At 39.5% G+C, this 72,089-nt stretch overlaps 4 protein-coding genes across 4 annotated transcripts in view; 2 read left to right on the top strand and 2 right to left on the bottom strand.

Moving 5' to 3' along the window:
* The first annotated feature begins 4,387 nt into the window (after window positions 1–4,387).
* Window positions 4,388–6,838, top strand: LOC117471644 (putative trypsin-6). Its single transcript, XM_034116786.1, has 3 exons — window positions 4,388–4,435; window positions 6,255–6,441; window positions 6,609–6,838. Exons 1-3 carry the CDS (start codon window positions 4,393–4,395, stop codon window positions 6,793–6,795), a joined length of 417 nt encoding a protein of 138 aa, XP_033972677.1. The 5' UTR covers window positions 4,388–4,392; the 3' UTR covers window positions 6,796–6,838.
* An 18,647-nt stretch (window positions 6,839–25,485) lies between these two features.
* Window positions 25,486–42,118, bottom strand: rac2 (Rac family small GTPase 2). Its single transcript, XM_034116735.1, has 7 exons — window positions 41,834–42,118; window positions 35,150–35,221; window positions 33,989–34,106; window positions 32,909–32,971; window positions 30,139–30,298; window positions 27,587–27,720; window positions 25,486–25,905 (listed from the first exon to the last, which is right to left on the bottom strand). The coding sequence occupies exons 1-6, from the start codon at window positions 41,866–41,868 to the stop codon at window positions 27,590–27,592; spliced, it is 579 nt and encodes a 192-aa protein (XP_033972626.1). The 5' UTR covers window positions 41,869–42,118; the 3' UTR covers window positions 25,486–25,905; window positions 27,587–27,589.
* Window positions 42,119–44,113: 1,995 nt separating this feature from the next.
* On the top strand, window positions 44,114–61,380 carry LOC117471580 (cytohesin-4-like). Its single transcript, XM_034116692.1, has 13 exons — window positions 44,114–44,132; window positions 47,740–47,822; window positions 47,950–48,014; window positions 49,149–49,215; window positions 50,821–50,939; window positions 52,747–52,827; window positions 54,723–54,835; window positions 56,999–57,147; window positions 59,200–59,311; window positions 59,671–59,747; window positions 60,657–60,728; window positions 60,855–61,009; window positions 61,239–61,380. The coding sequence occupies exons 1-13, from the start codon at window positions 44,114–44,116 to the stop codon at window positions 61,318–61,320; spliced, it is 1,194 nt and encodes a 397-aa protein (XP_033972583.1). The 3' UTR covers window positions 61,321–61,380.
* Window positions 61,381–65,700: 4,320 nt separating this feature from the next.
* The window catches only part of LOC117471620 (protein FAM83F-like), a 16,757-nt gene continuing 10,368 nt past the window's right edge, over window positions 65,701–72,089 (bottom strand). The window contains exons 2-5 of the mRNA XM_034116749.1: window positions 71,570–71,737; window positions 69,575–69,696; window positions 67,564–68,288; window positions 65,701–66,458 (exon numbers count right to left, since the gene is read on the bottom strand). Coding sequence (XP_033972640.1) covers window positions 66,421–66,458; window positions 67,564–68,288; window positions 69,575–69,696; window positions 71,570–71,737 — 1,053 coding nt within the window. The 3' untranslated portion in view covers window positions 65,701–66,420. The remainder of the gene's footprint in view (window positions 66,459–67,563; window positions 68,289–69,574; window positions 69,697–71,569; window positions 71,738–72,089) is intronic.

Raw genomic sequence — 72,089 nt, 5'->3', positions numbered from 1 at the left:
AGTATCACTGGTTTATTGTGTTTTTTTTAAACCCACTATTTCTGCAATTTCTTTATTTTAAGCAGAGACGACAATTTATCCGATATGTGATAAGACATTAAAAAAAAAATGTTTGGGCATTTGAATGTAAATGATTCACCGACTTTCAGAGTTTTATTATAAGAAACTGGACATAACTGGATTTAAATCAGAAATTGTTAAATAGCACTGCAGGAAGAAGGTCATCTTAAAAGTGATAGCTTGGTGTAGGGCTTAGTTACTATGAGGGTGTTTTGTGTGTGTGTGTGTGTGTGTGTGTGTGTGTGTGTGTGTGTGTGTGTGTGTGTGTGTGTGTGTGTGTGTATGTGTGTGTGTGTGTGTGTGTGTGTGTGTGTGTGTTTGTGTGCTGAAATGTTGTATTTGTTCTCTTTAAGTTTAGCAGCAGAAAGGGTGGTCCTCACTCTCACAAGACTGGATTTTTTTGGGTCAGTAATTGTATTTTTATTTCTAATTAAAATGTCAAATGTGTGATCTTGGCTCTGCTGGGTTTCCTCTCTTCAGTCGTTAAAGAATTTCCATGTTTTACTGTCCATTGAAATGAACCACAAGGTTTTGATCAGATTATGCCCGTTTGCATACTCAGTAAAATATTTCTTTGGTGTTGAAACAGAGGACTCCACACATCGCTGAATTTGCCTACTGGTGTGGGGGTGTTATCGTATGGTGTGAACATCATAAATTGATAAACCAAACGTGAGCACACTACGGCTGCTATTGTCACATATCCAAATGTCTATTTAAATATCAAAATGTCAATCTATCACTAAAACCTCGTGGTTCATTTCAATGGACAATTCAGACATTTCATTTTACGTTTATATCTCCTCAATTTGACTTAAGCTGCACTGACGTGTTACAGAGCTGAGAGCAGCCACACACACACACACACACACACACACACACACACACACACACACACACACACACACACACACACACACACACACACACACACACACACACACACACACACACACACACACACACACACACACACACACACACACACACACACACACACCTTGTAAATTCACAGAGCTGAGGTCCAGACACATTCACAGGGGGATTGAGGACCACCCTTTCTGAGCTTGCTGAACCCTCTCCTACACACACTATACACACACAACTGCTCTCCCATCCACCACTCTAACTCCATTATTACATTTGCCGACGACAACACTGTGGTCGGTCTCATCCATGATGAAGTCGAGTCGGCGTTCAGAGACGTGTTCCTGAAGTGTTCTGCCTTGTGTACTGACAACAACCTGTTCCTCAACTAAAGAACCCATCATTGACTACAAGAAACAGAGCAGAACCCCCCCCCCTCATGTTTAAATGCATTTACTTATTTAAAGCAGTATTTTGTACCTTACTCGTCAAACTATCAAGTTAGACACTGTCCATATACATTTCTCCGTCCCCTCTGTGAAAACATGTATTGTCAGCAGAGCGTTGATGTTCAAAGCCCCAACAGACTGGAATAGTTGAGCTGCTGCTGTCAGATCCCTGTCATCATTGGGTATGTTGAAGCATCATCATCTCACTTTCAGCTGCTCTGCTCTTGTTATTGATGAAACTGATCCATTAGACACTACAGTCTATCACATTGTAATGATTGTATGTATTACATGAATGTTACTTAACAGACTGTACGTGGTTTGTCATGCTTTGCTTTCTGTTATTTTGTTCATGTATGTCTGTAAGACGCTGCTGCCTTGAAAACGAGATCTGTTCTCTGTTCTTGTCTTTTTTATTACTGCCGATTTCTATTCATATTTTATTCCTTTTTTCATTCCATTCCATTGCAATGTAAATACTGTTATATTTTACTATATTTGTATTATATTTTGTATTATTTTTAATAATATTTCTAGTTCCCTACCTGTGTTTTAATTCATATTTTATTTGTATGTACGCACCATGACGTCAAGTCAAATTCCTCGTATGTGTAAACCTACCTGGTAATAAACCTGTTTCTGATTCTCAAGGGGTTTATCCTAATAAATACATTTCTATATATAGACAGAGTGGAGAGGGTCTCCATCTTCATGTTCTTGGGGGTCCATATCTCCGAGAGCCTCAGCTGGACAGCACACAGCACTGCAGCAGTGAAGAAGGCCCAGCAGCGACTTCTCTTCCTGAGGGTGCTTCGGAAGAACAGACTGAAGGAAGAGCTGCTGGTGTCCTTCTACCGGACCACCACCGAGAGCGTGCCCACATGCTGCATCTCGGTGTGGTATGCTGGCTGTTTGGGTTATACAAATGGTGGAGAGAACCATCGGCTGCCCTCTCTGGAAGCCCTCTCCAGCTCCCGATGCCTCTCTCCTGCCTCCTGGTAGGAGATACAGGAGTTTTAAAACACGGACAAACAGACTGAACAACTGTTTTTACCCCTGAGCCCCCAGGCTGTTCAACCTGCAGTCCTAAGGGCAACATCATTATAATTAACCAATTCATTTGCAATTTAATCCCTTCTTTAATGCACTTTATAGCTTTTTATAGCTTCTTGCTTTTAACTATTTATTACCCCCTTGTATGATTGACTTTGTGTTTTTTATTGTTGTCTGTTTTCCTATGTGACAGGGTTTCAAAACAAAATCTCATTGTTTATTTTTGTATAATCATAATAAAGGCTTTCTATTCTATTCTACCAATCGAATACATAGTCTTCTCTACTTAAAATAAAGCAATTGCAGAAATAGCGCTTTGGTTTTAAAAAACACAATAAACCAGTGATACTCAGCCTTCACTTTACTTCACTTTACATGTACCTTTGCAACCCAAAAGCCCACAGTAAATGGTTATTATTCCCTTTGTTTGAAGGAGGGAACTAATCTCTAATGGCGCATTTCCACCATGGCGCGGAGCACGGTATAAGGGTGCCGTGTCGTGCCGGGCCCGTTTTTGGTTGCGTTTCCACTATGCCTAGTTCCGGCCCGGGGCTACTTTTTCACCTCTTTTCTGGCCCGACAAAATCGTGGTTCTATCGGGGCCAACACACAGGGCTGAGTCGGGCTGAGTTTGCTAAGCTAGAGAGAGAATCGCTGGCAAGGGGGCTACAACTACAACAAGATGAACATATTTGACATATTTGTAATACACGTTTCAAAATGATGCCGAAGTAACAACATACTGATACCGGTTAGTAAAAACCATGAATTAATGCTTTGTCAAGTCTGCAGACAAACGGCAGGCGAAAAACCTTTTAAAATGCGTGTTTTCTGAATGGAGATTGGCTAAGCTAACGCAGTATATGCTCCGACCGTCCACACTCACAACAGCGGCCTATACAGACATAAATAAAGCAGCGACTGTATTCACCATGACACAGACAGTCTGTGGTTTGTACTTGTTTAACTTTTGTCTAGTTTCTGAACAGATATGAGGAGCTGTGAGCTCTGAGTGCTAACAGCTAACGGCTGATGTTGTTTTTCTGGGGTGCTCATTGAAGATGACGTCACAGCTCCGCCTACACTGCGTTACTATAGATACTACCCCAGTTCCTAAACTGTAATGGAAGCGCAGCATTAAAGTGAGCCGGGCCTAACAAGGCCTAACAAAACCGTACTAAGCCGAGCGAGGCCTGCGGTGGAAATGTGCCATAAGAGGTTTAAAAGGGGCCAAATGCAGAGTGAATGCAGACACCTACTGTACAGATATACAGTAACATGTTCACTTTATTGCTTCAAATGGAGTTATTTCCAGTCAAAACGTCAATTTAAGGCCAACTCTTACTAATACAAGTATGTATTACGGTGAAATCAAAGTCAAAGTCAACCATATTGTCAATCTTTCAGTTTGTGTGTACAGACAGAGAGATCGAAATACCGTTTCCCACAATCCCGAAAATACGAATGATGTGCAATATATATGCCGGTAATAACTGTGCAATATATACCTGGCTGCTATATCTTCAAAACGATTACAGGATGTGTATTTTGTATTTTGGAAATTGTGTTTTTTGTATTTTCTATCTTGAATTTTTTTGTATGCATGCTTCTTAGTGAACATTAAGCGTTCTTTGGCTCTTGTCTGCTGTAACACATGGAAATGTACCCTCTGTGGGACTAATAAAGGTATTCTGATTCTGAGTATTTTCATCATATACTTAAATAATACTATCTACTTGAAGACACAATGAAGTCAGTTCTTTTATTTTTGATCCATTTTCCACCCATAGGGCAGGAACACCTGATAAGGGATCAGAAATGTGCAAATGGGCCCATCTGTGCAGCCAATGGGGTTGTGTGGATAAACCTTCCTGAGGTGATTGGTGGCTGGAAGGCCAACAGGACAGTGTGAAGAGGTTTAAAAAGCTCCACTGTGGCACCAGGAGGGCAGACTCTGGCAGAGATGGCGGGCATGATGACAAGTCTTCTCCTTTTGCTGTTGGCCGGTGAGTATCAGCTCCTACTCAGACTTCTGCTGCCTACTTTCACCTTTCTTATGCTCTGAGATAGCACTTAGGTGAGTTAAGTATTGAGTTGAGTAAATCCACCCAACAAGAGATATGTTATCCTGGGGCCAGAGTTTCAGAAGGAAGCTGTCGGTCAATGACATAATGGATGTTTTTACGTTTTCCTAATGGCTTCTTTAAAGGGAAGCCAGTTAAAGTATAAGTATAAGTATAAGTATAGTATATTATAGTATAGTATATTATAGTATATCCAGGTGCTTAGAAGCAGATCAAGAGGTTGAGACAGCAAACGTTGGAAGGCAATAGAGAGGCGAAGTCCCTCCCTTTCCGGTGGACCTCCATGGGATCTTATTTCGGAAAAATTATGTATTGAAGTCAATGGCGAGAGAAAAGTTATCTTTCGATCCCCTTTGAATTGTGCCACGAATTACACATATGATGTTTGTCAATTTAAAAGATAATTTTGCAAGTTAAAAAAACAAATGTTTTGCTGTAAAACTGTGAAGTAAGACCTTTTTTGTGTGAAACCGCTCAATGAACTACATCTCTGGTCTCGCACAACAACACACGTCACCAAGATGGCCGTCACTAATGTCTTGCCAGAAAAGGGAATTCACCCTCACTATCACCACAATGAAACACATCCAGAAGAATGTCATGCAAAGCTGCCTGATTGCCTTCCTTCGATACTCTCTGAACTGCCTGATCTTTTTAATGTTCAATGTCAACCATTTGTGCAGATAGCATGAAGTAGAAAAGATTGCAGATGCTAATGTAGCATTAGCATGTGTCCCCCGGGGGCATCCGGGCTTAAATTGTGTATTATAGAATGATCACACCGGTGACAGTACTCTTCAAAGGGTTCACGAAATATGACTACTACTCTTACTGTTTAACATTTTGGGTTACTTAATGTTACTTCATGTTAAGGCTAATAAAAATGACAAGGCTAAGGCTGTAATGCTAACTAACGTGCTTGCTACTAGCTAGGTAGCTAACTTGATCCAGTCACTCCTGGTCCTTTCATCAGACGGGAAGCGAAAGAACGAGCCAGACCCATTGCTGGTATGATTACAACCTGCTACAAAGCACACAGGCATCTTGTTAAAGTTATCTTATCTTAGATATCTCTTATATTTAGTGGAGGAAAACAATTATGACATCAATTGTGACATCACTTACGCGACTCTGGGATTTATAATCTTTCTAGTTGCGTATTTTTCATAGTCTTATGTTTTTACGACAAACTGTGACTTTTTTGACATGGAAATTATTTTTTAAGATTGACAAACATCATATGTGTAATTCATGGCACAATTCAAACAGGATCGAAAGATACGTTTTCTCTTGCTATTGACTTCAATACATAATTCTTCAGAAATAAGGTCCCATGAGGTCCACCGGAAAGGGAGGGACTTCGCCTCTCTAGCAGAGCAGAGAGACGTCAGACATGCAATCTCAAACTGGGATTCTTTAAAGCTCTTGATATTTACAGTGCAATGAGAACCTTACTCTCATTATATTAATTTGAATTACATATAATTTAGATAATTTAAGTGCAATCGACCATAATCCTGCAGATATTTTAGCTTCCAATATGCCAAAAAGTGCTACAGTACTCACTTCAAATAAGCTAAACCTTTCTAAGTGCTACTTACAGAAGACTGAGTAGAACACTCAAAACATTTTTGCCACATTTCACCATGTATATTAATAACTTGGGGGGAATGGGAATGAATTATCTACAACAACCACTGTTCTTACTTTAAGTCTCATAGGGGGTTATTTTCTCTTTCAGGTGTGGCAGTGGGCAGAGTGGTAGATCTGCAGAAGAGAATCATCGGAGGTAAAAAATGTAAGGATAATGACCGCCGTTACCATGTGAGGCTGACAGCAAATAATGGGAGTCATGTGGCTACTTGTGGTGGATCTCTGATCAGTCAGAATTGGATTCTGACTGCAGCTCACTGTGTGGAGCCGGGTTGGTGAGAAAGTTTTAATTAAAATAAATAATAACAGAACAATATATGTCATACTCATAAATCCAATCTAAAAAAAAATCAATAAGTGGCAAAAATTACCAATATGAATAAATCATGCTGCATGTGCACTAATTCTGTGATGTTGCTCTTTAACCTTTACATGTTTGTAGGACTGTGACAGCAGTTTTAAATGAGCACCCAGATCCATCAAAAGCAGTGTCAGTCAATGCAAGACCTTTTCGACTGGTAGACGAACAACACCTGACCCATGACATCATGCTGCTGAAGCTAGATACACCTGCAATAAACTTTCCAACTGTAGATCTTCCTGACTGTGGCAAACGTCCCAAACCGTGAGTTGTGATCTTTAATAAATCTGAACTTCAACTTTTGAAAAACTCAAACTGAGAAATCCCCCTGTCTTTTTTTTTCTTAATGTTAATTACGTTTTTCAGACGTAAACAGTTCAGATTGCAGGTAGAGGAGCCACACAGAAGAATGCTGATGGTTCAAGGGGTGAGAGGAATCTTGTTTATTTTGTAATTACAATTGACTCATATTTACATATATGCAAATTAACAGCAGTAGTGGAAAGTAACTATATGCATTTACTCAAGTACTGTAATGTATTTTGAATGTATAATGTGTACTATATTTTGGAGGGAATATTGTACTTTTTACTTGACTACATTTATTTTACAGATTAATTTACTAGATACTTTATAGATTCAGATGTTGACATACAAATATTTAAAATACAATTTGTATAAACCAACATTATATTTAAGGAACTAAAACTGAAAAAAAAGTGGCCTCGCAAGTTTTTTGTTCAATTATATTTCACAGTTCCAGCTTTTGCTTTAAAATATTTAAAATATTTTTGGAGTACATTTTCCTAATCATACTTAAATAATGTTCCTACCATACTCTATGTAGTACTTTACTTGAAGTTGTGTATTTTTTTTAATGAGGTATTAATACTCAAGTAAATATTCTGAATAGGCTGTGACTCAGTGCGCTGATCTTTGGTATCGCTGAACAAGTGACATGTAATGTAATGAATACTTTGTCCACCACTGATTTACAGTATGTAGGTCTACACATACACAGACATAGATTATACTTTTCTGTGTGCATGTTCATTTGATCAAGTTGTATTAAAACCCCATATTTGTATGTTGTCATCTAGGAAACTTCAATCCGTCAGACACTCTCCAATGTGCAGACACAGTGGTTGTTGACTGTGTGAGGAGCAGAACCTGTCTGCCTCGAAAACCAGACTATTACTATGCACTTGACAACTTGATCTGTTTCCAAAAGACTAATGTGGATATAAGTAGAGTGAGTGGGCTTGGCTCTTTATGTTTAACCAGAATATTAAAATAAGTCTTCCAGTAAATGATTCAAGATCAGTGGTAAACAATTTGTACATCTCTCTCTCTCTCTCTCTCAGGGGGACTCTGGTGGAGGCTTGGTGTTCGACAAGAAGATTTACGGTGTCATTTCTTTCGGTAATAAATATTATGCCTGTGTTACAGCAAGTGCAGCTACCGACGTCTGTGAATACATAGATGTGATCACTCGCGTTACCGGTATTGCCATACCATCAAAATGTCCAACCTGTAAATTGAAGTGTCCTTCTTGTTTTAAAGGGTGAGAGGTCGTGTCCTTTAACAGACCTTCAGATGTATTAAAACATTCTGATTGACTCTAAATTGGCTGATGATACATTTACAATTGGTTGGTTTACATTAAATATTCAACTCTTATTAGAAAAGCTCTTTAAGATCATTTTAGAAGGTAGCGTCTGAGTTATAAATGTTAGTTTAAACATTCTTGTCTGCAAACCTTTGTTACGATACACAATAAAAATGTATCTTTTTCCTCTTTCCAAATTTAAATTTGGAACCCATCTGCTAAATGATAACCTTTTCTCAATACAACAGAAATTGCACAATATTATACAGTGTTTGTATTTTTAAAACAACAACTGGTCAAATATATAATATGATAATATAGTCTGTTATTCTTGTGAGCATGCTGATCTCATTCTCTGTTAGCTCAATCTGAAGTAATGCATGTCATTCTTGTTTCCCACAAAATCAACTTCTTGTTTAATGTTGTCATTTAAAATAAAAGAAAGAGTCAAAATCAATATTTCACTGATTGTTTGTTTGTTTATGAATACAGCGTCACATGAACACATTTCTGCTCAATTCAACTAATCAATATCTTTGAACCTGCAGTAACAGTTTGTGTCCATGTGGGGGCAGCTCGATTTTAATATTGATCATAGTTGATATATGTTACTAATGAATGAGATGACTATCTTACAGCAGTCTGCTTCTCTGGTCATGATGTATTCAGGGTGCCCTAGTTCTTTACAGTTCTGTCAACACAACCCCATTGGCTACACAGATGATCACTTGGCTGAAAAATGTATCAAAAAACTGACATCATCATGTCTTCAAGTATATAAGAATTAATTTATTATAAGAAAATATCAGTGAGATTATATTTTTCTTATCGGGTGGGGGCGTCTTCTATTACTCATTATCTAACACCAACTGTAGGCTTTAGGAATACACTCTACAGTGTTTTGCAAAAGTATTCACCCCCCTTGCAATGTTCCCTATTTTCTTGCAAACAAAAATAATATAATATTTTTGGGGGGATTTTATGGCAAGGCCCCAAACAAAGTCAGTCAAAATTAGTGAAGTTTAAAAAAAGAGCATGTTTTAAAACATAAAAAATAATAAAAAAAAACAAAAGTGGTGTGTGCATATGTATTCACCCCCTTTGCTATTTAGCCCAAACAAAGACCTTCAGAGTCACACAATTATTTAAATAAAGTCCACCTGTGTTAAATCAAGTGCCTCATTGTCTCTGTATATATACACCTGCTGGAGAAGGCCTCAGTCCTCCATACCACAGCAAGTGGCCTTTCTAAGTGAGAAAACGACACCATGAAGACTAAAGAGCTCTCCAAACAGGTCAGGGACAAAGTTGTGGGAAAGTATGAGACAGGGTTGGGTTATAAAAAAATCTCACAAACGTTGAACATCACGACGCACCATTAAATCCATTATTTTAAAATGGAAAAAATATGCCACGACAACAAACCTGCCAAGAGAGGGCCGCCCACCAAAACTCTCACACCGTGCAAGGAGAGCATTGATCAGAGAGGCAACAAAGAGGCCGAGGATAACCCTGGAGGAGCTGGTAAGCTCCACAGCAGAGAGAGGAGAATCTGTACATAGGACCACAGTAAGCCGTACACTCCACAGAGCTGGGCTTTATGGAAGAGTCGCAAAACAAAATAAGAAAACATGTTTGGAGTTCTCCAAAAGGCATGTGGAAGATTCCCCAAACATGTGGAAGAAGGTCCTGTGGTCGGATGAGACTGAAATTGAACTTTTTGGCCATCAAGGTAAACGTTATGTCTGGCGCAAACCCAACACCTCTGATCACCCTCAGAACACCATCCCCACAGTGAAGCAAGGTGGTGGCAGCATCATGTTGTGGAGATGCTTTTCATCGGCAGGGACTGGGAAGCTGGTAAAAATAGAAGGAGTGATGAATGGAGCTAAATACAGGGAAATACTTGAGGTTCACCTTCCAGCAGGACAATGACCCAAAGCATACTGCTAAAGCAACGCTAGAGTGGTTTAAGGGGACACATTTAAACGTTTTGGAGTGGCCTAGTCAGAGCCCTTAATCCAATCGAAAATCTGTGGTATGACCTAAAGGAGGCTGTACATTAGGGCTGCACGATTTGGGGAAAATTGTGATTTTTCTGACAGATATTGCGTTTCGATTTGCGATATTTGTTTTTAAGCGACCCAACGGAAGTTTATTGTAAAATGCGGCCATATCTCCAGCTAGGAAGGTCGTATCAACGTGCTCCCGTCTCTAGCACCCCCGCAGCCCGAGCTACGAGTGAAAGAACTAAACTTACATGAAACTTCCGTTGGGTTGCTTTAAAGTCAAGCTTCAGTTTAAGAGTCACCCTGTAATAGAACATGTGATGGAGCATTACTAACCTGACTCAGATGGTTTGTTTCACCAAACCATCTATGAAAGCTCCATTGGAAGCCATTTGGAAAAGGGCAGGCACTTTCAAAAATACTTGGCAGGTGATTGGATCAATCTGTCTATCACCTTCGATCATGGGCCACTTCTGATTGGTTAACAATGACTGGTACATGTGGAGCAAAGCACTTCTGATTGGTGTGGATGACTGACACACAAGAAAAAAATCGCAGGCTTTGCGATTTGATAATCGCATCATTTCAAATCGCATTTTCGATTCATCGTTCAGCCCTACCCATCTAACCTAAAGGAGCTGGAGCAGTTTTGCCAAGAAGAATGGAAACAAATCCCAGTGGAAAGATGTGCCTTATAGACACATATCCCAAGAGACCTGCAGCTGTTATTGCTGCAAAAGGTGGCTCTACAAAGTATTGACTTTGGGGGGGTGAATAGTTATGCACGCTCATGTTTTCTCTTTTTCATTATTATTTCTTGTTTGTTTCACAATAAAAATATGTTTTGCATCTTCAAAGTTGTAGGCATGTTGTGTACATCAAATAATACAAATTCTCCAAAAAAAACAAGAAAAATGCCAAGGGGGGTGAATACTTTTGCAAGGCATAGAGTGGCGAAGTCCCTCCCACTTACTTCCGGGGTATGGGACCTTATTTCGGAAAAATTATGCATTGAAGTCAATGGGGAGAGAAAACGTATCTTTCGATCCCGTTTGAATTGTGCCATGAATTACACATATGATGTTTGTCAATCTTAAAAAATCATTTCCATGTCAAAAAGTCACAGTTTGTCTTAAAACTGTTGAAATATAAGACTTTGAAAAATACGAAACTAGAAAGACTACAAATCCCAGAGTCGCGTAAGTGATGTCACAATTGAGACACTACGATACACGTATAATACCGTATATATACGATCAGCTAAGATAAGATAACTTTGTGCCTGTGTGCTTAGTACCAGGTTGTTATTATACCAGCAATGGGTCTTGCTCGTTCTTTCGCTTCCCGTCTGATGAAAGAGGAGTGTGTGGATCAAGTTAGCTACCTAGCTAGTAGCTAGCACGTTAGTTAGCATTACAGCCTTGTCATTTTTATTAGCCTTAACATGAAGTAACATTAAGTAACCCAAAATGTTAAACAGTAAGAGTAGTAGTCATATTTCGTGAACCCTTTGAATAGTACTGTCACCGGTGTGATCATTCTATAATACACAATTTAAGCCCGGGGGAGAAATGCTAACGCTAACGCTAGCGATCTTCTCTACTTCATGCTATCTGCACAAATGGTTGACATTAAACATTAAAAACGACCAGGCAGTTCAGAGAGAATCAAAGGAAGGCAGGCAGGCAGCTTTGCATGACATTCTTCAGGACGTGTTTCATTGTGGTGATAGTGAGGGTAGTCAATCGTTTTGTTGACAAGACAGTAGTGACGGCCATCTTGGTGATGTGTGTTGTTGACCAGAGATGTAGTTCATTGAGCGTTTCACACAAACAAATGTGTTACTTCACAGTTTTACGACACTTTTTTTTTTTTTTGACTTGCAAAATTATCTTTTAAATTGACAAACAACATATGTGTAATTCGTGGCACAATTCAAACGGGATCGAAAGATAATCTTTCTCTCTCCATTGACTTCAATACATAATTTTTCCGAAATAAGGTCCCATGGAGGTCCACCGGAAGGGGAGGGACTTCGCCTCTCTATTGTATGCTCTATAATATCAACAGCCATTGAACATTAACCAGAGGTACTCAGATCTTGTACTTGAGTAAAAGTAGAAGTACTCAGATCTTGTACTTGTAGTAAAAGTAGAAGTACTCAGATCTTGTACTTGAGTAAAAGTAGAAGTATTTAGATCTTGTATTTGAGTAAAAGTAGAAGTACCAGAGTGTAGGAATACTCTGTTACAGTAAAAGTCCTGCATTCAAAATGTTCCTCAAGTAAAAGTAGAAAAGTATTATCATCAAAATATAGTTAAAGTACACATCTTGGTTTATCCGACCTTCACAAATGAAGCCTACTTCAAAGACAGAGGAGTTACGTATTGCAAAGCCACCAGTTGTGATCGTGTTGTCCGTAGTCTGAGTTGATCCTGAGATGATTAACTGTTTGAACTGTTTGAATACTGACCACTTGTGTTGCCACATGTTCACCGTGTATGTAAACGTTCTGAAGAGGGAGAAGGTCGTCCTCTCCGATCAAGCTTAGGGAGTGATGGATTACATTGAACAGGATTATGGAAACAGTGAACAAAGAAAGGGGTGACTCTATTCCCCTACTGGAACATGAACACAACAGGTTTATAATGTTACAATACATTTACAATAAAGAACACAAGTTACTAAACTCATACTCACACATTGCTTCACTCACTCTCACATCACCTCGAAACGAGTGCTTTTTGGTTTTAGTTTAGAAAACGTTCATTCTTCTGTTTTACAATATATTTCTTTAAACGCTGTGAACACCTGATTAAACACAAATACTGTGTACTGTGTTTGCTTTGAAGTCATGTACTCACTAAATCAGCATTAGTAAACTACTCTCTATCCTGTAGGCTTAGCCTTTAATGTAAACTGAAGTTCTGTATATCTGCTGCATGTCAGTAGGAGGACACCTGATGTGTTTACAATACTGAAGATGCTCTTAATCCATTAACTGTAGTTAGAGCATTTAGTGTTTGTTGTGAAAGATCAGCTGTTCTCTGTTCTCTGTAAACTGTTCTGTTCTCTAATACTTTAAGTGTGAATCTATATATATATATACATGCCTGAATCTGCTTCATGGTTTTCTTTGCTTCATTTTCAGCAGGTGAACCTATATGTTCATAAAATAGTGTGTGTGAGCTTAACTGTGTGTTTCATTGTTGGTGTATAGGCTACTGAGTATGCTGAATGAATCTCATTGATATTTATTTTCTCTTGTATTCATTTGCACTGCATTTGATATTGAGGTTATCCAAAAGTAACAGAATGTAATCAGGTTACATTACTTGTATTACATTACATTTCATTTAGCTGACGCTTTTATCCAAAGCGACTTACAATTAGCAATTACAGGTAACAATTTTATATTTTGATACTCAGATCAAGTTACTCATATGTATTTGTCACGTAACTGACCCTCCCAACCCTCTCTACAACAACCACTGTGTTTAACTGTCAGTCTCCTGGTGGGTTTTCTCTTTCAGGTGTGACAGTGGGCAGAGTGGTGGATCTGCAGAAGAGAATCACCGGAGGTCAAACATGTGCTGCTACTGAACGTCTGTACCATGTGGAGCTGATATCAAGTAGGACTCATAACTGTGGTGGATCTCTGATCAGTAAGACATGGATTCTGACTGCAGCTCACTGTGTGATCGAAGGGTGGTGAGAACGTTTTACTTAAAATATAGATACATTCAATCTTAAAAAAAAATAATGATTTGAAACAAATATGTCTAAAACATAAATAACATGTCTTCAACCTATATAATTACAATCTGATGCATTTGCAGTCATTTATTGATGTCACTCTTTATTAATTTGCATCACGTTGAAAGCACATTTACGTGTGCATCCAGGGGCCAACGCAGAAACTGTTGTTATGAAAACAGTAGACAAAGAAAGGGGTGACTATTCCCTTACTGTAACATGAACACAACAAATAGTGATATTAATGATATTAAGCAACCGTTTTTTTCAATTTGAATTGTATTGTAATGTTATATTTTAACTGTTTTATTTTATTGACCTGTACTTTAATCCTTTTTTTATAATTGTTTGTTTGATAGACATTATGCAATGTTTTGAGTGTTTGTTGATTGTTATACCTGCCTCAGGACTTCAGATGAAAATGAGCTATGAGCTCAAATCTGGCATAAATCATCTTGTCTCTTTTCTGAGATTAATATATGTGTATGCATGATCCTTGTTCAAATAAATACAATTCATTTTTTCATAGGATTTGAGTAGGTTTTGTTGGGTTTCTTTTGTTGTTGTTTTTCGATAAATGTATTTTCTCATTTTATTGTAAGGGGTTTATAAGGAGGACTTTAAGTATTATCTGATCCACACTCCAGAACAGAAAGGTGGCGGAAAGGCACCATTAAACTGGATGTCAACAACTTTAAAACCTGAAGAAGAAGAAGAAGAAGAAGAAGAAGAAGAAGAAGAAGAAGAAGAAGAAGAAGAAGAAGAAGAAGAAGAAGAAGAAGAAGAAGCAGAAGAAGAAGAAGAAGAAGAAGTAAAGAAGAAGAATAAAAGAATAATAAGACACAGAATCATATACCGCAACTAATGAATCCTCCAGCTCCGAATACATCAGAGCGCCATAAGGAGCACCGAAGCAGCCTAACGCATAACGCAAATCAAATCAATACTACTTCCAGAAGAAGAAGATAGGAGACGAAGAAGAAGAATAATTTTAAACAAATTTATTTACATTTTGTTTTAAACATACACCAGGACAAACCTAATACATTACACAATCACAATAAATTAAATAACCGGATTTTCATGACTACCAAACAAACATCATCTGAAAGCGTTTTACCCATTTAAAAAAACATCCTCTTTACCCTCTTTAAAAACACAAAGACTACACCTATCCTTCAAAACTTCAATATTAGAGAGTCATTCTCCCCCAGTGAGCACAGAACCTGCCCAACAGCCCACACATCCAGAAACCCCTGCAGATGATTGATCAGCGTATAGTACGCATGCTCCACCTTTAGACGCGCTGCCACCAGCCCCCTCAGACAGAGCACTGCATCCGTCCATCCCACTCCAGCAAGTTGGTTCTTCCTACTTTTCCAGATTGCTAATTTTGCATTAGCAAACAAGACATTTATCAGTAGTAGGGTTTTCTTCTTCTTCAGGATGTATTTGGGGCCATAGACAAAAAGTGGTATGGAGAAAACCTCCCCGAACCCTTCCACCCACTCCTGTAACATTTTTTTAAGACCAGCTAATCGGGGACAGGACACCACTAAATGCTCCAGTGTTTCTGCCATAAAACAGAACGGACAGCCCCCCCTTGTGCCCGGGTCAAAATGAGCTCTGTATTTATTTGTGGCTATTGCACCATGTATAATTCTCCATTGGATGTCTGCCATCCGTTTCTCAACTGGAGCTTTATACAGGATCCGCCAGCTGCCCTGAGGGGAAGAGCCCAAGCCAAACACATCCGTCCACTTCGACTCTCTGACGCCTGCGAGCGAACTGAGGCTAAGCACCTTTACGCAGCTAAGGTATAGCTTCTTCCCACTGCAGGAGCTGAACTTTCCAGGTGTTAGAGTCCCCAGTGATAGCAGGAGACCATCCTCCTCTCTCCATTCCCCCACCGCAGGACCCACACTCAGGGCAGGAAAGGCATACTCATGTCCCTTTCTCCACTGGTCAGCCAGATCTGCATCCAGAGCAAACGTCCGGTGGGATGGCGACAGCGACTGCCACACCTCATCTACCAAAGTCTCCAGAACTCGGGTTGATCGAATGCCCGTCACCTCAGCCAGTTTTTCTGTGGAGACCCCTGTCAAATGGCCAAGTTTTACCACTCCCGCTTCAATGAACGCGTTCTTTAGGGTGGCTGAAGAGAAAAAAGTTCCTGAAAGAAAACCAGTGTCAAACAGTGGCTCCTCAAACAGCCACATCCCAGGCTGGGGGTCAGGTGGTCTGGTAAAACTCAGAATCTTCCAGGCATTGATGACTGAGCAGTAAAAAGGTGTAAGTCCAGTTATCTTGTACGCAGGGGCCTTCAGCAGAAACAAGTGTTTATCAAAACCAAAGCCCCCTGCCCTCCAGAGCAACAGCCGGGCCATAGCCAACCAGCAGGGAGAGGCACCATACAGCAGCCGCTGAGCTGCCTGCAGTCTAAAAGCAGCAGTCCTTGCAGTAATGTCCACGAGGCCCTGCCCCCCCTCCACCACAGGCAGGTACAGGACCGATGCTGGCACCCAGTGATGACCCGACCAGAAGAAATCCACGAGGAGCCGCTGCAGTTGTTTCATGAGGCCCGGCGGTGGGGTCAACACCTGGAGTCGGTGCCACAGAGACGAGGCAACCAGATTGTTGGCGACAAGAACTCTTCCCCTGTAGGACAGCTGGGGTAACAGCCATCTCCATTTGGCTAATTTTGCTTGCACCTTTCCCAGCAATCCCTCCCAGTTCTGTGCCACCATGTCCTCAGACCCCAACCAAACTCCCAGGACCTTTAAACCCTTGTTTCCCCAGCTGAGGTTACCAGGAAGGCTGGGCCTATTTTCTACACTCCACTGACCTACCAAGACTGCCTCACTCTTCTCCCAATTAACTTTGGCTGAAGCAGCCTTCCTATACAAAGCTAAACTGTCCTGTAGCTCCTGGATATCTCGCTGACCCTGGACAAAAACACTGACATCATCAGCATAAGCTGATACAACCACCGGGGGGGCCTGAGCTGACTCTGGCAGACACAGGCCCGTCAACCTGTTTCTAAGTCTGCACAAAAGGGGCTCGATGGCAATACTGTATAATAGGCCTGAGATAGGACAGCCCTGCCTGATCCCCCTTTTAACTGGTACAGGTCTGCTCAGCCCTCCCCCCACCTTCACAACACAACATGCATCACTGTACAAACACTTCACCCAGGACAAAAAATGCTCCCCAACACCAAAAGCCTGCAATGTGGCAGCCAGAAAAGTGTGATCCACACGATCAAACGCCTTCTCCTGGTCAATAGAAATAATACCAACATTTATATTATACAGTTTGCAAACATCAAAAGTGTCTCTCATCAAAAACAAATTGTCCACGATTGATCTGCCAGGGATGCAATATGTCTGATCACTACCAATAAGAAGTTCGATAAAACACTTCAGTCTGTTAGCTAAAACCTTTGACAGTATCTTATAGTCCGTACATAAGAGAGCCACAGGTCTCCAATTCTTCAGCAGGGTTAAATCTCCTTTCTTAGGCAACAGTGAAATCACTGCACGCCTACAGGAAGCTGGAAGAGTCCCTTTCCCAAAGGACTCCATCAATACGTCCAACAAGTCCTGTCCTAAAATACTCCAAAAATGTTTAAAAAAGTCTGCAGGTAAACCGTCTATGCCCGGAGCCTTGCCGGAGGCCATCTGTGTCACTGCAGAGGTCAGTTCCTCCAGCGTAATGTCAGAGCCCAGGGTGTCACTTTCGGCTGGACCCAGCTGTGGAAGACCCTGAAGAAGTTCATCAGCAGCTTCTACGTCACAACCTTCAGCTTTGAACAGGTCCGTGTAGAAGGACACTGCATGCCTCCTCATCTCAGCAGGTTCAGAGGTTACCTGTCCATCGGGGAGACGCAGACATACCATCTGCTTCCTTTGGCCCACAGACCTCTCCAGGTTGAAAAAAAAGGTGGTTGGTGCATCAATGTCTCTCATGGAAGTAAAACGGGCCCTGATCAGAGCTCCCTTGGCTTTCTCCTGAAGAAAACAGTTAAGCTGTTGTTGTTTTAAGAGGGACTGTTCTATATTTCGAGCAGACACACTCTCTAACTCTCTGATCTCCCTCTCTAACTGCTCTATAGCTCTCCTAATGTTGGCAGTGGTGTAGGCTGTATACTGTTGGCAGAACACTCTAATCTGAGCCTTTCCTACGTCCCACCACTGACTCAGGAAGGGAAAAGACTCTTTCTTTGATTTCCAGTTGATCCAAAAAAAATTAAAATTCTCACAGAAAATCAAATCTTGTAAAATGTTTACATTAAACTGCCAGAACGATCTAGGTTTCTCTGTGTTGGATAAAACCAAATCTAAAGAAACTAGCTGATGATCTGTAAAACCAACAGGTTGGATGTGACAGTTCACTGCACCAGTAATAAAAGAAGCAGACATGTACAATCTGTCTAGCCTGGCTGCACTGACGCCCCCATCTAGCATTCTCATCCAGGTGTATTGTTTAACAGAGGGGTGTTTCATCCTCCACACATCCACTAAGTCAGCCTCTCTTATCACCTGTGACAGTAAAAGGGACGACTGAGGATGCGGCTCCCGTCCTATTCTGTCTAAAGTGACATTAGTGCAAACATTCCAGTCCCCCCCCAGTATAACACACTCCCCCTGTACACTAGTGTCTAGCTTGTCTTTTAGTAACTGAAACACAGATACACGTGCAGGGCCCTGATTGGGTGCATACACATTAATAAAAGTGAAAATGAACTCTAACAGTTCCACTTTCACCATCAAGGCTCTACCTGCCACTATCTCTGTGCTGGATAGAATCTTAACATTTAAAGAGGGGGAGAAAAAAACAGCTACTCCAGCACTAAGGTTTGAGCCATGACTGAGTACATACTGACCCCCCCACCACATCCCCCAGTCCGTCTCATTCAGGCTATCACTGTGCGTTTCCTGCAGAAATATCACATCTAATTTTTTCTGATTAAAGACCTCTAACACTAAAGCTCTTTTCTGTGCACTTCTACCCCCGTTCATGTTTAAAGAAGCAACCCTTAAAGCCTGCATTAGAGGAAGGAGACAGAGAGAAAGAACAGACAGGTACACACAGCAGAGAGGAGACACCCAGTGTTGCATGATCATGTTGACATTTTATTTAGACCTTTTCAGTTTCCTCCCTCTTTTGCTTTCTTTCGTACCTTTTTTCATAGCAGTTACATGCTTCCTGAGACGATAGCGTTTCTTTTCATCCAGCAGGTCTAACCCTACAACTTTCTGAAGGGTGCTCACTGTATGAAGAAACTTGTTAGTGTCAGGGAAAAAGTCTCTCACTTCCACTGCCTTGCCAAAAGACTCCTCTAAAAAGACATTAATCTCTTCCAAAGAATATATTTCTGCGTTCTGAGAGAGACTATCTGCAACTGAAACACAGTCAGAATCCCCCTCACCGTCTGTGTCCATCTCTGTCACCTCATTACTGTCTGCAGCCTGAGCCTGTTGAAGCTCTTTTTGCCGCCCAGAGCCAGACGGCAGCTCCTGCTGTGTGCCAACAGCCTCCACCTGCCCCACAGCCCCGGTCTTCACCTGTCCTGCTACATCATCTCCCACCAGTTTACCTGTTTCCACCTGTTTTCCTCTCACACTCACCATTTCCTCTCTCACGATATTCATCCCTACTTCATCCGCAGCCCCCGGGGCCACGGCGGGCGCAGCAGCAGCCCCCGCGACACCGGGTTCCGCGGCCGCGGACCCAGCTGCCCCAGGCTCGGCTGCTCCAGCGACCCCGGGCTCGGCGGCCCTAGCGGCCCCGGGCTCGGCGGCCCCGGGCTCGGCGGCCCCGGGCTCGGCGGCCCCAGCGGCCCCGGGCTCGGCCTCCCCAGCGGCCCCGGGCCCGGCTGTCCCGGGCCCAGCCGCCCCGGGCTCAGCCGCACCCGGCGGAGCGGCGTGCCGTCTCTGTGGACATGCAACACGTTTATGACCCGACTCCCCGCACTCAAAACACTTTACGTTCCCTGAGCTCGCATAAACCATATAAAAACCCTCTTCATGCCTCACCCGGAAGGACACATCTAGTGTCTGAGTGGGACAATTCAGAAACATGAAAACCTGTCTCCGCAGAGATTGGACATGTTTTAACTTTTCATCCTTACACCCCAGAGCAACACTGCGGAAATTACTGGCAAACTTACCGAAACGCTTCAGCTCCCGTTCCAGCGCCTCATTCGGGATGAACGGAGGAACGCCAGACACAGTGATCCGCGTGGACGGTGTCGCCAGCGGTGAAACTTGAATAAATTCCTCGTTTAACATTAATCCGCTCTCGATAAGTTCCGTCACATATTTCTGGTCTTTCAAAAAGACCACGACCGCTTTGTTCATGCGGGAAGCATAGGAGATGTTTACATGACCCACCTGATCCCCCACAGCCAGCAACACCTGCTCCACTGTGCTTGCGGCCTGAGCCACCAACCGCACTCCGTGTCTCAGAGACACCGGCGGCGCCCCGAAGGACGCCATCCCCGCCTCGAGGCACGGAAAAACACTAACGAAAAAGTATTAACCGTACTCGCAAAGAGTACAAATATCCCAACGAAAGATCATACAGTTAAAGAAACGATAGAAACAAACGAAACAAAAGTGAAAATCCCTCTTCCCTCTTCAAACACACCTCCACCACAGAAGAAGAAAGAAGAAGAAGAAGAAGAAGAAGATGAAAGGGTTGTGTGTTTCTGGGAAACACTGCGCTAGTGGATTATCAACGGGGGGAGCCTCGCTGCAGGGAAATTATACAGATGGCCAGTCCGTCCCTGAAAAATGTCTATGCACACGTTATTATTCATAATAATAAAATAAAAAATGAAATTTAAAAAAAAAAAAAAATTATTTGGAATTTTTATTTTGTAATCATCTCGCGACCCCCACTTTGGGAACCCCTGCTCTAGAGGAGATTCAGGTGATAAGGTGGACTGCAAATAAGTCAATAAAGGAGCATGGCTGCTCATTCCCTGGCTCTCAAAAGAGTTTGGCTGGCTGTTGAGTCTATGTTCACACTGAGACAGTACAACACATAGAGAGAACAGTACACCTATTGTGTAAATACATACAAGCAGGTCACACAGTATGATCACAAATACATACAATCTGTTAAAAATCTGTTTTTATTCAAAAGTACAGGCTGCATTATGTGTTCTCAGCCTTGGAGAAACTTGACATATTTTGGTATGTGTCTGAACCTCTCTTTAGTGGTTCATTAATAAAACAGATATTTCAACGTGTGCCTACTTTGTTCATGTACTGTTGAGGTTAATTTCAGTAGTTGTGTGCTATAATGTATTTACAGTGTGAAGAGGAGGCAACTTTAGAATAGGGAACCTGTTCAGGTCAATTAGAGTCAAACTACTAGCTTATTGGTTATGAACAAGACTTCCCTTTAAAATAGGGAACATGTTCTTAGATATAAATACCTAATTTTGAGTTATTTAGACTTAATTAACACTTATAGTTTCATGTCTTGTTACATAAGGATAGATCATATTCTTGTGGTACTACTGCCTTATTAGGCCCATATTGAGCATATTAAGACCAAACAACTTCCTTACTTGCAATCAATAAGCACCAATTAGAGGGTTATTGAGGAAAACCTCTCAACTAATGGCCTATTACTTGTAGAATATGGTCATGTAGAATAAGGCATTAATAAGTGTTTTATAATGACTAATAATGAGCCAATATACTGCTAACATGCATGTTAATTAACAACTAGTTGACGGTGATTTTGTGTACCTTAAAGGGGACCTATCATGCAAAATGCACTTTTGTACGTCTTTTCTACATGAATATGTGTCCCCGGTGTTCCAGGGAACTCACCAAGTGTCAGAAAACACAACCCTCTCTATTTTCCTCCATACCCAAATCTCTAAAAAAGGGGCTGCAACGGATCTGATAAAAACTGATCCAGATTTGAACACTGTCCTGACGTCAGGACGGTGGCGCTACGGCTATTGGGCCAACTCCACCAATCAGGAGGAGACAGCCACGGCCATTGCCGTTCGAAAGCGCTGGAGACGCTGTAGTACATATGCCAGGCCTGTAGATGGTGCTGTTCTCACTGAATCAGCCCTTGCAAAAACAGAGCTAAAACATTTCAAATTGAGCGAAATGAGGCATGGCTAAAATGCATGATCTGTTTGGTATTTTGAAAAACAAAAAGTATAACTATGCCTTATATAGGTATGGTCCTACACTATATTATTCAAATATAGCATGATAGGTCCACTTTAATATAAAGTGTTAACAAAAGTTCTTATTGCAGCTTAAATTTAGCTAGCAGTGCTCTGAGCAGCTTCAGGCTTTGTTTTCGAGGCTGTAAACCAGTCAAGGAATGCATATTTAAACTGGCCTCCTGTTGGATCAACCTGACTTCCTTTTAAAGTATACTCTCTCACAACCAGTACAATGTCCTCTCACATAAACTGTCATAAGCTCTCAAAAACACAAGCATTGTCTTTCACATACACTATCATTCTCTCTCACACACACACTACTATACCCTCATACATACTACAATCCCTCTCTCACCAGTGGCGAGCCGTGAGCTTTATACCTAGGCCCTCTGACCCCCACAAATTCCCTCGAAAAAAAAAAAAAAAAGAGTTATTACGTCACAGCGTATACTTCAGCGGAATATCAAAACAACGGCCCAGGGTGCAAAACGCATCAATGACAGCGACCCTCTACCACACAAAACAACACCTGTGAACCCAATTTGTGTTCTTTGACATTGAAAATGATATTGCATTGTGTTTGTTACTTTCGTTGCAGTTGTATGTCTTAAGTGTAATTTGGCATGCGTTTATTTTGAAGGCGAGTTCACGCTGTTGACAGGAAGTTGTTGTTGCTATGGAAACAAGAAAAGTTTCACAGCGGGCGGAACTTGTCATAAAGTCTGCGATAATAAAACCCACCAATTTAGAGGGAAGATATGATTGGTCAATTGTACTGTCATTTGACATTACTCTCTCGTTCAGTTACTATAGCGGGCCCTCTGTGAATCGCAGAGAGGGCCAGACGAGCTTCTCACATTCAACAGAGACTGAACAGGCAGATTCGAAGGATTTATTTATTTGGAAATGTTATTTTAAATACAATTAAATCAAGTTTTTTTTCGGTAAAACGAATGAAAAATATAACAAAAATAATATTAAAAAAATATATATTTAAAAAAAATATATATTTTTTAAATGTTTTTAAATATTATTTTTTAGAATATCTTAGGCCCTCACAGAGGGCCTAGAGCAGTGGTTCTCAACTGGTGGGTCGCGACCCAAAAGTGGGTCGCGGACCCGTTTCGAGTGGGTCGCGGATGTGTGAGTGAAGAAAAAAAAGTTGGAAAAAAAAAATTGGATTTTTTTTTTTTTTTTTTTTGGGGGGGAAAAGTCAAACTTTTATTTTGAAGGCCCGATTTTCTTCTCAGAGTGTACCAGAATGCGTAGTTTATGTTAGTATTTCTAAAAATCTTCTGGGGGAGAATCCCCCCAGACCCCCCTGCTGGGGTTGGGTTTCAGCATGTGTGCCTTTTTATATAGTTCAGCTTTGATTCCATCATCTCATTAAACCTTTTTTAAAAGCATACTTTAGTTCTGTGAAGGGATATAAGGGATATATGCACTGTACTTCAATTTATTTTATTAATATTGTATGCTCAAAAGCGTATATATATATTACAGCACGATTTTTTGTTGAATAGATTTGAGTGCTTCAAAATGTTGGGTCGCGATGTATTGACCAAGTAAAAAGTGGGTCCCGAGGCCTGACCAGTTGAGAACCACTGGCCTAGAGGGCCCTGACGGCTCGCCACTGTCTCTCACATACACTATAATTCTCTCTCACACACTACTATACCCTCATACATACTACAATCCCTCTCTCACATACACTATCATTCTCTCTCACACACACTACTATACCCTCATACATACTACAATTCCTCTCTCACATACACTATCATTCTTTCTCACACACAAAGTTTTCTATCTTGCATACACTACTAGAGTATTATATTATAGTATGATGTATAAAATAGTTTATTGGTGTATGTGTGAGATTCTGATATTGTTTGTAAGACCAAGTATGAGTTGTGAGCTAGACGGCCTCTCATGGACTCCAAATACTGATATTCACCTGGAAATTGTGCACGATAGGGCCTGTTTAAATGAAAGCATGCTATAGTAAAACACACCTATGCTTTGTCAAGTGAAGTCTGCCTCATTTATACTATTTTAAAGGAGAGGTGTCATGCTTTTCCGGTTATTACCCGTCCCCTTGTGTGTTATGAAGGTTTTTATGCATGTAAACGGTGTGCAGAGTCAAAACCCTCAAAGTACACCCTGTAGCGAGTAAAACTCTAACACAGAAAAGACCTCCCCAAAACGCCTCGTTGGAGATACGTCATTGTCCATTTGATTCTTCCGGGAACGAAATGGACCAATCCGCGGAGCCGTTACGTTAAGCCCCCGCTGATTGGTCCAAATTGACCAATCCACGGACTTCCTCACACACAGGCAGCTCTGCTGATTTCTCCTCCCTGGCTGCAGGCTGATAACAGACAGTTGGGATCGCAGACCCATTCTCACAGCGTTTATCAACCTTTTTCTTACTCAATATCAAGCCACACTTATTGTTTTTACTTCGGATGTGAGTTTGTGTGTGCTCAGGATGAGTTTGGCTGTGTTTCGCTATGTATCCTAAACAAGGAAACCACACCTCCACGGAGCTCAGCGCGATTCACAACGTCCCGACCAATCAGAGCACACTCTGTGCTCACAGGGAGGGTGGGGGCTGGAGCTATTGGAGCTACAACGAGCCGTTAAAGGCAGAGAGTGAAATTCATTGAATACACGTAGTTTACAGAGATGCTGTATGAGAAACCAATGTGAGTTTACAGAGATGCTGTATGAGAAACCAATGTGAGTTTACAGAGATGCTGTATGAGAAACCAATGTGAGTTTACAGAGATGCTGTATGAGAAACCAATGTGAGTTTGGAAAAATGCACAGTATATATCTATTTTAGTAGACCTCAACAATGGAATTATGATCAGTGGAAATGGCCATGACACCTCTCCTTTAAGCTTAAATAAATAGCAGAATGACATAATGTTGCATTAAGTTGTGGCTTTAAGCTCTGGTAGTCGTGGTACAATGTGATTTGAGCCTTACAGGATTATTGACACACACACCTAAACTAATAAAAGAGCAATGTTTCTCATCTGGAGAAAAGATTAGTAGAACCTCTCCTCCATTAATCTGATAGCCGTACAAACAAATAAATCAGATTGATATCACTGTCTCGTCCTGTAGGAAAGCAAAGTGAGACGGATGATACTTGAAGCAGATGGCAGAAATGAATACAGATGTATCAGCGTTACCTCCACTCTGAGCTGTTTCATCCATCAGGAGAAAGAAACTGTGCAGTAACCGTGAAATCTGTGGTTTACCGACATTGGAAATAACGCTTTCTCTGCAGACGTTTTACTTGATAAAATGTATTTTTATTTTAACATCACAACAAATAATATGTTTGTTATAGTTTTAATCAAATACAATATTGTTCTGCTCTCTGCTCATACAAAAACTACTTTCCTTATTGATCTTTTTTTACATTGTTCGTCACTTTCGTAGAACAAATCTTATCACAACACTATCTTTGCATTAATACATATTAGTATGTGGGATCAGTCTGGTGTGCAGGAGTTTTGGATACATCTTCATGTTTCTAGTTTTACTTTGGGCAGTCTGTTGCTAAAATGCTAAACTTTACTGATGGATTCTACCTTGTCTCTCCCATGACTTTGAAAATCTTGCTGAAGAGAAAGGGTTTTTACTTATTTATCAATTTCTTTATTTTTTTACTCCTGGAAATCTAGTTGAAGTTTTCTAGACACATAACATAACAGAACAGTTTAATCTTCTTCTTTAACGTCGGGTCATCAGTCTCAATCTCTCCCTCTCTTGTTTCTGGTCCTGCAAGAATATAAAAGAAACATTGAAGACCACATGCATCCGTCACAGCTTCATTAACACAGGTTGAAATAGCACTGTTAGGAAAATGTACTCCTGCTTCAATGCTATCAGCAAACACGTATTACTCCACATGCAAGGATGTACAAATAATTTCTCTGTCACGTCTTCAATCGCTCTCTGTCACTTGGCATATTGACATGCCAGCGGGAAGCCATCGGTCCTACAATGATAATGCTAATTAAAAAAAGGATGAAGCTTAAATTAGCAATTTTTTCCTTTGTGTTTTTCATTTGTTAATGTTTCTCCTGTGGAGAAAAGAGAAATGATTGCTGTATTTTCTAAATTGTTGCTTTTGTGTCTGTCTTTCTCCGGCAAATTAGAAATCTGCCCTGAAGGCTTAGAAATAATTACCCAAGTGCTGCAAAAGGATATTTAATTGTATGTCAAAGCTGATATTGCATAAATCAATTCAGAACAATTGGCCTTTATTCTCTGTGTATTTTCATCTGTCTCGAGCTTTTTACGTATCTCTTTGCAAAATTTGGCATATTTTCACCCATCCTGATTCTCTTGGTTGAGTTTGAGGAACGATATGTTTGATGAAGTATACGCCTTTAAATCATCTTTTAGTGATCAGCACGGTCACATGACTTCACGTCACCACCGCTAAGCTAAAGGCGGCTAATGTTGGGCTATAAAAGAACTACAGCACGGTCACATGACTTCACGTCACCACCGCTAAGCTAAAGGTGGCTAATGTTGGGCTATAAAGGAACTACAGCACGGTCACATGACTTCACGTCCCCACCGCTAAGCTAAAGGTGGCTAATGTTGGGCTATAAAGGAACTACAGCACGGTCACATGACTTCACGTCACCACCGCTAAGCTAAAGGCGGCTAATGTTGGGCTATAAAAGAACTACAGCATGGTCACATGACTTCACGTCACCACCGCTAAGCTTAAGGTGGCTAATGTTGGGCTATAAAGGAACTACAGCATGGTCACATGACTTCACGTCACCACCGCTAAGCTAAAGGCGGCTAATGTTGGGCTATAAAAGAACTACAGCATGGTCACATGACTTCACGTCACCACCGCTAAGCTTAAGGTGGCTAATGTTGGGCTATAAAGGAACTACAGCACGGTCACATGACTTCACGTCACCACCGCTAAGCTAAAGGCGGCTAATGTTGGGCTATAAAAGAACTACAGCATGGTCACATGACTTCACGTCACCACCGCTAAGCTTAAGGTGGCTAATGTTGGGCTATAAAGGAACTACAGCATGGTCACATGACTTCACGTCACCACCGCTAAGCTTAAGGTGGCTAATGTTGGGCGTAATGACGTGTAGTCGTCTCTTTTAGACACTTTTAAATTCACCAGTGGGGTATTTACTGACGTATTTTATGTCGTAAAACAAAATGCTAAAATCTCTTCAGCTTGTGTTCATCCCAGACCTTATTTCAGACTATCTACCAAAAACACATATAGAAAACCATTGGCTTCCAGACCAGGGGACAGGAAGTGCTAAAATGCTGACTCTCAGGGTGTTGGATTCATTCCTGCGTTCTTGCTGTCTCTCTCTTACAATTGATAGTTATATGTAAAACCTGTGCTTTTTCACTCGAAATGTCTGCTGTTGTTCTCTTCTCTCGTCTGTCTTTGCTTCAGACTCACCGTTTACAGCAGTGAGCAGGGCTTCTTCTTGACCTTGGTGGGCTGGGGGCAGAGCACGGCCCGGATGGCCTCGTCAAACACTGTCTTCAGACCGCGCTGGGTCAGAGCCGAACACTCCAGGTACTTCACCGAATCTACACCAACACAACAGGACAATCCATTGTATGCAAACAGCACTTTCTATTCACATTAGACAAGAAATACAGATGCAGGGTATTTGAAAGAACCTGCATGTTGAATCACAAGGAAAAGCCACTGGAACAGCAACATGTCAAAGGCGACTGTAATGGGCTTTGACCCATTTTTTATACTACGAGACATTCCCTACTTACAAATACTGCTATTTCAGGGAAACAAGTTTAGGAATTAGTGTCAGTCAAACGAATCCTAACTAACAAATAGGAACGTGCGGGAAAATGCCAAAATGGTACGATTTTTCAAATTCAGAATGGTGACATTTCGATATTCGATATTAGGGATATTTAAAGGTCTCCTATTGTACTGTTTTTCATCAATATATCACAGGTCTCAGATATATACAGAACCTGTCTCTGATTGGCAGATGAACAGATCATTGCAGCATTACCCATAATCCCCTCTGTTTCAGCCCTGTTTCCAAAGTGCTGATTCTCTATCTGTTACTTTAGATGAAAATAAGGAGCCCCTCCCCACGCCCCTCTGAGAGAGATTTGGTTACAAAGAACTCAATGGTGCTCTAGGAGGAGATTCAGGTGATAAGGTGGGGGGGGGGGGTTACCTTGGTTGGTGATTGGCTAATGGTTACACAAGCCAAAACATCCTTATGACATCATAAAGTGTCCAAAATCTGATCAGCTCATTTTCAGACAGGTTTTTATATAAATGGATCAGGACAAAAAGAGAGAGAATCTTTGTTCCTGAAACTTTCTGAGTCTCTTTCCACAGAGGGGACACATGTTGATGAAGAAGAGACATGAAGAAGAGGGGACACATGTTGATGAAGAAGAGACATGAAGAAGAGGGGACACATGTTGATGTAGAAGAGACATGAAGAAGAGGGGACACATGTTGATGTAGAAGAGACATGAAGAAGAGGGGACACATGTTGATGTAGAAGAGACATGAGGAAGAGGGGACACATGTTGATGTAGAAGAGACATGAAGAAGAGGGGACACATGTTGATGTAGAAGAGACATGAAGAAGAGGGGACACATGTTGATGTAGAAGAGACATGAAGAAGAGGGGACACGTGTTGATGTAGAAGAGACATGAAGAAGAGGGGACACATGTTGATGAAGAAGAGACATGAAGAAGAGGGGACACATGTTGATGTAGAAGAGACATGAAGAAGAGGGGACACATGTTGATGTAGAAGAGACATGAAGAAGAGGGGACACATGTTGATGTAGAAGAGACATGAAGAAGAGGGGACACATGTTGATGTAGAAGAGACATGAAGAAGAGGGGACACGTGTTGATGTAGAAGAGACATGAAGAAGAGGGGACACATGTTGATGAAGAAGAGACATGAAGAAGAGGGGACACATGTTGATGTAGAAGAGACATGAAGAAGAGGGGACACATGTTGATGTAGAAGAGACATGAAGAAGAGGGGACACATGTTGATGTAGAAGAGACATGAAGAAGAGGGGACACATGTTGATGAAGAAGAGACATGAAGAAGAGGGGACACATGTTGATGTAGAAGAGACATGAAGAAGAGGGGACACATGTTGATGTAGAAGAGACATGGAGAAGAGGGGACACATGTTGATGTAGAAGAGACATGGAGAAGAGGGGACACATGTTGATGTAGAAGAGACATGAAGAAGAGGGGACACATGCTGATGTAGAAGAGACATGAAGAAGAGGGGACACATGTTGATGTAGAAGAGACATGAAGAAGAGGGGACACATGTTGATGTAGAAGAGACATGGAGAAGAGGGGACACATGTTGATGTAGAAGAGACATGGAGAAGAGGGGACACATGTTGATGTAGAAGAGACATGGAGAAGAGGGGACACATGTTGATGAAGAAGAGACATGAAGAAGAGGGGACACATGTTGATGTAGAAGAGACATGAAGAAGAGGGGACACATGTTGATGTAGAAGAGACATGGAGAAGAGGGGACACATGTTGATGTAGAAGAGACATGAAGAAGAGGGGACACATGATGATGTAGAAGAGACATGTGTCCCCTCTGTGTAAAGAGACATGTTGATGTATAAAAGATATGAGAAAGTGGATTTTGCATAATAGGTGACCTTTAAAAAATATGGGTGATGGCGCCACCTGGTGGACCTTTCAAATATGGCAGTATGTCCCATGCTTATCTACCGCCAGATTGACTGCCCTTACAAATTGGGATCCCTTTGAAAATGAATGGGGCGAGTGACTCCGCAGGCTCCCGAAGAATTTCCCACTCACAAATTGTATTGGCATCTCCCAAATACTTGGTGGATTTATAACCTTGCAATTCCATCTTTTTCACCCCCAAACCCTAAACACTACCATAACCTCTAACCCTTATGCTGTCCTGAAGTCCTGGGACCAATAATTGTTCCTCACCTATCTCCTTGGCCAGAGCCAGGCCCTGTGGGTAGGTGATTGGCGCCAGCTTCTTCTCCTTCAGCTTCTCAATGGTGTCCTTCTCGTCCCTCAGATCCAGCTTGGTGCCCACCAGGATGATGGGTGTGGAGGGGCAGTGGTGACGGACCTCTGGGTACCACTGGACAGAATTAAAGGCAAAAACCAAATGAGAAGAGAGACATTGGAAAACCCAAAGTGAAGGTATGTGTCTAAGAAAAAGAAAACGACAAGGAGACGAGTGGGGAGAAGCCAGGAGGAATAAAAAAGGTGGATGGAGTCAGCCTGGTCTCCGAAATTAGAATGAGATAAGTCATAAAATGCAAAGGTCATGCTTTAGGTATGTATAAGCCCCATGTTTTGTATTATATTGTCCTCCACTATCATTTCCTACTTTACGATTTCTTTCAAAATCCTTACATTTCGTCTATTCTCACCAGGACACACACTGAAGCCTTTCCTTCTGATCTCTCAATCGCTTCCTCCTTCCTACCTCATATCATCGTTCCCTATTTTAATTCTTCCTTTTCTTCTCTCACACTACTCTTTACTTTTTTGATTCTCTCTCCATCAATTTTCCTCAGTTAGGAAACCACACATGCTCAAAGAAGTAAGTCAGAAGTGAGATATGTTAGCGCCCACACAGATAGTTAGGGATTCAATTATTTAAAATGATAACATATTAAACTACAGAGACTTTACTTTGTATAATACTGAATCCTTAAAGCTAGGGCTACTTGACTTAAGATTTGAAAGTAAAACAATTCAAGTTTCCTGTTTTTAAAATCCCACAATCATAAATCTGCAACAATTTGTAGTGAATTGTGTCTTCAAAGTCATCATTGTTGTTTTGATTGACTTGAAACGTAACTTGGTAAAAAAGCCGTTGAACTCGAGACTTGCTCCGAATTACCTTGGACTTGAGTTGTCTAAAATGATTTGTGTATTTTAAATCTAAAAGGTAGGACTTATTTTCTGCAAAGCATTACACATTTAACTTAACTATTGGCTCAAATATATCAGTAAATATTCCAACACTGTCTTCAGTGCCCGTCAATTTATTTTACAGGCTACCTTTTATGCTTATTTTGTGTCAGAGGAAGTGATGATCTAATGCCAAATAATTGATAGGTCTATACGTTCCTCACAAGCAAATGAATGATCACATTTGTGGGGGAAACTTCTGAAGCAATTGGAAACAGGACTCAGAGAGACACGAGGAGAGCTGGAGCTTTGATGGCAAACACTGGTGGTTTATTTGGAGTTACGGCCGGAGAATTCACACGACAGGTGGTGTGTCACGTGTTGACACAGCGGTAGCCAAACCAATTCTGAAGAACTCTTTCTGCAGCTCGAGGTTTTAACTAGTTCAGAGTGTAATAATCAACTTTCTTCATCAGCGAGACTAAAGCAATATGGACCCTGAATCTCTCGTCCATAGGAAATAATGTGCGCCAGGGAACCTTCATCCCTGAACAGTAAACTATCTCATGTCAGCTTGTGCTCTGTCATAGACTGGCAACAGCAATGCGCCCAAGCTGCCCCTCCTTAAGAGAGATAGCAGCAATACTGTAGAACTATGCCGTGGGAAAAGAGGTTGAACAACTAAGCAAATTATTCCATAACAACATTTATAGCATCTGTGTATCCATTCTGGGTCAAATTGTATTGAATGTCTGACAAAAACGTAACTTTTAAAAATATATCAACATCTTTGCACCTCAAAATTAGAAGATTTGTGTAAATGTAATCTATTGACCATGAATTCCCCAAAAAGTGTAAAACTTGGAATGAAGTTGGATAAAAACCTAAACAACTGAATTTGGTGATTATTATTTATATGCTTTAGAAAGAGTCAAACCAGACCGGGTCAACAAAAGTTGCCTATTGACGGAAAGACAATACAAAAGTTAAATCTCTTTATCTTACAAACAAATAGGAAATGCAACCATTATTTCTACTTCTTGGCAATAGTTTTCTGGGTGTAAAATGATAACGTATTTACCTCTTTCTCTTGAGTTTCATTCCATATCATCTAATCTAAGGGCAAACCACTTCATGGCACCAATATGTGAATCATATCAATCAAGTCTAACCAATATTGTTTATTTTGTTGCATAGTATTGATGTTTCTATAGGGGATGTTTAGAGTTGAGGAGCAGCGAGTGGTTTTAACAGACGCTCTGCTTTTGTTACGGTTTTGATGCTTGCGTCATCGCATGTGCAAGAAAAGGAGAATACATCAAAAACGACTAAAACCAAGAAAGCACTTGAGATGAGAGTGACGTACAGGAAAGCTTTTAGTGTCAAAATGCTACAAACATGCAAGTGTTTGCTTCTGATGTTTGTTGATTGAATGGCTGAATCATTTAGAGTGCATGACCCTGATAGACATATGCAGGAATAGAATAGGGATGGACGGAAACCTTAAAACCAGAACTAAATATGTATTAATTGTACATTTAAGTCGACTGCCTTTCTCAGTTTATGTAATTGTAATATATTTAATCGAATAACTTTGGACCGTGTTGGAACGGACTGCCAAAAAAAAAAGTGTGCTTTTGGAAAACAGTGGTGGAAGAAGTGCTCCGATCCTTGACTAAAAGTACCATTATTGCAGAGTGGAAATACTCCTTTTCCAAGTAATCTATTGGAAATCCTTTACAATTCTTGCCATCCTATACAGAAAATATTCTTAAAATTCGCAAAATTTTAACTCAAATGTAAAAAAAAACATAGATACGAGACTCACCTTTGCTCTGACGTTCTCGTAGGACGCCGGGCTCACCAGAGAGAAACAGATCAGGAACACATCCTGCAGGATACACAATGACAGGAGTCCTTTAGATGATAGATTATATTACACTGCATTACATTTATCTGACGCTTTTTGCCAAATCAACTTGAAAAATGTGCAATCTACCTTGAGGATACAAACTCAGAACCCTTTTGAAGTGCATTCATGGCATGAAAGTGAAAAATATAATACAATGGGAATCAGTTATGGTTGGTCTTCTCTATTTAAAATGTTCACTTTGTGTTGTTTTAATGAAAATTAATGTTGTTTTTTTTGTAAAGTACATAAAGGTGGATTTTTGGTTGATAAATTGTGAAAGACATGGTCACTGAATGCATTTTGTTTCAAAGCAATGAAATCCACACTACCAAACAATAGAGCAATTGCGTTAAGAATGAAAAAGCAAACTTAATACACAATAATATTATATCCAGGACATATTCTACATACATTTAAGGATAAAAACAACAATGTAAAAAAAAGAAATCTGAAAATTACAAGATACATTTGTTTGGTTAAAAAAATATTATTGAATACTATTGAATACTGCGATGAGGCCAAAGCCAGTGACAATATATGCAGGTATATAATGTATGTATTATTGGAGGTTTGTATAAAAAAATAGATTTATTTTTGTTCCTTTTGTATTTATTATATATATAATCAATTCTCACCTCAAAACAGTATTTGTAGGAATTTCTTTATAGACGTTTTGTGTCAATTTACTTCCATACATAAGGGTATACGTTCTTCTTCTTCTGTTTTTAATGTAATGATTCTCCTGGGTTTCACAGCGGGAAACAGTGTAGATGTTATTTGTTGTCCTGAACTGTGTGCATGTGAGTTGGTATTCATCACGGCATGGGGACCTCTGATGGTTTGGAGACAAAGTGTGTGTTTTGTGTGTGTGAATATGTGTGTGTGTGTGTGTGTGTGTGTGTGTGTGTGTGTGTGTGTGTGTGTGTGTGTGTGTGTGTGTGTGTGTGTGTGTGTGTGTGTGTGTGTGTGTGTGTGTGTGTGTGTGTGTGTGTTTACCGTCTGGGGGTAGGACAGTGGGCGGAGCCTGTCGTAGTCTTCCTGTCCGGCTGTATCCCAGAGGCCCAGGTTGACCGGCTTACTGTCCACCATCACATTAGCTGAGTAGTTATCAAATCTGAGGGGGGGGAACACACACACACACACACACACACACACACACACACACACACACACACACACACACACACACACACACACACACACACACACACACACACACACACACACACACACACACATCAGTGTTGAAGTACCACAAAAAACACAATACTTCTGAAAATATTACCTTTAATTTCCATGGTTTAAACATGTTGGTCATACTTAACAAAACTAAATGCAAACATTATTTTTTAAATATCTTTTTTTTCTATGAATTACTCCTAGATTTGTTCACATGTTTCATATATTCAACAACTTTCAATTGCATGTGAAAATATGGTTTAAAGGGTGTGAAACAATAATTTGGTGGTTTAGTTGTACCATATAAGAGGGGGGAGGGGGGGCTGGTTTATAGCATGAATACATGTCTACATTAAGTGGCTAATTAGAGCTAAACTGAATATTTATATTTAGACCATCTCTTGGGTTTTATGGATTAAAAGGATTTTAATTCCCTTGCTTTTGTTGTATCATTAAAAAAAAGTACAGGTGCAATTTACTAGATTATAATAAATAAGCAACACTGTGCTCTTGTGGTCACATTGAAATACTGCAATCTCTACACACACTGTTCCACACATGAAACAACATGCACCAATTAAGTAGATTATTTGAATGAGAAACCCATTTTGATTACTTTTCTCTACAGTGCTCAATACAAGAAAAACATATGAATTAAATAAACATCTGAAAATGAATATTTCCCTTGGTAATAGTATTAGTAGTATCAGTTTTTCTTTAATGTTCCTTCGTTATTATTGACTAGACTATTAACTGGAGATTACTAGACATATTTTCCTTATCTATTTACAGTATAGATCAGCTTTTATGCATATGTATTCTATCAAGAAATATATTCAGAAAAGTGTGTTTTGCTAACTTTTAGGCAGCTGCCAGCCCAAACCTGTGTGTGTGTGTGTGTGTGTGTGTGTGTGTGTGTGTGTGTGTGTGTGTGTGTGTGTGTGTGTGTGTGTGTGTGTGTGTGTGTTTCATACTCACACAGTAGGGATGTACTCCCCGGGGAAGGCATTGGTTGTGTAGCTGATGAGAAGACATGTTTTTCCCACAGCTCTATAAAACAAAATGGAAAGACATGAACAGAGATATAATTATGCAGAATCATCATCAATGTTTCAGGAAGAAAGAGAAATCAGAGATATATCTATAAATAGAGAGAAGTATGGCAGATATTTACCATCAGATATAAACTTAGTCCTGAATCAATACCTAACAAACAGCTAAAATAATGCAGTCATTCTCATACTGCACTTTGTAAATAATTAGTGTACAATCAAGCGTTTGTAATTCTATTGTTAATTTAACTTCATAATTGGATTACAGAATGTTTTTTAAAAGAATACATTCGTTTTTTTAGGTTAAGTACATTTGTTTATGTATTGCAATGTTGCACAACTTTTAAATGTTGTATTTCTTTTAATGTGTTTCCTCTGCACTATTTCTTAACGCCTTTCATTTTTGTAAAGCACTTTGAATTGCCTTATGTTGAAAGGGGCTATATAAATAAACTTGCCTTGACTAAGTGTGTCCATAATTAGTACTTGTCCAAACTTACAAACATGTATTTAACAGGACATAGAAACATGCATCATCGTCAGCCTTGATTAACACAGCTGTTTTTATTAAGGAGAGAAACATAAATTATATAAAATCAGTAACAAAAACACCCCAAATAAACTGATACATTTCAAATAAGATTAATATAAGAAATATAATAAGATAAATAATGTAATATCATTATAAATAATCATATTTAGGGTACAGTATAGTTAAAAAAAGGTTTATTCTACACAATGTTAGTTTAAATGCATTTTCTAACACACCTTCAGAAGCATTAACATGTTCATTAGAGCATCTTGTCTGAATATCCATGAATCGCTCCAACAGGAATGAACGAGCTCTGTTCCTATTTTGTTTTACTGTCATTATTTCAACAACACCAGAACTTGTGTCTTATCTTCATCAAGGCTCTGAGACACAGAACAGAGAGCATTCTGGGTAAATCTGATTGAAGTTAGGAGCAGATGCTGCAGCCTTTAGATCATTACAAAGCCGGAGAAAGCAAAAATATTTATATATAAAAGTAAATCCTCAGTGTTTAAGAGTAATAAACCTCATGCAATGTAACTAGAAGTTAATTTACATCCTGAAGTAGCTTGCTGGTAGTTTTACTACATATTTGTTTATAATATTTAGGTCGTTAATTGCCTTTTAATTATTTTTGGAGTTGACTTTTGAAACTACAAATGATCTTGGACCATAAACTCAAACATTTTTTTTATTATTTATCCATTATTTTAATTTTGCCCAGCCTTTCCCCTTTCACTTTATAAATAAGTGAAATATTTGTACTTGTATAAAATAAATACAGCAAGAAGTGAGGGGCTATTTGCACAGTGAACTTTTTGAGAGGTAAAATGTAATTTCTCGGTACATGGTGTATTCAAACAAAAAGTTGGTGAATCAGTGTTTCATTAAAACTGGTATACTGAGGTTTTTATGGCTAAAATAGTACCAGAAAATTCTCCCTCTGACCTCTCTGTGCTAATAAAGCTACATGTTCTGCATGACTAGTTAAACATTTCAAATAAATACATAAAAACTCAAAGGTGTGTCTTTAAATACTTTTGTGATGCTGGCAAACATATTGAGTACACATTTAAAGGTGTATTGAATTAACTAAATAATCCTAAAATCTGAATATTTTCTGATTAAAAGAACAACACTACAAACTGATCAAGTTATTAAAAGTCTCTCATCAAAAAAGGTTTCATTCGAGTAAAAATCGCAGAGGTATGATCATGGGAATGTGTGTAAGTTTGTTTTACTGTATTTGTGAGGACCACATTTTGAGTTAAAACCCATTTTGTGGGGTCCTCAAGAAAAAGCATGCAAGTTTGTTTTTTATGACTACTTCTATTATCGGCACTACCTCGTAAACGTTGTTTTACGTTCATTTTAATAAAGGTCATACTGTATGTAAATGTTTGGGTTGTGTGTGTGAGTCAAATAGGAAGTGACATGTTTTCGAAGCATCAGTTTAGCACTGGAAACAGGAACCAGCAACACCTCAGAGTTCAGCCTTCAATCTCTTTCTTCTTTATCTGTTTGTCATCTTCTGCTGACACCATTATATATATTAACTGCTTCTAGCTGAACAAACTTTAATTCAGATTCAACGTCACACTGTCTTTGCTTCTGTCTTTCTACTCTTTATTATTAATCTCTTTCTCCATTCTCAACATCACTTCTGTATTATTTGTATTTCTCTTCTTGTCTCTCTTTGCTTATGTCAGCCTTTTGGTTAGAATCTCCCAAATATCACAATAACTTATTTACTTTATTTAGTCACTTGAGACTCCCCCATCTCCCTATACTTGGTCCTCTACAGAAACCACACGCTTAAGGAAATGCTTTTAACTTCATTGACGTATAACTCTGAGGATTAGCTAATCATACATTTGTTCTCAAGGCTGAACATATGAAAGAAAATGGAGTTTAGTAGATAGCATCTTCCATGTCTACAAGGGTCAATTAGGCTCAGTTTTTAATGGCTGCATTTTATGTTTAATATCTTAAGTTTGTCGACGTGAAAGATATCATTTCAGAAGACTGCAAATACCACATACTAGACCAGTAAACTGCATCTATGCCTTATAAAAGTGGTTTAAAGGCTTGCAGACTTTCTACTTTACTTCTACTCAATACAATTAATACTTAAATTAATTCAGGTAAATAGTGTACTTTTATTCCACTACATGTATTTAATAGTTTTAGTTACTTTACAGATTTGGATTAATGATGTGAAATATAATTTGTACCTTTACCAGCTTTGATAACACTTTACTGATCAATAATTATAAAACATATCATATATATTATTCTGAAATGGACCAATCTGCACAATGACTACTTTTACTGTCGCTACTTTAACTATATTTTGATGATAATACTTTTCTACTTTTACTTGAGGACATTTTGAATGCAGGACTTTTACTTGTAACGCAGTATTCCTACACTCTGGTACTTCTACTTTGATCTGAGTATTTCTACTTTTACTCAAGTACAAGATCTAAGTACTTCTACTTTTACTCAAGTACAATATCTGAGTACTTCTACTTTTACTCAAGTACAATATCTAAGTACTTCTACTTTTACTCAAGTACATGATCTGAGTACTTCTACTTTTACTCAAGGAGAAGATCTAAGTACTTCTCCCACCTCTATAACTAGCAAGCTAAGCGCTAACAAGCTAACTAGTCAACAGCATGCTAGGAAGTTAAACTAGCTTTCCAGAACTCTTTGAATATCAATATACTGTATCATTTACTCAGCTGTCAGGATTTGAAAAGTGTAGTTAGCATTTTAGCTTGACCGCTAATAAGACGTTCAAACACTTTATATTCAAAAGAAGTGTAGTCCCATTTTAGACCTATAGAAGTATTTTTGGCCCCCCATATTGTCCCAATGCTCGTGGACAATTAAAAGTGACACTCAATTCAAATGTAACTTATGTTGACAACTACACAGTGACCCTTGAAGGGTTTTAAAAACTGTGTGTTTAATACTGTTTATAACTGTATATAGTCGTCTATGTTCATATATTTTTTCAGTAGGAAGTTAGTCTATTATTGTGTATTAGGAATATTTGTTTATATTCTTTGTTGTTTTGGAGAAGATACTCTATACATGTTGATCTTTCACTGCGGATTTGTATATATATTTAATGTTTATGTTGGGGTTTTTTAACTCCTGTAACAAAACAATTTCCCAATTTGGAAATATTAATATAAGATATATAATCCAATCTAATTACATGACATATTAGGTGTAGATATGTAGCTATAACTTACAGTAACCTTTTTGAAATCCACCGTGCCATGTTAGGGTCATATAACAGCAGCATTTTAGCTCATATGTGCACAGTGCTCACTTCCCTTCTTACCCTCAAACAACTTCCTCTTCTCTGCAAACAGAGGCTTTAAATCACATTTTTGACATCTAGTTTACTCACAAACACGATCTTAAATCATGCGGGCAATACAGCTGCTGAGTTTATTTTAACATATTGTATTTTGCACAAGCTGCATCTGTACAGCGTTCATTGGTGGCATCCATCAAAATGGTTTTAATCATCATGGCAGAAATGACTCATCACCACCATCGGCTTTAACTGCCAGCTTCCCGGCTCTCACAATGTCAAAGCTATTTTTATTTTTTATTTCACATGTTCTACAATGTTATGTTTGAATAACAAGAAAGGGAATTACCTAATGCTAACTTTTGGTGGATTTAGGATCAAATCTACAATGTTTTCTTTTCATTAGTCTGACAACGACCTGTTTCGTAAGTAAAACAGCCCACAAACTCAAATTGAACAGCAGATAAAAAACAATGTGTCTGCCTTAATTTACTGTGCTGAAGTCAACCAAAAAAAGCCAAAATGTCTCACTTTTCTAGTAAGTAATGTACCCTTATATGTAGCACTGGGAAATGTTACATTTTCTGCAGCCTGAGCACTTGCAGTAACAGCTACAGCACTTCCGCTTCACAGTTTCCTTATTCAAGAGACACCCGGCATGTTTTCGCCCCACCTTCAAGTATCAGATTAGAAGTTCCTGATGTACACGACACACTGTAGTAACTTGTTCTGAGAGAGAGCATTTCAGTCTTTTTAAAACAACATAAATCAGCAGTTTTTCCAATACTTAAGTACATGTACTGGAGTGTTGCACTGAAGTAGAAATGTAAGGTACTTAAAGTAAAGTATTTCCAAATGATGCTACTTTATTCTTTTAGGCACATTTTGTTTTTTCTCCACTACATTAATTGTACAGCTTTAGTTACTTGCCACTTTGCAGATTAAATTCAAAATATATTTTAATTTATAAACTATTAACTTAGAAGTACTGTACTTAGGTAGACATGTGAGGTACTTGTACATCAAATTAGTATTGCCACATGATGCTACTTTATCATTTTACCCCACTGGTTTTTGGTACATGAATGTTTTAGTTTTTACTCCACTACATTTACTTTACAGCTTTAGTTACTTGCCACTTTGCAGATTTACGTAGTACATAAAAAACTAAATTAACTTACAAACTATTAACTTACAAGTAATGTACTTAGGTAGAAAGGTGAGGTACTTCTACATCCAATTAGTATTGCCACATGATGCTATACTTTATATTTTTACCCCACTGCTTTTTGTAAATGAATGATTTAGTTTTGACTCAACTACATTTACTACATTTACAGAATTACTTTTATTAGTTACTTTGCAGATTTAGGTAGTGAATAAAACAGAAATGTAACTTACAAACTATTAACTTACAAGTAATGTACTAAGGTAGAAATGTGAGGTACTTGTACATCAAATGAGTATTTCCACATGATGCTACTTTATACTTTTACCACACTACATTGCAGTATGCAGGCCTTTTAATGTACTACTTTAGTCACTAGCAATAGCAGATTTATGTTATTAATAAAAACATATAATGAACTTATAAATCACTGACTTACACGTATTTGTACATAGGTAGAAATGTGAAATACTTCTACATCAAATACTTATTTTTCTATATTGTGCTCCTTAATTTGTCTAGGCAATTGTACTTTATGTACTGAGAAATGTGAGGTATTTGTACAACAACTCTATTATTTCATCCCACTGCATTGTGTAGGCAAATGTTGTCCTTTTTACTGTATAACAACTATTTTACAGCTCTAGATACTTTGAAGATTTAGGTATATATAATCTGAGTTGGTAGAAATGTAAATTACTTGTACATACATTTGTTTTTAAACTGTGTGTATTAAACATATATGTATTGCATCACATCATGTATTTTCATATGTACAAAGTAGCTATGATTGTTTAATAAATAAATGGAGATACTTGCCTCCAAAATGTAGTGGAGTAGAAGTATGTGTAGCATTAAATAGACATACTCAAGAAAAGTACAAGTACCTAAAAATAGCACTTACAGTAAGTACAACAATTGAGTAAAGGTGTTAGGTTTCACAACTGCATTTTAGGTACTTTTAAGTATATTTGAAACACAATACTTTTTGTACTTTTCATTGAGTGTGATTTTAATGCAGGATTGTAACTGTTTAACAGAGTATTATTACACTGTGGTATAGCTACTTTGACTTATGATAAATATCTTAGTACTTCTTCCACCTCTGCCAAAGTATGTCTTAAACTAAATGGCTCTTTTCTTTTTCGTCTATTTCTTTCTGTTCTGTTCTTTCTTGACTTTCCATCTGCAGTATGCCGGAGTGTGTGCTGCATGTTCCTGCATGCTGTGGCCTGCTCCATCCAACACCCTCATTTTAAATCAGCGCTGTCAAACACACGCCTAAAGATCCTCACGCAACACACACACACACACTGCGATCCTCAACAAGTTTAAGACAACAGCAGCCCCTTTCAAACAGCCATAACTCTGCGGAAGTTGAGAAAACTGTAACTTGAAGTTGTTCCAACCCCTAACCCTAACCCTAACCCTGACCCTAACCTAGGTGACATTTCTTTCAAATAACCCACAATCTTGACCCTGGGGCTACAAGTTCCCCATCATGCATCAGCTCGTGGTTCAACACCTGAAGGCGTCTTAAGTTATAACAAATGTAGAAAAAAAGATAATGGCGTACCCATCTCCCACGACCACACACTTGATAGCCTGCATCCTGTTCCGCTGCGTCTGTGCTCTTCACTGTGAGAGAAACTCAAAGAGGAGGAAGACTCAGAGATCAGCGACTACAGGAAGCTGTTGCACACCTCCCTCACACCCCTCCCTCTACTGCCTCAGTTCCTTCATTTCTGCACCTCGTCTTCCGCCTCTGCTGTTTCTCTCTTCTTCTGAAAAGTACAACTTATGCAAGCAGTATGCAATTCATATGTATGATCAAATGTGTTGAATGCAAAGAGAGAAAGACGCTGTCGCAAGTGGAGAAATGTGAAATGACTGAGCGTCAAGAGTTTTGAAAGGAGGAAGATGAGGCAGAAATAACCCGCTGCTTTATTTAAAACTTCCTCTTTTTTGTCCGGGCAGATTTGCAATCATGCATGCAAACACACACTCACCAAAATGAACTACTAAAACAAACACACATGGACACACACACACACATGGACACACACACACACACACACACACACACACACATGGACACACACACACACACTGCAGATAACTGCTGGTGTTAACACTGACATAAAAAACAAATGTCCACACACACACACACACGCACACACACACACATGCACACACACACACACACACACACCCACACACACACACACACACACACACACACACGCGCACACACACACACACACACACACACACACACACACACACACACACACACACACACACACACACACACACATGGATTAGTCCACAGTCAGTATATGAAATATAATATAATGAAAATACATTTTAATACAGAAATACACACAAATCTCCAATAACTCATGATAATAAACTAAGAGTTCTATATGTGTGTGATTTCCCCTTTATTCCACTAGATGGCCCTTCAGCATCATTCTTCTCATTCATCATCATCGTCTACATTTGAAACATGAGCAGCAGAACAGCTGTTGGTTCAACTATTAGAAATGTTCACATGTGTGTCTCACTCAAGTCTTCCTAAGTAGAACAAAGTCGATGCATTTGTTGGATCAAAAATGAGAAACTCAGCTGTCCATTTGTGATTGTCTTAAAAATGTACACTGTCGTTTTGCTAAATCTTGCCATAGTATGAACATTTTGAATAGTTTGCATAAAATGTCCTCAATATATGGAAGGATATGTTTTAGTAAGATTGACTTTAAATGTACATTAAGTAAATCTGATTCCACATCAATAACAGTTATCCGTTAATCTCGATAAAGCCAAAGAGCTTAAAAGATCATCCTGAACAAAAACAAGGCTAACCACTCAAAACATTTTGTATTTATTGTTTAAATCAGCCCGAGTTCGTACGTCACAATAAAACAAGACCACTCTTGTTTTACCTAACCCTAACCCTAACCCACATCTTCAAAATAAAAGTTAGCAAAACAGGTCATATAACGCAAAATGACAAATACAGATCTGTTTAAAATCAGCAAGTATTGATAGGTTCACTTCAAATACATTTAGAGCTTAACCATATTATGACATTTTCGCCTTTCAAAACTAACATCTTTTTGCCATTGAGCGTCAGTGTTGAACCAAAATGTCTGCAACATTGTATATATTCAAATAGCAAATACAAACGTTGACTACTTTTTTTAAAGTCTCTGTTGGATCTACAATTCCATTTGTTTTAGTCTTATTGTTGGTGACAAGTCAACATTACATTCACAGTTGTAGAGGTCTTAAACCCCAAATTCAATGTTGAAAGGACCACAAACCCTCCTTGATTGACTATTATCTAATAACTAAGGCTTTTATTTTGAAGGATGTTGTCATTCCTTCTGTGTTTATGCACTATACATTCAGTAAAGCTTTTATTTTAAAGGATGTTGTCATTCTTTCCATTTTTCTGCATTCAGTGAAGCTTTTATTTTGGAGGAAGTTGTACTTTTTTCTGTCTTTATACATTAAGTAAAGCTTTTATTGTGAAGGATTTTGTCATACTTTCTGTCTTTATACATTCAGTAAAGCTTTTATTTTGGAGGATGTTGTCATTCTTTCTGTCTTTATGCACTATATATTCAGTGAAGCTTTTATTTTGTAGGATGTTGTCGCTCTCTCTGTCTTAATGCAGAAGTAGGCCTGACTCGCTGAAGGATGGGAAAGAGGTGGGGTTAAATAACAACATCTGCTTCATTCAAGTGTTACTGCACGGTGCGTGGTGGTCGTGGTCTACATATCGAAATATCTCAACATAACTTTATGTAACTGTTTTGGTTTTGCCAATTTTTGCTTTCTTCTTGGATAAATGACTGATTGCCAAATGGGTAAGAACTGATTTCCATTTCTTGATGCTGGTTTTCATATTAAAAACTTTATTTAAGATATTCTCATTTGACTTTAAACCATGTGTTAGGATTAGGATTAGGGTTAGGGTTCAATTCATGTTCTAAAAAAAGTGTTTGTATATTATTTCAAGTAGAGGCATTATGACACTGTTATGCTTCATAAATTGTCTTTTAATTTAGTCCTTCTCATAACGAGGCATTCAGCTATCCTGTCAATATAAATGTACTTTATAATTGTAATAAAAGAGCTCTAATTTGTGGTTCATTACACAAAAACACAATAATAAATACCACTTGTGTTTAATAATGTCCAGCTGTTTCCATCTCACTCTCTAGTTTTGGTAAAAGACATTAAATATGCATTGCTTTCTTTCTTTAGTGCAGGCTATGGGTGCACCTTTGAAAACAGATGATTGCTTATTAAAATATGTTATTGGTGCACGGTTATTGTCTAACGTTCATCCTCTACACCCTGTTGTGAAATGCTGCACAGGGCGGACAGCTGAAAAAGGGAAGAGGCCGTCACAGCACAGCGCTGATAATCATATAAAAACAGAAGTTGCTATCTTGATTCAGATATCTAGAGCATCCATCTTTAAAGGCTCTTTACCCACAGTTACATTTCTGTTGAAGATGAAATGATATAAATGAAAAGTTGCATGTGTTGCACAAGGTGCGTTAAGGAAGGGTGGGGAAGTGCACTGAGATCTCTACAGGAAGTGCTATTTTCATACACTTAAAAGCTTGTGAGGCCAAACCAATGGGGGCGGAGACAACCCCCACTCAGGTCTACTTTCATTGGTTGCCTACCGAAAAACATTGCTATGATTATCTCGACATCTTCTATGCTGATGACAATGCCATTTATATAACTTCTGTTTTTATCTTGTGGGAACCTCTCTCTGCATGATGAGGTTAAAATGTGACTTTTAACTTTACCTAAAGCTCATCTCCTACATGCATAGCAGCAGCTGATTAATTCATTTTGTAAGAGAGGAGTGGGAATAAGATGATAATTTAATTTGTTACCTTACCAAAATGTTCCTCAAATCCATTGTTCCAGTTTAAAAATGACAAAAACGGAACAAATAAACGATAAATATTGCATTTCTACTCAGTAATGGTTTTAAAATCTAGAGGGACTCAATATGGATATACAGATTTAAATATATTTTTAATGATCTGTGAATTAAAAGACAAAGGTTTTCGAAATACAGAAACGTACTGAATCTGACATCACATGTTACTGAGTATGTAAGTTGCTTTTATCCAAAGCGACTTACATACTCAATACTGTGGACAATCCCCACAGGAGCAATTTGGGGTGAAGTGTCTCAGGGACACAACGACATGCTGACTGCAGTGGGGTTTGAACCTGTGCTCCCCTGATCCCAACACCAACGCACTAGTCCACTGCGCCACAGCCTCCCTTGACATGTGGGAATATCTTTCTTACGAAAAGCAATATTCATAAATATTGTTTTAAGCTACCCTACAAGTAAATGAGAAAAACATTCTTTATGCTGGAAATTGTTACAAATTTAGATTACAAGTAAGAATAATAAGAAACAGTACAAAAGTGAAATGTATCTCAAAAACTGTTGAATGGATATACTGTATGACGTAGGAAGGTCTAACCTTTTGAAATATCTCAATATCCTCTAAAAAGAATGGCAAAATAATTGGAACAGACACTCATGTTGACCTGACCACCATGATGCTAACGTTTGTGGTTTTAAGTAAAATGTCTCTTGGATGGATTGTCCCACATCACAATCCTCTCCCCCCTTGATTGGCCAAAGTTTTAACCTAAGAGACTGGAAAGTTGCATGGAGGTCAAGTTTGTGTGTTTGTGTCATTCTTCTTGAGAAAAAAAGGGTAGTGTGAGAGTTGCCTAACATAAATAGATAGATGCATTTACATAGAAGTTGTCAGGGCAAATGTTCCCTCCTGAAATGGGCCCTATTATGCTGATGTTCAGGTGTATATCAGTATGTAGTGTCTCTACTTTAAAGAGTCCTCTGATGTTCAGGTGTATATCAGTATGTAGTGTCTCTACTTTAAAGAGTCCTCTCCTGCTGATGTTCAGGTGTATATCAGTATGTAGTGTCTCTACTTTAAAGAGTCCTCTCCTGCTGATGTTCAGGTGTATATCAGTATGTAGTGTCTCTACTTTAAAGAGTCCTCTCCTGCTGATGTTCAGGTGTATATCAGTATGTAGTGTCTCTACTTTAAAGAGTCCTCTCCTGCTGATGTTCAGGTGTATATCAGTATGTAGTGTCTCTACTTTAAAGAGTCCTCTCCTGCTGATGTTCAGGTGTATATCAGTATGTAGTGTCTCTACTTTAAAGAGTCCTCTCCTGCTGATGTTCTGGTGTATATCAGTATGTAGTGTCTCTACTTTAAAGAGTTCTCTCCTGCTGATGTTCAGGTGTATATCAGTATGTAGTGTTTCTACTTTAAAGAGTCCTCTCCTGCTGATGTTCAGGTGTATATCAGTATTTAGTGTCTCTACTTTAAAGAGTCCTCTCCTGCTGCTGTCCAGGTGTATATCAGTATGAAGTGTCTCTACTTTAAAGAGTCCTCTCCTGCTGATGTTCAGGTGTATATCAGTATGAAGTGTCTCTACTTTAAAGAGTCCTCTCCTGCTGCTGTCCAGGTGTATATCAGTATGAAGTGTCTCTACTTTAAAGAGTCCTCTCCTGCTGCTGTCCAGGTGTATATCAGTATGTAGTGGCTCTACTTTAAAGAGTCCTCTCCTGCTGCTGTCCAGGTGTATATCAGTATGAAGTGTCTCTACTTTAAAGAGTCCTCTCCTGCTGATGTTCAGGTGTATATCAGTATGTAGTGTCTCTACTGTGACATGTCTCCATGCTTTAATGTTCAAAAAGCTCTTTATTGTACTGTGTGTTGGAGAGAAACTCAGCTAGTGTGACTTTAAACTCACACTCTTGTTCCTTTAAATCTTACCTTATCAATAGATTACCTGGAAAATGTCACCCAGCAATGTAGTATGTTGAGTGTTAAAGTAACGAACACTATTACAATCATTTGGCTGAGGTTACTCTATTTCACCAACACAGAAACTCCTTTGATACAATGACCTCTTTGGATTGATGACCAAAACCCTACATGTGTCATTTTAATTTAGGAACAGGGAGAAATTGATACTGACAGAAAGGAAATATGACAAATAGGTCCTCCCTGGCTGTTTCTGGATATGTATCTTGTAATATGGATTGTATTCATGGTTATATTTTGTGGTGACGAATGTCTTTCATGAGAAAAACCATTCAGACTCTTCCAGATAAAGCTCTCTGCCTTCTGCTTTGGTTATATCTAAATATACCATACCGTGTTTCTGTGTAAGTGCTTTCACACCAAAAGACATATGGTCACTCAAACTGTATTGTCTCTTTATCTATGTGATGTATCTGTTGATATCTTAAAGTACCCTACAATAGTCTAATGTTCGATTCAAATAGATGTTGTCATTATTTTACGTATTTCAATGTGATGAAATTGTGCTGATTAATAATCTGAGTTCCTGAGAATGTATTTGACGTATTTCTTCCTGTCTTGGTAGTTTCCTCAGATTTTACAGCAGAAGAGAAGATGGAGATTGAGACCATTAAGACGTATAAGGAAGATCTTCTGGATGATATTCAGGTACACTCTTTCAGATATCAGAAAATGTATTTCCCATCAAAATAAATTGCTGTTTTCTTTTATAATTATCTTTGATTGTGAGTTTAAATTTGAAGGAATTCAAAAGGCTTTTCTTTTATATTTCCAGAAGTTAAAGATGGAGATAGACAACATCATGGCAGGTATACTCAGCTTTGAGTCTGGAGATGAAAAGTGAGTTTAACTTTGGGAAACCCCCCCCACCTCCCTCACTAACCAGTCTGTCTTTTTATAGAACGTCCACTTAACACTCCTACTTAGCTTTCCAATGTCACTCATGTTTCCATTTCTTTGTAACCATTGTACACACCTCTGTGTGGTTGTTTCTGCCCACCTTTCTGACTTCAGTTGAAGCTGGGATCCCCGTTCATAAATAACAGATCCAGTTGAAGTCTCTATCGAGCACTTTTCGCGCAATCAGTGCCAGGCTTTCATGAGAAGAAGACAGCAAACTCTTTTTCATTGCTGATTTTGACATATTCATCTAACAGATATATTTTTAACCCTTGACATGGAAAGGAAATGAGCCAGCGACAGGTCTTCAGTTGATTTAAGATTAAGAATTTTTCAGTATTTTTCCTTATTGTCTAAAGTCTAATGTTGTGACTGAACATCCTGTTGCAAAACTAAATAAAGTCAAACACATAACCCGATAACATTTACATTTGACTGCAGATTAAACAAACAAGATATAGCAAGTTCATTTGTTGGATATAGTTTTTTTTGCCACTGAGCCAGGCTAGCTGTTTGCCTTGGTTTACAGTCTATAAATGCTAAGCTAAGCTAAGCTAAATGGCTATTAGCAGTAGCTTCATGTTTGCTGGACAGTATACTAACTAAATAAATATGAGAATGAGCTCATATATTTATTCTTGGAGCTAAATGACTTCTTTGACTTTTTACATTTGAGCACCTCAACTTCATTTTGGGAAAATATCGAACAGTTTTAATTTGGTTGGGATCCAAAAACTACATCTCCCATGAGTCCTAGCGCTTGAGTATGGGGGGAAAAAAATCTCTATATATTATTGCCATTTTTTAAAGATAGATATAATAAACCCTCAATGACACAGTATAGTGGTTCATAGTTTTGGAAAAGAAAGTTTAAACCAAACAGGCCTAAATAATTAGCATGGCTTTTGAAGAAAAACGCAATAGAGGTTATAATTAAATTATAGTTAGGGTTTATCTCTTTATTATAAAACAGTTCTAAGGACAAATCTGTTGCTGAAGTGTCTGACAGCATCTAAGTAAAAAAAAAAGTTTATCATTATTTAACTACAATTATACGTTTATTTTTTCGTGCAGCAAGACCATGGAGAAGAGCAAACAGTTCTCAAATGGAAAGAAAAAATTCAACATGGACCCCAAAAAGGTGAGTTCAGAAGAGTTTGCATGTGTCTGTTAAAGCTAAAATATCTTGATTAGCATACGGCCTGGTTAGAAATGACTTAATCTTTAAAAAGGTCACGGTGGGTATGTGTGTGTGTGTGTGTGTGTGTGTGTGTGTGTGTGTGTGTGTGTGTGTGTGTGTGTGTGTGTGTGTGTGTGTGTGTGTGTGTGTGTGTGTGTGTGTGTGTGTGTGTGTGTGTGAGCCATCTCATCTAAACACCTCCAGTAAACAGCTCGTTGCTTCGTGGACTTCCGCTCAGTTAACCACAGCCGAGATGCTGCAAGACGGACTGACGCTGAAGCAGAGTTTCTGTGGTTTTAGTGGCACGTCAAGCTTGTTGTGTTTGCATCAACAAATACACAGTTAATGCAATGCCATGTCAACCATATTATGTTCTATTGAGTATAATATGAATTTTGAGGAAACACACTCTTTCTTACCCCTGAAAAATGAAGGAAAATGCGGAATACCTTAAACCTGCACTCCCTCTAATATCGGATATATATCGACTCCATCAATTGCATAAAAGAGTTTGATTGGATAGAAGTCTATGAGAAAATTAGTTTACGTATAACTTGATTTACTCCCCTAGTAAACATTTTCCTGATGAGTTAATGGTCTCAAATGTTCTTCAACACAGCATGATGTTCAATTAGTAAATTACGGTTCCTTTTAAATAAAATAGACGATAAAAGCAGGGTATGCTTTTGGGGCGGGGCTACCTTATGATTGACAGGTCGCAGTTGTCCGATATGCTCTTCGAGTTTTCATCATACAACTTTAACTCTATTGAACTCTATTCACAAGAATAAAAACCAAGCATGACTAATAAGAAAGTGTCATAACCTAACCCTAACCCTTCATCTACCATGAGAGAAAGGTCATTACAGAGAAATTCTGGTATTTAGACAACTTTTTATAGCAGATTAGCCCATCTGTTCCTGCCACAACAATGCAAGTTTGTAGAGTTTGCTTTTTTTTACTTATTTCCATAGCAAATATATTATTTATAATTTAGTTTCTTCTCCAAACCGTGCGTTTGAAGATAAAGAGGAAGAGAAATTGATTTTAGGGAATTGGAATTACAGATGCTTCACCCTTTATAGCTGCTCGCTCATACAAACCGGTGATGAGCTCATTATGAAACTAAGCACATTTCACCACAGCGGGCTGTGTGTGTGTGTGTGTGTGTGTGTGTGTGTGTGTGTGTGTGTGTGTGTGTGTGTGTGTGTGTGTGTGTGTGTGTGTGTGTGTGTGTGTGTGTGTGTGTGTGTGTGTGTGTGTGTGTGTGTGTGTTTTGAAGCCGGGGCCAGACAAAAAGTCCCCCATTGAAAATACTGTATGTTGATTTTCGAAAACGTTTCAAACTTGACATCATTTCCACTTATCCATTGTATCCAAAGGGCGATTTCATTGAAATTGCATTTGCATTATAGAAAACTATTTTGTGGTCCTACTGATAGAGAGCCTACCTGAACCCTCCTCGATTTGAACCTTATAATAAACCTTAAATGCTACTTACCTTTGAACATTTAGCCATGAAATATATCGTAAACAGTACGTATAAACAATTGTGTTTGTGTGCAGGGCATCAATTACCTGGTGGAGAACAAGCTGTTGGAACATGGTGCTCAATCCTTCGCTGAGTTCCTCTACAAGGAGGAGGGTCTCAACAAGACAGCCATTGGAGAATTCCTTGGAGAAAGGTAAGCAAGAGGCGGGGAATGAGGATAAAATGGCCAATGGCAAAGACGAGCAAGAACTTAAAAATATAGATAAAGGAGAAGCAGGAGGAGGAGGGTAATGAGGGGAAGAAGGGAAATGTCATGTTAATTAAAAAATTAAGAAAGGTGGAGGAATGAAAAGCAGCCATGGGAAGGAAGAAGGGAAAGTAAAGGGGAGGAAAAGGGAATACAAGTTATAAAGTGGTGCATGGATGCATTTTCTTTTGTAGGCCGACCTGGAAGTAAGCATCTCCCTGGTGTTCTCCACAAAAAGCTGATGGGATTTTGCCATTGGTTTATCGAAAATTGCTAAAAAGAATATCTGTGGCAAACAGATGTTAATGTTAACACCATTTAAAAAAAACTGTAACTGAAAAGCTAACATTAGGCTATAAAGGAACTACAGCATGGTCACATGACTTCACCTCACCACCGCTAAGCTAAAGGAGGCTAATGTTGGGCTATAAAGGAACTACAGCACGGTCACACAACACAGTCTCACGGCATTTCGTGTTATAGTCACAAAATTAATCTATTGATTCGTGTTCACCAATACGATTTTCCCATTTTTTTCGTGTCACACAGAACGATTTTAAAAGCAATGTAAATATAACAAATTAAAAGGAAAAACAGATTTGAAAAAATACAGATTTAAGTATTCTGACACAGAACGATTTTAGAAGCAATGTATTTATATTGGTAGTATGTTTCGTGCCTGCACCAAATAATAACAAGAAGGAAAAAAAGATGACATAAAATACAGATGTCAGTATTCTGAGGCTCTGAGACATTTCTTTTCCTCACTGACGGCAAAAAAACTCAGACATTATACAATTTAAAATAAAAGGGATAGGGTTAGGCTTAGGGTAAGATATTGAGTAAGAACATGTTTTTATGAACCACACAGCTTCTGGTCTTCCAAGACCCGACCGGACAAAAAGACGTGTTGCAGGCACGAAACATACTACCAATAGAAATACATTGCATTTAAAATCGTTCTGTGTGACACGAAAAAAATGCGAAAATCGTGTTGGTGAACACGAATCAATAGATTAAATTAATTTCGTGACTATAACACAAAATGACGTGAGATTGGGTTGGGTCACATGACTTCACGTCACCACCGCTAAGCTAAAGGAGGCTAATGTTGGGCTATAAAGGAACTACAGCATGGTCACATGACTTCACGTCACCACTGCTAAGCTAAAGGTGGCTAACGTTGGGCTATAAAGGAACTACAGCACGGTCACATGACTTCACGTCACCACCGCTAAGCTAAAGGAGGCTAATGTTGGGCTATAAAGGAACTACAGCATGGTCACATGACTTCACGTCACCACTGCTAAGCTAAAGGTGGCTAACGTTGGGCTATAAAGGAACTACAGCATGGTCACATGACTTCACGTCACCACTGCTAAGCTAAAGGTGGCTAATGTTGGGCTATAAAGGAACTACAGCACGGTCACAGAACTTCACGTCACCACTGCTAAGCTAAAGGTGGCTAACGTTGGGTGTGATGACGTTTAGTTGTCTAGATTTGTAAGGAACGGCCTTACTGACGTATTTTATGTCGTAACTGACTTACAACCAAAACCACTTTCAGAAAACCATTGACTTCCAGACGCAGGTACCAGAAGTGCTAAAATGCTGACTCATTATTGTGTGTTACGACTCATTCCTGTGCCACTCTACGGCAGATGGAGTAAGAGATTTGAGAGCATGTTCTAAGAGATAAAGTGAATACCTTCCTCTCGTTTAATGTGCTTTCCTCCCCCCACCTGTCCCACAGGGAGGAGCTCCACCTCCAGACCCTCAAGGCCTTTGTGGAGCTGCACGAATTCTCCGACCTCAATCTGGTGCAGGCCCTCAGGTCAGCTTTGTTTACCTTCACTCTTGTCTCATCTACTGTAACCCATCTGAAACACACCACAGTCAGTCCATTCACTCATCAACACCATCACATAAAACATATCTAAACATACAATGAATTAAGTCAAGGTAGATGGCTATATGCACATACTGTGTACTTACATAGAGAGTCACAACGCTCCTAAAATCAGTAATCACTTTGGTTTGACTGGAAATGGTGTAGCAATTAATAAGCAACATATTTAGAAATTGCAGAAATTGTACATTTTTACAATTCTCGACAATTATGCCAAGTTTGTTTGAACAGTAATGCTTTTATTGTACATATTTTTAGATATAGTGAATATCCATCTCATGGTGTTGCTGATATTTTCTGTGACATGGTATAATTTGACTTTTGTTTCATGGCACTCTTTGCTGCTGTAAACTCATAATTTCACAAACAAAATGAAAACGTTCTTCACATAATCAGTGAAGTGTATTTTCTTTCAAACTAACATTTGTACCAGTGTTGTTTAACAAATAGTAAATAGATCTGTTTCTGTCATGGGCGTGTTCTTGGATGCTTTACTTTCAAGTGTTTGTGCATGACATTGGAACTGATTAGTCATTTCCAATGCTTAGAGTTTACAAAGCACACTAACGTTGGGTCCCTTTCTAAAACTGCGTCACACTTTTGAAGATTGTGGTCAAGGTTTTTTAGTTAGAGCTTGATCTGGGGTTAGGGGTTTTGCCAAGGTCCAACAAACTTGGCTGCATCGACTTCAGATTTATGAAGTTATTAAGAGCTAAAGTCCTAATATCTAACACTGATCAAACTAATCACCAAAGAACACGTGCCAGTGAGTTTACTGCTGACAGAAATATGAGTCACATCAGAGGAACGTCATAGGTAATTGACTAACATCATTGAGTGTGATGGTATAACGGAAGAAAGATCCGATCTACTATTAAGATAATAATGATAGATGTGAGGTAAAAAGACCTTCAAGTTAAAGGTCCTGCATGCAAATAATTGGTCTCTCTAAGACTATTTTTCCAAATAAATGTGCTTGTAATGGGGAGGACTTCACAGCCTGGGAAAGCAGTCGTTTGACATATTTAGGTTTAGGGTTAAGGCTTGCACTTCCGCTTCCCTTTTCTCAAGGTTTATGGGTTTTTGGATGATGCCTGAAATAAGTTGTGTGGTAAACACAAGCTTAAGAAATGTTCTAGGTATGTTTGACCTCGTGAAATACTTACTACCCCAAATTTCCAAGTGCTGAAACCAAAAGAGATAATATGGATTTGTTGTGTTTGAAAGAAATGCTAAACAGTCTAACCCTTAGCGCTAACATAGCTAGATGTTGACCTTTATTATCATTAATGCTTGAAATATCTCTAGTTCTCAAGTAAATGTAGTGAACTTGATGGAGGGAGCATGAACCTTTTCTTAGGTTAAAGTTAATATATTCTATTCTATTGTATTTGTATTTACTTGCACTATTTTATCAGTTGTATTGTGTTGCACTGTGACCTAAGATTTTCATTGTCATTTGTACACTGTAGCTACAGTATGTACAAATGACAATAGAAGCCTTGAATCTTGAATATAGGTTATGTCGAAAGTGTAAGTGTACAATCACTAAGACATTTGGTTGAATTAAATGACTGTCAAGATAGGGAGGAGAGGGACAATATGACAAATGAATGAACTAAAATCCCACATAGAGACCACCCTGTGTGTTTGTATGCTGAGTAAATGTCACATAAAGTCACACCAGTGTTGTGCTTTGGAAACTGGGCTTCCAACACACTTTCTCCAGATGCGTGGTGAAGTTCACATGCTGGTCATGCAGCTGATGAACACATGTTTCATACAGAGGTTAATGTTATGGTGGTGTGTGTATGTGACAGACAGTTCCTGTGGAGTTTCCGTCTGCCTGGTGAAGCCCAGAAGATCGACCGTATGATGGAGGCCTTCGCTACGCGCTACTGCGACTGCAACATTCAGGTCTTCCAGTCCACAGGTGAGCGTCACTAAATACACATCTGTCCACTTCCTGTGTGTGTGTGTGTGTGTGTGTGTGTGTGTGTGTGTGTGTGTGTGTGTGTGTGTGTGTGTGTGTGTGTGTGTGTGTGTGTGTGTGTGTGTGTGTGTGTGTGTGTGTGTGTGTGTGTGAGTGTGTGTGTGTGTGTGTGTGTGTGTGTGTGTGTGAGTGTGTGTGTGTGTGTGTGTGTGTGTGTGTGTGTGTGTGTGTGTGTGTGTGTGTGTGTGTGTGTGAGTGTGTGTGTGTGTGGGGGGGAGGATGTGTTAAAATGACCACCTTAATGTTTGCCTTTCATTTCCTCTTTTTCTTTACCTTAACTCACTCTGTATTTATGTGAACTACATTGCTGTGTCTAAGATTGGACACTTCCCTTTGTACACAGACAGGTCATACACTGTGAACTCTTGCTCAGAGGTGGGAAGTAGTGGAGTACAAATACTTCGTTACTGTACTTAAATACATTTTTTTGTATCAGTACTTTACTCCACTACTTATTTTTCTGACGACTTTTTACTTTGACTTCTTACATTTAGAACACAAATACCTGTACTTTCTACTTGTTACATGTTGAACCCAAATACCTGTACTTTCTACTTCTTACATGTTGAACACAAATACCTGTACTTTCTACTTCTTACATTTTGAACCCAAATACCTGTACTTTCTACTTCTTACATGTTGAACCCAAATACCTGTACTTTCTACTTCTTACATGTTGAACACAAATACCTGTACTTTCTACTTCTTACATGTTGAACACAAATACCTGTACTGTACTTTCTACTTCTTACATGTTGAACACAAATACCTGTACTTTCTACTTCTTACATGTTAAACCCAAATACCTGTACTTTCTACTTCTTACATGTTGAACACAAATACCTGTACTTTCTACTTCTTACATGTTGAACACAAATACCTGTACTTTCTACTTCTTACATGTTGAACACAAATACCTGTACTTTCTACTTCTCACATTTTGAACCCAAATACCTGTACTTTCTACTTCTTACATTTTGAACACAAATACCTGTACTTTCTACTTCTTACATGTTGAACACAAATACCTGTACTTTCTACTTCTTACATGTTGAACCCAAATACCTGTACTTTCTACTTCTTACATGTTGAACACAAATACCTGTACTTTCTACTTCTTACATGTTGAACACAAATACCTGTACTTTCTACTTCTTACATGTTGAACACAAATACCTGTACTTTCTACTTCTTACATGTTGAACCCAAATACCTGTACTTTCTACTTCTTACATGTTGAACACAAATACCTGTACTTTCTACTTCTTACATGTTGAACCCAAATACCTGTACTTTCTACTTCTTACATGTTGAACCCAAATACCTGTACTTTCTACTTCTTACATGTTGAACACAAATACCTGTACTTTCTACTTCTCACATTTCCCAAACAGGCTGGTTCCTTTAGTTTGAATGTGTGTTTGGTGGCGTGATCATTATTATTTAGAGTCATTGCGTGCCTATTGATTTGAACACGATCCGTGTATCCATCATTTCCTGGTCTTCTCTAAAGAAGAGGGACCAATGAAAACATTGTCATGTTGCCGTTGTTCAGCATGGAAACATTCATTAGCTAACAATGACATTATTACAATACGAAAAAGAAGATCCTTAATGTTCTATTAATATAAAGTGAGGTCAAGTTACCAGTTACTCTATAACACAGTTGGTAGTTATGGGTACCTTTTACTTAAGTACATTTCGAAGCCCATACGAGTATCTGTACTTCTACTTGAGTAAAGGATGTGTGTACTTTTGCCATCTCTGCACTTGCTTAGTATGGGAAGTTGGACCCTGTAGTCTCATAACAGACTGCTCCTTTAACCCGACAACAATTAAAGGAGGCTTCTTGTTGGCACCAGTATAGTTGTAAATTAATTAAATACCAGAAAAGAAACACACGTACCTGTATGTTACTTGTGTATAACAATCCAGGTACTCATTATACATTTTGCCATACTTTGCACACGTATGCATTCAAAACAGCATGTAGACACGCAAATTGAGAGACAAAACCTGTTTATATATAAACCTGTATAATCTATGCGATTAACATTTTGTTGCTGTCTCTTACCTATTTGCATCCTTTTTCCATAACCCTAGACACATGCTACATCCTGTCCTTTGCCATCATCATGCTCAACACAAGCCTCCACAACCCCAGCGTGAAGGAAAAGACCCCCCTGGAGCGCTTCATCTCCATGAACAGAGGCATCAACAACGGGGGGGATCTACCCAATGACCTGCTCGCGGTGAGAAACACTCACAATGTCAAAAAAGAAAATTGGCCATCCATTTGTCATCCTTTGGAAATATGTTTATTCCAACCCATGACAATACATAATATAAGGCAGAGGTGGGAGAAGTTTGAGTAAAAGTAGAAGTACTCAGATCTTGTACTGAGTAAAAGTAGAAGTACTCAGATATTGTACTTGAGTAAAAGTAGAAGTACTCAGATCTTGTACTTGAGTAAAAGTCGAAGTACTCAGATCTTGTACTTGAGTAAAAGTAGAAGTACTCAGATCTTGTACTTGAGTAAAAGTAGAAGTACTCAGATCTTGTACTTGAGTAAAAGTAGAAGTACCAGAGTGTATGAATACTCTGTTTCAGTAAAAGTCCTGCATTCAAAATGTTCCTCAAGTAAAAGTAGAAAAGTATTCTCATCAAAATATAGTGAAAGTAGTGACAGTAAAAGTAGTCTTTGTGCAGATTGGTCCATTTCAGAATAATATATATGATATGTTTTATAATGATTGATCATGAAAGTGTTCTCAAAGCTGGTAAAGGTGCAGCTAGTTTGAATGACTTTGTATACTGCAGGGTAGCTTGTGGATTTACTCCAGGTGGAACTAAAGTCTGATTTAACACTTGATTAGATTTCACATCATTCATCCACATCTGTAAAGTAACTAAAGGTATTAAATACATGTAGTGGAGGAAAAGTACATAATTTACCTCTGAACTGTAGTGGAGGAGAAGTAGCATCAACTGGAAATACTCAAATAAAGTACAAGTATCACAAAAGTGTACTTAAGTACAGTACTTGAGTAAATGTACTTAGTTACTTCCCACCTCTGATATAAGGTCAACTTATTACCGATTATCATGGGCTGAATAAATCAAGATTGCTATGCCTCGAAATCCAGTGAAAAATTGTCACAAACAAAACACATTTCCACATTAAGGCTGTCACAAAATCTGATTTTTATAACCAATTATTGTGGCCATAATAACTCAACATAACAATGTCACCAAATCCATACCAATTTGAAGAAAAAAATGATGGGTCAAATTCATCTTTAATTGTTTAATATGCGTTTCGTCTCTTACATGATATCAATATTGAATGAATAAATATCATGGTTTCTGTCAATCCCCTCGTGAATGTTGGTTTCTCTTGCTTTAATATATTGGCCATTAAAGGATCTCTTCCTCTTGTAGAATGGTTTATACGAAATCGAAAGCAAATACAAAAGTAGTCGATGTACAACTATTAGAAATCTTGTGGTACTTTCTCTGCTTTAAAATAAATAGTTCCACCGTGTCACAATGACCACATCGTCTGGAACAGAAACTCCTTACAGGTTGTTATCAGTCTCTGAGGCAGGTGTGAGACTAAAGAAGGAGAAGATGGATCTTTATTGATTGAAATCAGTTTTCCACTCTGTTTTTGTATACATGGAAATGCATTTTATTGTTATACATGCAAATATACACGGTTATATTTGTGCACACATGTCATTTGTTACAGTACACACAGTTATATACGCATGCTCCTATCCAGGACCAGTCCACATTTCTTTTCTGATCGGGACGCGAATCAGTCCGAAGTCCAAGTCCCTACTGAACCACTGCCGAAGTGCTAACTTAAGAGACTCTATTACATTAATGCACACAATGTGGACAATATCTGGTTTGCTTACTGCACATATTTTCTATTTTATTGCATTCTATTTCAATGTAAATACTGCTTTATTTTATTTTCTATTTTACTATATTTTTTCTTATTTTTTGTAATGTTATTTTTGTTTTCTTAAAATCTGTGTTTTTTTATTTTTGTTTAACTTCTATGTACAGAACTTTGACACCAAGTCAAATTCCAACAATCACAAAGAGATGACTCAGTGCCTCTCATCACCACAGTCTCACGCAGACATTTCATTTATCTAACAATTTGTTTCCCCATTTTTGCATTAAATGATTGGTTCTTCTGATTGATGTCAAGCTAACAATTTATGGTAGAAATGGAACAAGACATTGAATGATAGCACATTAACCTATTCAACTCCTTTCTTTCCACTCAGAAACTGTACGAGAGCATTCGCAACGAGCCTTTCAAAATCCCAGAGGATGATGGGAATGATCTGACTCACACCTTCTTCAACCCTGACAGAGAAGGCTGGCTCCTTAAACTCGGTAAGGCACCTCTCCAAAATAATCAGTTTAAATGAATTATTGTTATTCATTTGGGATGCTTAAGTAAAGTGTCTAACCCAATTGAGAAGCGGTTTGAATGTGCTCTGCCTTGTAATTAACTCAGCGTAATGAGGCTAAGAACAGGAAAGTACAGAGGAAGCGATCAGAAAGTTACCCAATAACGGAGTATACCTTTACGTCTCTGCATGCAAACCACATACTTTCAGAGTTAGGTTATGCAGAAGCTTGTCTTCAAACACATCACCTCAAAAGTTAGTTTTAATGTCCAGGAACCAAACTGACAACAGAGCATTTAGTGCACATACAGATCTTCATGTTGTGCTTTCTCTATATTTCAGGAGGTCGGGTAAAGACGTGGAAGAGGCGATGGTTCATCCTGACAGACAACTGTTTCTACTACTTTGAGTTCACCACTGTAAGGCTCTCACAATGCTCCTTTTAAGGCACCTTCACACAGAATCTGAACATCTTTCAGCGCTTTTCATTTCTTTTACCATTCACCTATTCTACTGTGAAGCAGGATTGAGTCCCAAACCCGAAAATGAGTCAGTATGTTAGCACTTCCTGTCCCCTCATCTGGAAGTCAAGGGTTTTTTTAATGTGTTTTTGGTTATTATCCTGAAAAAATATCAGTGGTTAACACAAAAGATTTTAACGTTGCTTACAAGTCTCTAAATGAGACGACTAAATGTCATCACGCCCAACGTTAGCCTCCGTTAGCTTAGCGGTGGTGACTTGAAGTCATGTGACCGTGCTGTAGTTCCTTTTATAGCCCAACATTAGCCTCCGTTAGCTTAGCAGTGGTGACGTGAAGTCATGTGACCGTGCCGTAGTTCCTTTATAGCCCAACATTAGCCTCCCTTAGCTTAGCGGTGGTGACTTGAAGTCATGTGACCGTGCTGTAGTTCCTTTATAGCCCAACATTAGCCTCCCTTAGCTTAGCGGTGGTGACGTGAAGTCATGTAACCGTGCTGTAGTTCCTTTATAGCCCAACATTAGCCTCCCTTAGCTTAGAGGTGGTGACGTGAAGTCATGTAACCGTGCTGTAGTTCCTTTATAGCCCAACATTAGCCTCCCTTAGCTTAGAGGTGGGGACGTGAAGTCATGTAACCGTGCTGTAGTTCCTTTATAGCCTAATGTTAGCTTTTTACTTAAAAAATCATAAAGTGGTGGAGATTATTATTATTAATTATAAATTATTATTGCTATTTCAGTCTCTTCTGCTTCCCCTCCTTTTGTGACGCCAATTCCATTTTTACTCTTCCTTCTTGCCCTCCTGATAGATGCACTTGACTCACTCCATCTTTTTTTTATCTGTCTGCAGGATAAAGAGCCCAGAGGCATCATCCCTCTGGAGAACCTTTGTGTAAGGGAAGTGCCGTATCCTCGCAAACCGGTAAGATATACTGTCAACGGTGGTTTTCTCTCCAACACGATATTGAACTAGGGGTGTCCATCAAGTTACGTAAAGAGCATTCAGATTTATAGATTGATTGTTGCTTGGTTTTCTGGTGTCGTCTAGTACTGTCTGGAGCTGTACAACCCCAACAGTCGAGGGCAGAAGATCAAGGCGTGCAAAACAGAGACGGACGGCCGAGTGGTGGTGGGGAAGCACCAATCGTACACCATCTGTGCCGCCAGCGCAGAGGAGAGGGACTCCTGGATCGAGGCCATCAGGTCGGTCACACACACACACACACACACACACACACACACACACACACACACACACACACACACACACACACACCACACACACACACACACACACACACCACACACACACACACACACACACACACACACACACACACACACACACACACACACACACACACACACACACACACACACACACTGCAGCATTGGTGTCTCAATAATGACGCTCTTCCTCTACTTCTAACAGGGCGAGCATCACCAAGGATCCGTTCTACGACTTGGTCTCAGTCCGTAAGAAGAAAGTGATAAACCAGGCTGCTCAGGACTGAGCGCCCGCCCCCCCCCCCCTGCATGGACTTTAAAGGAGAGGTGTCATGGCCATTTCCACTGATCATAATTCCATTGTTGAGGTCTACTAAAATAGATTTATATTGTGCATCTCTCCAAACTCACATTGGTTTCTCAAACAGCATCTCTGTAAACTACGTGTATTCACTGAATTTCACTCTCTGCCTTTAACGGCTCGTTGTAGCTCCAATAGCTCCAGCCCCCACCCTCCCTGTGAGCACTGTGTGCTCTGATTGGTCGGGACGTTGTGAATCGCGCTGAGCTCCGTGGAGGTGTTGTTTCCTTGTTTAGGATACATAGCGAAACACAGCCAAACTCATCCTGAGCACACACAAAGTCACATCCGAAGTAAAAACAATAAGTGTGGCTTGATATTGAGTAAGAAAAAGGTTGATAAACGCTGTGAGAATGGGTCTGCAGAGAGAATGGGTCTGCAGAGAGAATGGGTCTGCAGAGAGAATGGGTCTGCAGAGAGAATGGGTCTGCGGAGAGAATGGGTCTGCAGAGAGAATGGGTCTGCAGAGAGAATGGGTCTGCAGAGAGAATGGGTCTGCAGAGAGAATGGGTCTGCAGAGAGAATGGGTCTGCAGAGAGAATGGGTCTGCGGAGAGAATTTCGCCGCGATCCCAACTGTCTGTTATCAGCCTGCAGCCAGGGAGGAGAAATCAGCAGAGCTGCCTGTGTGTGAGGAAGTCCGTGGATCGGTCAATTTGGACCAATCAGCGGGGGCTTAACGTAACGGCTCCACGGATTGGTCCATTTCGTTCCGGGTACCGCTTGACATCAGGCGGTACCCGGAACGAAATGGAAGAATCAAATGGGCAGTGACGTATCTCCAACGAGGCGTTTTGGGGAGGTATTTTCTGTGTTAGAGTTTTACTCGCTACAGGGTGTACTTTGAGGGTTTTGACTCTGCACACCGTTTACATGCATAAAAACCTTCATAACACACAAGGGGACGGGTAATAACCGGAAAAGCATGACACCTCTCCTTTAATATCCCCACCCCACACACAGTGGTATTCAGCCCCCACCACCCTTTAAGTTGGTGCAACACAACTGAGCGAGAACACTGGAGGCTAAAAGAGTGACTTCTCTTTCCACTTCCCCTTTTTACAGACTGAGCTGAAGGGTGTCAAAGGTGAACACGTTGACTCATATCTGTTGAGAGTTAGTCAATATATCTCGGGCAGAGAAATGAAGCATGTGTGGTCCCAGCAGAGCAGTATAAAAAGGGAAGATTATTCAGAACAGTTCTCATAAGACTCAGAAATGGACATTTACAAGTAACAGTAATCTGCGTTACTTGCGTCCAGTTGATCATTTTTTCTAGCGCTTAACCTAACGCTACCCTTCCTGTCATCATTGCTTAAGCTTCATTTTGTAAATACAGATCAATTTTTAAGATCATTATTTTGACGCTGTTGTACTATTTCAGGGACTTGTTTGTACTTAGAATACTTGTTCTAATCAGACCAAGCCTGTCATATTTGACTTACCTTTATAGCACAGTGCAATAAGTGCAATATACATTATGTCCTGATTTTATTTCATTCCAATGCATACACTGTAATTATATGAAATAAATCGTTTAGCTTTACCTTGTTTTGTGTTCTCACTGTTATAAGTATTGCATTTGTTGTTTTTTTATCATGATTTATTTAATAAAAAGTATTCCGTTGCTCTTTGACATGCAACACTGGGTCCTGTTTTTGCGTGACAGCTGTTTCCTGACTCTTAAAACCATCAGACCACACCTTACTTTCTCATATTATGGTGTGTTTGTGTGTGTGCTCAGTTGCATGTGTTTTTCATGAAGAGTGAAACCACCTTTTTGTCCCTGAGCAATATCACATATAGAGGACTAGAAAGCATCTAATAGTATCGCACAGGTTATAATCAGCTTCCTCTGGGATTTTGAATGTATTAAATTGTCATAAACAGTATTCCTATTTAACACCTTGTTCTGGACGTTGTATTGAAGAGATGTGATGAATGTAATATGTTTACCTATCAAGAACTAACCCAATGCTCATAACACATAACTAAAATGTACCTTCACCCCGTGTTGAGTTAGACATTTAAACACCCGAAAAAACTCAAAATCCATGAGTATTTTCTTCCTTTTTTTTGTATTTAAAGTCACAGATTATAGGCTCAGAAAAACCTCAATTGTTCACCTAAAAAAGAAGCCTACATAGTTTTAAGTCCTCTCCCGAAATCTTAAGATATTTAACATAAAAATACAACAATTAGTCTCCAATGTGTTTTCTAACAATGAAAACTGTTAAAAATCCTTATAATAACTCAGTGTGTGACTGAGGGCTAACTATCATATGTTGTGAGGTGAATTCATTGTATTAAAACGTGTGTCTTAGTTGAGTAATGTAAGGACAGTTTGGCAAATATAATTAAATGTATTAAAATAAAATACATTTTTCTGACCTTGTTTAAAGTCTGTGTTTTGGCGTAAACAATAAGAAGCAATTCTAACAGGAAATAACATGTGCATGCCTCCCATGTTTGTGTCAGTCTATATATGAGTTAACGCCTCTTCCTGCTGCAGCTCTGACTTCCTGTTTCAGTGTTGCACCACATCTAGCCCCCCCCCCCCCACCCTCACCTCACCTCTGAGTTCCCATCAGGCCGGTGGTTCCTCTCGGAGGTAAAAGAGAAGCGGGGGGGCAGCTAGCGCTAGCTTTGTGCACTGCAATCAGTTTTGCATCTTACTGTAGATATTGATGTCTTTCACCACCAGGTGGAGCCATCATCTCAGTGATGGTTCATCTATGACATTATGCAGATTTAAAAAAGCCTAAACCAGTTAGAATTTCTATCAAAATGAATTTCCATCACAGAAATGTAAAAGAAAAGTAAAATAAAGAGCTTTTTGAACATTAAAGCATGGAGACATGTCACAGTAGAGACACTACATACTGATATACACCTGAACATCAGCAGGAGAGGACTCTTTAAAGTAGAGACACTACATACTGATATACACCTGAACATCAGCAGGAGAGGACTCTTTAAAGTAGAGACACTACATACTGATATACACCTGCACATCAGCAGGAGAGGACTCTTTAAAGTAGAGACACTACATACTGATATACACCTGAACATCAGCAGGAGAGGACTCTTTAAAGTAGAGACACTACATACTGATATACACCTGAACATCAGCAGGAGAGGACTCTTTAAAGTAGAGACACTACATACTGATATACACCTGAACATCAGCAGGAGAGGACTCTTTAAAGTAGAGACACTACATACTGATATACACCTGAACATCAGCAGGAAAGGACTCTTTAAAGTAGAGACACTAAATACTGATATACACCTGAACATCATCTGGAGAGGACTCTTTAAAGTAGAGACACTACATACTGATATACACCTGAACATCAGCAGGAGAGGACTCTTTAAAGTAGAGACACTACATACTGATATACACCTGAACATCATCTGGAGAGGACTCTTTAAAGTAGAGACACTACTTACTGATATATACCTGAACATCAGCAGGAGAGGACTCTTTAAAGTAGAGACACTACATACTGATATACACCTGAACATCAGCAGGAGAGGACTCTTTAAAGTAGAGACACTACATACTGATATACACCTGAACATCAGCAGGAGAGGACTCTTTAAAGTAGAGACACTAAATACTGATATACACCTGAACATCATCTGGAGAGGACTCTTTAAAGTAGAGACACTACATACTGATATACACCTGAACATCAGCAGGAGAGGACTCTTTAAAGTAGAGACACTACATACTGATATACACCTGAACATCATCTGGAGAGGACTCTTTAAAGTAGAGACACTACATACTGATATATACCTGAACATCAGCAGGAGAGGACTCTTTAAAGTAGAGACACTACATACTGATATACACCTGAACATCAGCAGGAGAGGACTCTTTAAAGTAGAGACACTACATACTGATATACACCTGAACATCAGCAGGAGAGGACTCTTTAAAGTAGAGACACTACATACTGATATACACCTGACCATCAGCAGGAGAGAACTCTTTAAAGTAGAGACACTACATACTGATATACACCTGAACATCAGCAGGAGAGGACTCTTTAAAGTAGAGACACTACATACTGATATACACCTGAACATCAGCAGGAGAGGACTCTTTAAAGTAGAGACACTACATACTGATATACACCTGAACATCAGCAGGAGAGGACTCTTTAAAGTAGAGACACTACATACTGATATACACCTGAACATCAGCAGGAGAGGACTCTTTAAAGTAGGGACACTACATACTGATATACACCTGAACATCAGCAGGAGAGGACTCTTTAACATAAACCATGAAAAGCTGTTCATTATCAGAAACCATTTATTGGGCACAAACACAATGTGTAGCAAATGGACATTGAAATAAACACTGTACAATATTATTTCACAGATATTACTAACAATATATTTTAGTACTGTACACATACGAAAGCCCACAATGGACCATAACAACAGGGCTGATGCAGGTAGATCTCAAACATTGGTTTAGTAGATTAGTCAAAAGGAGAAATAAATCAAAGCCTGAGAAGTCTCCTATTTCAGATTTCTCAATGAGGGTTTTACCCATTTCAATCCTTGCTCAGGACTCCGCTGTAGGTCACCTTTGGAAGTTTGAGGAGGTGTATTAATGTTTAACCTTATAAAAAACGTTCTGTTGGCAGGAATAAAACCCAAGTATTGCTCAATTTACATTCAATAAGCCTTAGACAAACCTTATATTCATATATCAACATACAGAGCAATCAATCACAGGCTAAAATCGGCTTGAACCTCTCTGCACACCATCAGGGTTACAGATAACCTCGAGCATATTGATTTTGGAGTCAATTTTATATATTTGGCACCATCTCCAAATGTGTCAGTGCACTAAGAACTGTACATTCATGGTCTCTCTGTAAGGCACTGGATAAAGCACTTGTATTGCACAGTTTAAGGTGACGTCAGTGTTACAAAAGTCAATTTGTAATCCATTTTTCAAAAAGATGTAGTTCATTTTGTGGTCAGACAGCAGCAGGTTCTCCTCAGGACATTTTACAACCTTTCCCTCCACTCTTAACACCTGAATAAAAACAAAGAACAAAAGCATAGTTAGAAAGAGAAAGGAGGTATGAGCATGTAGAATCAATCAGTTACTATAAAATACTAGACTAGACTAGGTGGGTTTATTTTGTATAACATAAGGACAAATCTTTGGGTGTATTACACTTCAAACTAAGATAAGGCTTCCTGTGACTAGAGGTGGAAAACGCTCTTTAAGACTTTTACTTAAAGAGGCCCTATTTGGGGTTTTCTATTTCCTGTAGTGTTATATAGGTTTATGTGCAGAATATGTCCCCTTTAAGTTAGTTACAATAGGCGCATTCACACCGCAGTCATTTTCCCACGAAAGGTTCATGAGAACTCTTTAGTTCTCATGAACTAAGTACAGATCGCGTTCATAAGTCCCTGAGGGAGGATTAGGCAAATGAGCCGCTGACGTCACTTCTTCTTCTTCTGCTTTGGGTTTACTGGCAGGCCGCAAACAACTTCACGGCGTATACTGCCACCCGAAGTCCCCGGCCGGAAGTCCCCGGAGTTGGGGACTGGCTTCAGTCGAAGCTGCTGGGACTCCCAGCAGCTTCGACTGAAGCCTTCCGAGTAAATCGCCAGAACGCCGACACCTCCTCATCTCCACCGCTCCCATGTTTTATTTTGTGTTGCCATAAGTTAGTCTCTCTGCGTTTGTGTGCTGAGCGAATGCTAATGCTAATAATGCGAGGATAATAAAATGGCGGCTCTACAAAACATTTCAAAGTTGTACGGGGCGTGGTTTGCAATTCGCCCAGCCAACCAGAACTGGGGCACTTTTTTCCCCCAGGAAAGTACCATCTCTCAGCAGGCACTAAAAATGGGGGTAAAAGTTCTCGGCTTGAAGTACTCTTTTTGGTGTGAACGCGACATAAGGGGTACTAATGGAACTAAACGCGAAAAGTACGGGGAAAAGTACTCCGGTGTGAACGCGGCTAAAGGTTCATGAGAACTTAGTTCATGAGAACTCTTTAGTTCGAGTCTAATAAACCCGTAAAAAGACGGATTATACTGCTGTGGTTGTAGTTGGGAACCACTGGATAAGGTTATTTGTTCATTCTGGATTCAAACTTTATCTACTACTATTCCTGACTTACTCTCGTTGTCCTGTGCGGTGTTGACGGACTGCCTGGAGTTTGTCCTCAGGCCCAGTTTAGGCAGCCTCCTCTTGGACGGAGACTTCACGGTCACCTCGAAGTCGTCCTCGTTCTCGTCCGTCCTGTTGCTCTCTGAGGGTTCGGTGCTGATGGTATCCAAAATATCCCTATTGGACAATTTCCTCCTGAAGAACTTCGACTTCCACCCGCCCCACCCCTTCTTGTCCTGCTGCTGGAGTCCGTTTGTCCTCTTGAAGCTGTCTCCAGGATCCTCAGAGGGCAGGGGACTCAGACGGTCCATCCTCTCGCTGCTGGTCACTCGTGGTCTTCCAACTCCCATCTCATCAAGATCATCCGGCAGAGCTAACCCTCTCTTGGGTCCTGGTTCTTGTAGAGACCCTGTTGGACGATTGATTTCCCCGAACGCCAGTGCGTATTTGGGGTTGTAGTACTTGTGTGCAGGAACCTTGATTGTAGCATTGCGCGAGTCCCCTATACTGACCTGGAATCGGGAGGTTGTCGCTGGTAGAGGCGGGCGTTTGGGAACCACTTTGGAGCGTAGGGTGGCGTTGATAGCAGGTTTGGTAACGTGGAACTCCTTGTAGAGATCCAGCTTCTCGGAGACGGCGTAAAGCTCTCGGAAATCCTGATCGAAGGAGTCCACCACCTGCCCCGTCATCACCGTGATCATGTTCCGGTCGATACGAGACGTACACCACGAGAAACTGAGACAGAGACGGAGGGTACAACAGTTATCAGGTAAAGTCCTAGAAAGACAAGGTAAACTTAAGGTGGACCTATCATGCTATATTTGAATAATCTAGTGTAGGACCATACCTATATAAGACATATTTATACTTTTTTTTTTCAAAATACCAAACAGATCATGCATTTTAGCCATGCCTCATTTTGCTCAATTTGACCATTTCTAGCTCTGGGCAGATTCAGTGAGAACAGCACCACCTACAGGCCTGGCATATGTACTACAGCGTCTCCAGCGCTTTCGAACGGCAATGGCCGTGGCTGTCTCCTGATTGGTGGAGTTGGCCCAATAGCCGTAGCGCCACCGTCCTGACGTCAGGACAGTGTTCAAATCTGGATCAGTTTTTATCAGATCCGTTGCAGCCCCTTTTTTAGAGATTTGGGTATGGAGGAAAATAGAGAGGGTTGTGTTTTCTGACACTTGGTGAGTTCCCTGGAACACCGGGGACACATATTCATGTATAAAAGACGTACACAAGTGCATTTAGCATGATAGGTCCCCTTTAACTAATGTGCAATTAAAAGAGAAGGATAGTTTTGGCGAAATAACTAAAGGATAAGTTCAAAAAGAAAGTAGAAAGAAAGTGAAAAACATTTCTGCTAAAAAGTTAGCAACGATTGAGAGTCAGAACTAAACATTTCAGATGTGTGTATCTCACTCTGCACTGTCACTTTAATTCATGTATCTTTGCTTTTAAATGAGTGTTTTTAAATGCCATTTCATAATATGTTTCTTAATGTCTTTCCTTTTTGTAAAGCACTATAAATAAACGTGCCTTACCTTACCTTGCCTTGCCTAAAGTCTTTGAACTCATCCATACGTTGAATTTAGAGTGAACTGTACATCATATTATTACACTGCTTAGAAGAAAAGGATGGCGCCGGTGATGATGGCTGCATGAATCTTGAATCCAGTGGAATACTTGATTGTGATTGGTCAATTTGGACATTTCGGAGGTTGTTAATGGCTAAGGAGAACAGACCCTTTGCTAAGGAGGATAGGTATGGACTCTGGCAGTGTTTAAAGACTGGTACATGGAAAATAAAATGTGAACAGACTTGGACATTTACAGAAAACATAAATCAGGTGTAATGTCAGCTTCTCGTCCGGCTCGATTACCTCCTGTTGGTGGTTCTGTTTCTCTTCATGACCGCCTCGCTGCACATTAACCCTTTCATATTCAGAATACTTAACACTACTGGGACACTTTACACAAGAGCTGTATAACGTCTTGAAGTCAGACCTCACCTGTAGGAGCCAAACGCCACTTTGTCCCCGTCGATGAGCATGTATTTATTACAGAGGGCGCCGGGCACTTTCCCGAAAGACAAACCGAATCCAACGCCCTGAAGAGTTCTGGTTCTGATGTTCTGCAGACACACAGCTTAGGGTTAGGGTTGTATCAGGAGCATTACCTTGCTATCTGTCTGTGTTACGTTCATCTCTTTATGTTAAAGTGCGTTAGGGTTAGTGTGGCGGCTATATTCCCATTGAATACGGCCGCTCTGAGGCTAAACTCCGCTCATTGATGTGGCACGTATAAATAAAAAAGTCTGTACTGAACTCAACGTTTTAAAGATATTTAATATTGTAACGCAAAATAATAAAGAAACAGAATCATACGGTCAACAAAATATATCAGAGCTAAGCTCACCCCCATTGTCATGCTACTAAACTTCCACATATTATATATATATAATATTTCATTCCAGTCTATTTCAATGTAAATACTGTTTTATTTAATTTATTTTTCTACTATATTTTTAATTATTTTAAAAATGTTTTAATTATAGTGTTCTTAAAATAGTTCTCTATCTTTTTTAATTTTTGTTTCACTTTTATGTATGCACCATGACACCAAGTCAAATTCCTCATAGGTGTCAAACTACCTGGTGATAAACCTGTTTCTGATTCTGACTCTGACAAACACCAGGTGCCCTAAATACCATTAACCACACCCATGTGATCATTACCAGAAACAACCCATTACAAGTGTGTGTGGTGTTAACAAATATTTAAGATAATATAACTATAAACACAGGCTAGCATTTTGGCTCCTACAGCTGTCTGTGCTACATTAAAGGTCCCCTATTATACTGTTTTTCATCAGTCCATCGCAGGTCTCAGATATATCCAGAGCCTGTCTCTGATTGGCTGAAACACCAAACAGATCATTGCAGCATCCCATAATCCTGAAACTTTCAGAGTCTCTTTCCACAGAGGGGACACATGTTGATGTAGAAGAGACATGAAGAAGAGGGGACACATGTTGATGTAGAAGAGACATGAAGAAGAGGGGACACATGTTGATGTAGAAGAGACATGAAGAAGAGGGGACACATGCTGATGTAGAAGAGACATGAAGAAGAGGGGACACATGTTGATGTAGAAGAGACATGAAGAAGAGGGGACACATGCTGATGTAGAAGAGACATGAAGAAGAGGGGACACATGTTGATGAAGAAGAGACATGAAGAAGAGGGGACACATGTTGATGTAGAAGAGACATGAAGAAGAGGGGACACATGTTGATGTAGAAGAGACATGAAGAAGAGGGGACACATGTTGATGTAGAAGAGACATGAAGAAGAGGGGACACATGTTGATGTAGAAGAGACATGAAGAAGAGGGGACACATGTTGATGTAGAAGAGACATGAAGAAGAGGGGACACATGTTGATGTAGAAGAGACATGGAGAAGAGGGGACACATGTTGATGAAGAAGAGACATGAAGAAGAGGGGACACATGTTGATGTAGAAGAGACATGAAGAAGAGGGGACACATGTTGATGAAGAAGAGACATGGAGAAGAGGGGACACATGTTGATGAAGAAGAGACATGAAGAAGAGGGGACACATGTTGATGTAGAAGAGACATGGAGAAGAGGGACACATGTTGATGAAGAAGAGACATGAAGAAGAGGGGACACATGTTGATGTAGAAGAGACATGAAGAAGAGGGGACACATGTTGATGAAGAAGAGACATGGAGAAGAGGGGACACATGTTGATGAAGAAGAGACATGGAGAAGAGGGGACACATGTTGATGTAGAAGAGACATGAAGAAGAGGGGACACATGTTGATGTAGAAGAGACATGAAGAAGAGGGGACACATGTTGATGTAGAAGAGACACGTGTCCCCTCTGTGTGAAGAGAGAGTCTCTTTACACAGAGACATGAAGAAGTGGATTTTGCATAATAGGTGACCTTTAATCTCTTTAAGTTAAGGTGTGCTCTCACCCGGAGGTGCTGTGCTCCGATCTGCAGCCGGTGGCAGATATCCAGGAAGTGCGGCATGGCTTGGTTCTCCAACAGGATGTAAACGGGCACAGAGCGACGAGAGGCGGCGTCCATCAGGTCCTGAAGGATCTGCACGTCTGTCAGCATGTCCATCACGATCGCTATCACCTGCAGGAGGAAAGGAAGTGATCAATCTGCAAACAATATCTCAATAATGGCTAAGTGGATTTTAAGTGATTTTTGCTAATTTGTTAGAAGTTCAAGAGAAAATCCCTTTGACTTAATTAACCAGACCCTTAGCTCTTAATATTAATCTCAATAATTGATTATATTGTACAATCAAAACGTTTCAGACGTGTTCACATGTTGTTATGTTGCAGTCTTGTGCTCAAACTGTTTAAATCAAATGTTTCCCTCATCAATATGCACCCAATATCAGAAAGAGACATTTATAAAGATTTTTGGAAATATATTAGAATTAAAATCACGTATGTATATGCCTCCATCACAACATATTCAT

The sequence above is a fragment of the Trematomus bernacchii genome, unplaced genomic scaffold (assembly GCF_902827165.1).
Source record: "Trematomus bernacchii unplaced genomic scaffold, fTreBer1.1, whole genome shotgun sequence".
Taxonomy (NCBI): Eukaryota; Metazoa; Chordata; class Actinopteri; order Perciformes; family Nototheniidae; genus Trematomus; species Trematomus bernacchii.
The sequence above is the reverse complement of the archived record's forward strand: the minus strand, read 5'-3'. Positions and strand labels throughout refer to the sequence as shown.

What these genes read in the sequence shown, in the direction of transcription:
- LOC117471644 (XM_034116786.1), top strand. Translation starts at nt 4,393, where the DNA reads ATGGCGGGCATGATGACAAGTCTTCTCCTTTTGCTGTTGGCCG. An exon ending in TCTCCTTTTGCTGTTGGCCG is followed by an intron (nt 4,436 to 6,254) that starts GTGAGTATCAGC and finishes TTTCTCTTTCAG; the next exon opens with GTGTGGCAGTGGGCAGAGTG. An exon ending in CACTGTGTGGAGCCGGGTTG is followed by an intron (nt 6,442 to 6,608) that starts GTGAGAAAGTTT and finishes ACATGTTTGTAG; the next exon opens with GACTGTGACAGCAGTTTTAA.
- rac2 (XM_034116735.1), bottom strand. Translation starts at nt 41,868, where the DNA reads ATGCAGGCTATCAAGTGTGTGGTCGTGGGAGATGG. An exon ending in TGTGTGGTCGTGGGAGATGG is followed by an intron (nt 35,222 to 41,833) that starts GTACGCCATTAT and finishes TTTGTTTTATAG; the next exon opens with AGCTGTGGGAAAAACATGTC. An exon ending in CACTGTCCTACCCCCAGACG is followed by an intron (nt 32,972 to 33,988) that starts GTAAACACACAC and finishes TGTATCCTGCAG; the next exon opens with GATGTGTTCCTGATCTGTTT.
- LOC117471580 (XM_034116692.1), top strand. An exon ending in TGCCGTATCCTCGCAAACCG is followed by an intron (nt 60,729 to 60,854) that starts GTAAGATATACT and finishes GGTGTCGTCTAG; the next exon opens with TACTGTCTGGAGCTGTACAA. An exon ending in TCCTGGATCGAGGCCATCAG is followed by an intron (nt 61,010 to 61,238) that starts GTCGGTCACACA and finishes TACTTCTAACAG; the next exon opens with GGCGAGCATCACCAAGGATC.